The sequence below is a fragment of the Anguilla anguilla genome, chromosome 5 (assembly GCF_013347855.1).
Source record: "Anguilla anguilla isolate fAngAng1 chromosome 5, fAngAng1.pri, whole genome shotgun sequence".
NCBI classification, from domain to species: Eukaryota; Metazoa; Chordata; class Actinopteri; order Anguilliformes; family Anguillidae; genus Anguilla; species Anguilla anguilla.
In genome coordinates this window covers 14,071,200-14,142,468 of record NC_049205.1, presented here as the reverse complement: position 1 = coordinate 14,142,468, position 71,269 = coordinate 14,071,200, and the positions used below count along the sequence as shown (strand labels likewise).

Genomic DNA, 71,269 nt, shown 5'->3' with positions numbered 1-71,269 from the left:
ATTCCAGCCTACCGACCCCACACACCCCCGTGGGTTCAATAATGGATGGATGGATGGATGGACAGATGGATAAATAAATCCATACTGGTTTTGATCATTTGAGGTGGCATTTTCTGTGACTTTCATAAGCAGAGTGTTCTGTAGAACACACTTTAACTGAACTTCAGTCACATCTGTTTTTATGACTGTGTTGCAAAAACAGATGTGACTCAAGGATTTGTACACAGTTCTTAGTAGTGTTCTGCATAACAAGCAACAGCATGGCATTTGCAAATAATTCCAAAAGCACAAAACATAGGATTGATGCTGGTGACTGGGTGACATAATGATGTTGAAGGGTAAGGTAGTGTAATTGCTAGGTCAAGATATGAAACCACCCTTATTTTTCCCAGTTGTATATCATAGATGAACAAGTACATGCAAATAAATGTAAACAGAAGTTGGTGCCAAATAACAATGACTATTCCCATTAGCATGCCACTGTTGTTGTACTGATAAATATTCTTGTTACAATGTAGCTAGACCATCTTGTTTATGATAATTAATGTATTAGTCTTCAAATTAGTTTTTGCCCGTTTCCTAATAGAAAGATATTTTCATAAACTGATGAATTACAGCAGTAATAATAGCTTCATACAACACATTGCATACAAATGTGGCCGACAGAGCTTTGTAGAACAGATTTAGATAGAAGAGATTTTAAAAAAAACAGAAAAGGAACAAATACCAAAAGCAAGGAAACAAGATCATATATAAACGTTTTAGAATTTTTCATTTTGGACCTGTTAATAAATATTGATTTGCCCTAAGACAATTATCCTCAGTCAATCAAACTGATGGAGTATATGGCCAGCAGGTGGATTTGCTTAAAATATATAGTATCAGCTCAGGGCTCATATCAGATTATTCGCCTCCTGCACTATGGAATAGTCCCACTGCCTCAGCAACACAGCCTTAGGTTTGGCTCCCAAGTACAAGACCAATCAGTCTGCACACAGTCTCTCTGCTCTCCTACCAATTACCAACTAGCCTACTAATGGGTCACAAGAAGACGTAGAAGGGCAAATAAATAAAATGTTGTCTGGAATACCAGCTGCCTCGTGGGAAAACATTTTGCAGCTGCAGCGTTGAAAGACATGTAGGCCACCAGGTTGTAGCAATGGAAGACAGGAATGAGCAGTCATGAGAATTAGTGTCACGCAAAAGATGGCCTTTGAATTATGGTTGCTTTTTTCAGAATACGTTTATATTTTTTGTGAATGGTGTGAAGAGAAAAACGTAGAAACGTACTATTACTGGGAACGTGAAGTCCAATCAAACATAAATAAATAAATAAATAAATAAATAAATAAATAGTATTTCTTTACCCATTACACGCCCATGGTACAGTAAGCGCTTGAATATTGTTATATTGGTTATATAGAACACTTACAAATATTACCCATACGTAGAAAAGCAGCAGTGAGATGTTAGTCGCTACAAACAAGAGCGGGTTAAGAGTCCCGTTATAATTAATTCATAGAGATAAACAGAAGCGTATCCTACACTAATACACAAAAGTGGCAAAACTGGATCTACCTCCAGATGCTAGCCTAAATCCCATCTGAGATGAGTATCACCTTAATTGGGTTTGATAGTCTTTACATAGATATATTCCGTTTGATTTTACTGATTCATGCTGACTTTCCACAAAATGTATATACGTTCTACAATCGTACATCGAAAATGTATCAATGTCTAGTGTGTATACTGTGTTACATATATTTGGCATACTGTCGGACTGGAAACACGTCCTTTTATGGAGACCGCTAAGCTCCGATAGGAAAAGTTCAGCTAGTTACAATGTCACAATACGACTCCTGAAAGTTAACCTAGAATAAATAAAGTAATGGAAATAACAAATCAACAAAAGTGAATTGTTCATAACATTCCGCCTAAGAAAACAAACATGAGCATTTTTCCCTCTAAAACATCGGAACTGTACGTGTAGACGAACGCAACTGGTAGGTTTACCGAAATAACTTTCAAACTATAGAGCAGGCTAAAGCGCATAAGGGAATGTGTACCTTGTTCTGTGCTGTCTCCGCTCTCAATTTCCAGTACGTTGTTCAGCAGTAAAAGAAACAGAAATATAAGCGAATGTCCACATTCTGTTAATATAAACTGGATCTTTTTCTGCCTGTGTTTGCTGTACATCCCTGTTCTCCTCTAGGTACCGTTATCCGTCTCCACTCTCCACACGCACTGATTGCTGCTCGCCCTCTGTTGGAAGCTGGTGCTCTCGAAAACAAGAAATGGATCCTATGAGCGCTGCTGAGATATTGCGATTACAGAAAGAATTACGCCTATCAGAGGTGAAAAGACATGATGTAAATACTGTTACCTTCAGCCAAAATGGGGACTTCTCAGTATTCATTTCACCAACAAGAATATGTATCCATAAATTTATCAAATCCTTTATATAGGCTAGCATACAATTAAAACCGAATTTCAATACTTAAGCGACTTCGTTTTCTTGCGATTATTCGCAGTGAATATAAATCATATTGCAATAGCTATTCATCCTGCGTGTTTTAAGGCGTGTTTTAAATTTTATCGAGAAGTTCATATTTCTGTATAATTCTTTGTAGTATTTGACTGACAAGTTTGTTTTGCCCGGTGAAGAAAGCAGCTTGTATCAGGCAGTTTAATCAGTTACGCTTCGTTGCGATTTTGCAGTAAGCTGTGATGTAGGTAGAATCATTTAATCGTTTTAAAGGTTTGGGACAATGAACCATTCATCATTAAATGCATTCCTCTTCATTAATGGCATAGATAAGAGCCACGTGACACGTCTGATAAAATAATAATTGAAGTATTCTAAGTCGATGCGCTTGCATCTTTGATCAGTCTTATCGTCAGTTGATCTGCAGGCTGCAGCACAATGACAATAGGTGCAATGCCGGGAGGTGTTGTTCATATTACCGCTGTCACTTTTCAGACAGTTGTTCTCAGAAAGTTGCAGACAAATTCGTCCACAGAACGCTGAGAGTGTACCTTTTGTCTGTTATTTAAGGACTGGAGGTTTTGACGTCCTTGATCAACATCATGCATGTTTTGTCACAAAATAATGAAAGTTTTTCTCTTGAAAAACAGTTTAACCACAATGCATACCCAATTCAAAAGCTAAAGGGCGTGTTGCAACACATGGCACATTTTTTTACATGCAATTTAAGAAAACAACCAACAGAAAAGGGTGGGGCGACACATTCACAGGTGTGGGTTTGAATGTTCTGCAGGAAACCCAGCAGATCCTTCAGTTAAACTTCCTTTGTGAAACATCACCACCCTAACTGCATTAACGGCTCTTTGTTTCAGGTGACAAACCCAAGCTTACAATAGAGATAGTAAATCATGTGTTTCATAGGCTATAATTCTGGGTAAAGAATAAAGTCTGATTTAAAACTTAAAAGAGTCACAATAACCTTTAGTAAATTTAGTAAACCATTATATGGCTATTTATATATATTATTTTCCATCATAAGCAGTCTGTGAACTGAAATAAAAAGGTCACATTTTTGAAAATGTATTTTTGTGGGTGTCATTGAATTGTGAATTGTGAAATGAGTTGTGACATAACTTGATAGAACAGCTAAAATTGCTTTGTAATTTTACGATAGTATGGAAATAATAATCAGATTTCAGTTCAGATACTACTCGTTAAATGAAGCAAGCACACATTTGCATATTATCAGCTGCAGGATTGAATTTAATGGAAAATAATTATTTGCAAACTAGAAATATTGCCTTGATTTCACAATAATAACCAATTATCAAATAACTGAAAAGACCATGCCCTGAACCCCAAGGTTTGGTCTGATCTTATTTTGTGAATTTAGTAGTATGGCATGCATTTTGAATGTTTACCCACAAGTAAAAATCCAAAGCAGATGTTCTGTATAAATCCGCTAATTCATCTGATTTTATATATCACACACTGGTCAATGGATTGGAAACGTCTGCTTTGTCATATTTCACCAGAGCTGAGAGAGTATTGTGTGGTCTGGGATGGATTTTCTGTGGCTGAATGTGATCTGTAGCCAACCATGTTCTTATCTCACCAGTTCAATGTGTGTCATTTACACTCACACCTTTTCTGTTGGAAGTGTTGTTGGAGTTGGTATAAAATCTCTTTGCCAAGTGGGGATTAGGTGATTTTATTTCAGCTGTAAAATAGGAATTTTCTGCAACACTGGGCCTATAACCATTTTTTTCTTCCATGTTAGCTGAATCTGAGAGTTAGACAGAAAACTACTTTTAAATAACTATCACTGGTAAATACTTTGCTCATAAACTGTATTAAAACGTTCATTTCCTATTCATATAATTAAATTTATCTTTGGTTGGATGTTCTTAAAAGAGCGACAGTTTGGATCAGTTTCCATGTTGCAAGTGTCTGCATTAACATGGGCCAATTGGAAAGGCAAATATTTATAATCCAAAGCCCACTATTGTGGGTGGTGTAAAATGGGAAACCAAAAAAGGAATCTTGCCATTAAAAAGAAAGAAATTAAATTAAAGCCAGACAGAGAAAGATAACACTTTAGAGAAAAAAAAAAAAAACATCTGAACAAAACATCTTTTGTGGCGTCTGGTCTGAGTTTAGGAGTTGTTTGGGATTTGCATCTAAAGCACTGTTGTCCAGTGTTCAAACTAGTAGTTGTACAGTGCTTATTTGAAACGCATGGATTATTCCAATATGTGAAACATATTTTTGGTGAGTGGTGTTAGTTTTAGCATTCTGACCATGAACTAATACAAAGCTGATATCTGTCCTTTGTCTTAAAAAAGAGAGACAAATATTATGTGAAAGGAAAAGGGGCATGTAGAAAAATTGGGTTTAATACAACTCTAGGGAATTGGCAAAAGTACAGCGCTAACTGACTCCACTTCAATTAAATTATGATAAGAAGCAGCATGTAAGATAGATGGTCTTATATTAGATCTATGCAGCTGCATTGTGCCATTATCATTTAACATTTATTTGAATCATGAATTCCCTTGAGATCAAGAAATTTTTTACAAGACGGAACCAAAGTCAGAGCTAGAGGCTCAAACTGAATTAAACATGAAATCTTTATCAGTTTCACTTTTTGATGAAGGACAGTAGAGAAAAACTTTACCTCTAAATCCACAGAATTGCCTCAGTCTATCCAACACCAGTGTTCATAGAGAATCATTCTACAGTGTTGTGCACAGGGTAAAAGAGTCTGTTATATAAGTTATGTATTTTGCACAAAATATGACTTGCGTGAGCAGTTAAATATTTTTTGATAACGGCAAAATGGGCGTTGAAACTGCGTCACCTCCACTATGCTGGAACACCCTAACTCACATATGTTAGTAATGGGATCGATTTCACTTTAAGGGCTGTTTTGCAGACCCTGGCTAAGACCACATGGTTTCATCTTAGACGTTGAACTCCAGTGCCCTCCTGACTGTAACCGTTCCTACTGAGAAGCAGCGGGTTGTTCTTAAATGAGATCACCCATCTTTAAACCTGCAGGAGGAGGACTTTGCAGTATGAAATGAGATTCTAGGAGCCCCTCCCCTTCCCTCTTGAAATTCCATTTTGCACAAGTCACTTTATCACCCCTTTTTAAAAGAGAATTTATTGTGTCCTCTTGAAGGCACAACTTTCTCTGTCAATCCCAGTCTGTGATTTAAGCGCATAGGTTAAAGCCCAAAGTTGATATGTCCAATACCTCTCTATCAAAAGCAGCACCAAAAACAGCATCAGGAATAGTCCTCAGGAAAGTGTCCTCCAAAAAAAACACTAACATTGTTTGGTCGCAGGTCGTGGTGTGAATTCGCGCTGTTTTTAAAAGAGCAGCAGAGAGCGGAATGGGACTGTTGAATCCCATGGAGGATGGCCTCGGGGGAAGTGCCCTATCAGTCAGAACAATGCCCCTCTCAGCCGACTCATGCGACAGGAGATAAGTGGCGGCGGAGAGCTCGGCACCTCAAGCTGTTTTCAGGAAGATACACAAAGTGCTACTCCATCAACAAAGGCGCGGAATGTTCCGGAGGGGGTGGTGGCGGGAGATGAAAAGGTGCGTCTCCCCTCGAGGACTCGAGCCGACTGCGGCGGTTCACCCTGACGAGAGGCTTTTATTTTTTTTTTTCGGAAAAGCTAGAACAGGGTCGCTAAGACAAAGCTGGAGCCCGGAGGAGCAGCAACCCTGGAGGGAAAAGCACCACGGGACCTCTCAGGACAGAGACAACGGGCAACGGGTCTGAGCATGTGCAGTAAAAGCTATAGCGACTCATTAATGGCTACCTTTTGCACTTTAGGATGTGTTTTTCGTGACCCACTACAGCACAATCAGCAGGTAAATATTACAGCAGTTCAAAAACCCAGTGCCAAAGATAATTTTTAATATTTTCTGATGCATTTCAAGAAAATTGCTTGAACTAATTATTGCGAACTGAAGCGATTAGCGATTAGCTGTTTGCGTCTGGACCAATGGCGCTTGCCAACTGACCCAAAATGAAAGCCAAAAATTGCTGAGCATCACTGATATTATTATGATAGACGCCTGAAAAGGACTAGCCACACAATCATGAGCGGCCAACCAGGAAACAAATGTTTCCCTCCAAAGTGCTCAAGGATCACCGGGCAATGTCATCATATGTGAAGAAGCTCACTTCCTAGGGTGATGGCCAGCCGGACATTTGAAGTGCGGATGTGTAAATGGGTGCAGCTGTCAAATATGGAAAGGATAAAGGATGCAACAGATGGTCAGTGTCACTCAGGGGCCTGATATCTCTCAGAGCAGAAGGGCGAGGCCTCCTGGCATGAATTAAATCTCTTAGCGCTGACAAAATATCATATAGGTCTACGTAAGTATTCAATTATAGTTCTCAGGGTTACATGAAATCTGTTTCACATAGAAATATTACAGCTTATAAATGACCAACAATAAAATGACCTAATGCATGGAATATATAATAAAACACAAAAACTGACACTCCATTTTTACAATTCCATTGGACAACAGATAGAATTTAACTTTTACCTTTTGTTTTTTACATTTTAAAATTTCTTTCTTTAAAGTTTTATTTTGGTGTTCCCAACCCAGTGCCCTCTTGGAAAGAATGAGCCGTAACATCTTAAAGAGTATTAAAAGTTTGCCTATGGCTCATTAGGTTCTCAGAAAAGAAAGGAGGGGGGGTTGTTGGTGGGAGAATCCATCCTTGAATCCATATGGGAGCCATTTCTGGGAAGAAGAAGAAGCTAGTTTCAGCCATTTATCCAGAAAGCCACATGGTAAGGCTGAGCTTTGCCAGCTCAGTATACCTCTCCTAATCCCTGAAGCATTCACAAAATGCTCCAATGGGGACAGGGAAGTCTCCTCTGGCTGTTCCATTACCCTGCCACTGCAGGACCAGCATTTCGACAATCTGCTTTCGCCTGGAATGGAATTGGAAAAGTGATGGAAAAGCAATTTGCACAAATATCAGTTGAAAGAGCGTTAATTTGCTGTCAGTCTTTGATGGAACTGGCCACACTTCATGTCAAGAAGAGGAAGAGTTTTGTGTAATTTTCACCGAAATAAGGATGACATGACATTTACGTCTGGAATTGATTAAAAATAATTATTGCAAAAGTTCCTTGGCTTTCCATTCTGTTGCCATAGAAACTTTCCTTGTGATCAACAAAATCTGTAATTATGATTTCAAAGGAAAATCTTGTGTTTTCATTTACGCCTACTGCTTACTGGAAGTGCATGTGTGACACGCTAAACCTTACTGAAAACCCATGAACAGACACGGACCTAACCACTTTAAGCACAGGTTGGTTTAGAAGGGAAAAAAATCAATCCACAGGCATAGACACTCTCGGCTGTATGGGAAATGAACTTCAGTGACTCAATCCCTTTGTGATTTTTAAGCTAAATGAATAAAACCTGCAAATGCCTCACAAGGTGAGGGTTCACAGAGATCATGCTAAATGGGGTTTGTTCAAGTATTCAGCTGATAATAGCAGCTAATGATGGAAGCGAAAGGATCCAGGAACAGGTAATGCCGCGAAAGTGGGTCCCATCCATTCTGCAGCTGCTGCTCATACGAACGTCAGCGAGCGATTTTTCAAGTATTTTTCAATTTACCCATTCTGAGACGGAAGTGAATTTTAAAGGCAGTAGTGACTCACATGAGAGGCAAGCTCTTGGGTTCAGAAGCTTTGGACCACTTCTCCACACTGCACAGCCCCAGGAAGATGGCTTTCCTTCTAAGGTTTCCCCTTCTGGCTTACTAGGAGAACAGTCTCATAGCTGGTTACCTTTATAGTTCCACACTATTTCATGATTAGGAAACATAATTATTCAGCAGAGATCAAACTCCAGTTTAACTGCTCACGGACTTAAGTCTAAAGTACTTGTAAAAGGTTATATTACAGCTTATAAACCTAGAAAATCGGAATGAGGCAGGCTGGTTTCCAGACTGTAAACGAAGGAGAACTGATAGTATTGCCCAATGTATTTCAGAAGTTTAGTTACAGGATTCATCATACTTCTGGAGTAAAAACAGCTGTTTTCTAAAGCTTGCACACTGAGATGGCCAAGTCCCCTATTTTGATTTGGCCAATAGTTCAGTATGTTTGACCTTGTGTTTTCTGTTACTGCTACGCATCCAGTGGGGACTGCCACGACTCATCCTGTTAAGGCACTGTTCTGGTGCATGGTCTGGCATAGAGCCTGGACTGCTCTAGTGCCGACTGTGGCCAGCAGCCCGCAAATGCACCACGCAAATAAAATGGGTTAAGCGGGTTACAGCTGAGGTAATAGCTAACAGGAATAATAGAAGACCAAATTGCATAGGTCAGTATAGTGCAGTTTAGATGGGCCGGGTGATATATCTGGAGCTCATCTGTTGAGCTGCACGCTAAGCGTCTTCCTCCAACTCATGTCCGTGCAAGATCAAGATTGCGCGCTTTGGAGGAGAGTACACGCTTGCTGACTTGGCAATGGAGTGTTGCGGCGCGAGCACGATTATGCTTTCAAATTATGGAGAAAAAAGGAGGGAAAAGCATAGAAAACACGCGATGCTAACAGTCAATGCCGTATGATTGAGTAATAACTCAAACTCTGTATGTCTCTTGAGTTTCAAAAGGAAAGTCAAGTACTGGATGACAGTACTTTTTGTCAGAGAATCGATTCAATGCACTGACACATCGTTATTCACAATGCTGCTTTTGAAACATTTTTCTCATAGGATCCAAGCCAACTGAAATGGACAAAGAACACACCATTCAGTACAGTGAATGAAGAGCAATTTCAAAAAGACCAAATATCAGTGGCATGACAGTATGTAAGTATGGCCCTGTCAAGCAATGGCAACAATTGAACACGCCACAAATTTTAAGATTGCTATGAGTTGGCAGTATGCAGTCCTGAAACGAGATTAAAATTTCTTTGGGCCATCACTGTGGGGTAGTGGTTTGGGGGCTCAGTTTGTATACCAGGAGTGGCAAGTGAAAATTCCCAGACAGGCAAGTGCACTTCACTTAAAATGCCCCTGTAGATTACAGCTTTGAATCCGCAATCGGACATCGTGAAGAGCTGACAATTTCAGGTGAAATGAAAATCTTTCAGGTAAGAGGGGGAATTTGATGCTTCATTTCTCAGTGAATGATCACTTCAAACCCAATTCGCTTGAGCTTATGTTCGGCTGTATGAATAGATAATACGTAGAAATACACACAGAAGAAGCTGTATTTATATATACGTGTAAATGTGTAAAAATGTAAAATGCAGAGCAGACACATTTAAAAAAAGGAAATGCAGCCATAATCTTCGTATAACCCATAAACATAATACACAAAAGATGCCACCTGTTATTACCATGACAATGACCAAAGTTCTTTTTTTGTGACAAAATGGAAACCAAAAAAAAAAGTTGAAAAGGAATGGTTAAATTTGTTGCACACAATGATTACTTTAACCACCCGTACAAACCGAAATAACAGGTGAAGCACTCTTACTTGAACAGATGTTCAGAAACTTTTCCGTTTCCATTCCCCTTGTTCTCATTTGTGGCTCCATTTTGGTGCTTTTCTTGTGTCCGAGCTCCCCTGCCAATCACTGCCCAGGGGGTGGACATTAGGGAGTGGGTGACTCACCGAAGGAAAGCCACAATTTAAAAAAGGATTTTTCTCTGCAAGTCACATTGAAAATTCTTAAGTGCTTTGCTCCTCCAGTTCAAGCGGGGTAGTTGATGACACACTCAAAATATATGTATATATTTTTTTGTCATGCAAAGTGTGGTCTGTTGTTGTAAAACAGGAGATAAGCCATGCCCTGATAGGATGCGAGACAATATAACACTCAAAGCCTGGACATCATGGTTTAAGCTAGATTTTGCAAGATTATTAGCCATGTACTTCATACTTGTGATGTGGTATTATTACACACAATCTTACCAAATGGTCTTGCCTAATCCTGAAATCAGAAGTACTGCCTAAAAATATTGCTCATTTTGAGTCATACTCATGATGTCATGTGTTTATATTACATACTGTGCAATGGAGCTCAGTACCCACTATAGTAGGAATTATGATTAGAAATATGGGTCTCTGGCACAGCAAGGCTGTTGTACATTATGGTGTGTTGTGAAAAAGGTGTGGGTAGCAGATGAAGCCCCCGCAGGTCAACTACTTCAGTTACATGCGCAAAAATTTAATTGGACACGCAAGCCATCCTATGAAGAGTTATACGGGGAGTTTGGATAGCCACCCACAAGGAGTCACTGAGAGACAAGTACACACAAAAACTCTATTAGAATTAGCATAATGCAAAGAAAAGTGCATGATATGCAAATGAGGACACTAGAACTAGCAATACGTCGAACACGTCAAAAAATGTATTAAGATGAGTGTATTTAATTTGCCTTTTGCTAGTATGTTCTGGGTAATTGATGGCTAAATGAAGCATGAGAATGTTATGTATTTGATGCTGCACTTTTTTTCTTCAGTTTGGCCCTTCATTTTCAATTTGTCACATAAAGCTTTCACACTGAAGTGGCAATCTGATATAAATGGAAAATAAGGCTCCAAGTGCCCCCTTGTGCTGATATGAGGTACTGATGATAACGGACAGGCATTCATGTGTACAGCCTTTTGCTGATGAACACAAATACCATGTGAAAGATGATGAAGTCAAAGGTACTATTCATTACTTAACTAAAACACCAGCCATGCCCATTGAAATGGTCAGCATTTTGCCAGGTTTCAATTCCAGGGGTACAAGCCATGAACCGCTCAACTAGAGGCCATAATTAAGCACTGAGAACTTAATTGAGACCAGGGCTGCCCAACCTTGTACCTGGGGATCTACTGTCCTGTAAGTTTTCATTTCAACCCAAATATGGCACACCTGATTCTACTAAATAGCAGCTCAATGCGATCTCTAGCCGTTGAATGAGGTGTGCTTTGGTAGGGTTGGAATGAAAACGTACAGGATGGTACATCTCCAGGAAAAAGGTTGGCCAGCCTTGATTAAGACCCTACTGCACATGATGTGTTCATGGTTCAGGTTTCAACAGAACGAAGGTGTAAGCTCTTAAACCTTTGTCACTCAGTCAATTTATTAAATCATTATTACAACATCATTTATAAACATCATTAAAACATAATATAAAACTTTTTTTTATTAAAAAGCCACATCATTTCAGTAAAAACACACAACATTCAGTACAAAACATGGGTACATTAAGAGTAGGAATGCAACACACAAAAGAAAGAAAGAAAAAAGGAATAAAAAACTTTTCCCCTCCGCTGCACAGAAATTGCTTGACCTGTTGTGCAGCCTCATCCTCCTGCTCACTGCCATGGTGTCTTTCTCCCCAAGATGCGGTTGGTGATTTTCTGCGAGAAAGGGCGATTTTTTCCATTAGCTGTGCCCTTCTAACTTTCAGACCGTGGATGCGGCAACCCCTCCTGCAGGAGAGGAACGCTGGCCGGTGGACCGCGGCTCAGCGAATGGGCATTACTCTGAAAAGACCAATTCTTAAAAACCTGACCCTGTCGCACGGGGCAGGTATGGGGTCACAAGTGCACTGAGTAATACTCCTGAGATAGACTAGAGCTTCCTGCTCAAGAAGAGCTGACATTACATTCGATTGTGATGATGCTGCCAGTGCTACGTGTGCTCTAGAGTGACTACTGACCATTCCATAGGATGTGCAGAGGCAATGTTTGCATGAAGTACAGCCCTGCCTGATGCACAACACTACAACCGCTTATTAATGCGGTTTTGGTATCGTGCTGATGTTTTCACAATGTAACCGTTATGTTAGTGGGAATGGAGGCAGGTGAAGCTCACTTCCTTTTTTCTTTTTGATCAGCTGGTAATAAACCAATTACATCTTTGTGACCACTGTATTAAAATAGTAGCAGCTTTTTCATACCGTAAGTAGTGGCTTTTAGTTGACAATACCACTCATATTTTTTGTACCAAATACCCACACATGCACATACTAATTCACATATGTCAGTTTTTTAAAACTCTACACAATCAATTTTTTAGGTTTAAAGTGTCAATGAAACCAGAAGATAAATATTTTTTCTCATTTCTTGCAAAAGTATATCCAGGAAATTTTAAAGTATCATATTTCTAAAAACAAGACTGCAGGTCGGAAATGGTCTATCTCAGGGATCTCAAACTCAAATCCTGGAGGGCCGCTGTGTCTGCTGGTTTTTGATGTGTTCCTGCACCTAAGTGCTTAGTTTAAGTCATTGGTTGGCTAAAGAGTCTGCACACCTTGTTCCCAAGGCCATGATTGACTGCTGATTGAAAGGAAATCACGAAAACCAGAGACTGCGGCTCGCTGGGACTGGAGTTTGAGACCCCTGGCCTATCTAGTCACACAGTTGATTGGTTCAATGGTATATTGCTATGCTTCTTATACAAGAAACATATTTCCCCAGTTGACCAACACAAAATCCTCCAGTATAAGAATTGTGTTGCTTTCTAAATAAAAAAAATCCTCATCTGAATAAAAAAATACGCTCAATAATTCTGCAGTACAACATATATTACCTCACACCCCTGGGGAATTAGTGGTGCTGGAAAGTAGAACATTCTGGATTGAAGAACATGCCCCAAAGATAACATAGGAGCCGTATTAGTATAGCATTTCTGTAGTTTAAACTAATAAAATGTATTATTGTATTGCTCTAGGGCCCCACCTACTGGCTCTGGGACTTTACAGCACCTGCTACTTTCAATAATAATAATAATAATAATAATAATAATAATAATAATAATAATTAAAAATAGACATTTCATGTCTTCACAAATCTACAAGAAAAGAAAGGTACGACACCCTGCATTCAGTGTTAAGCTTGTGGCGTATTTGTTATTTGTTTAATGAGTTCCCAAAAAAAAAACAGCATTAGTAGCCATTCCAAGTGGCAGTGTTACATTGTAGTATTTGCTTTCTATGGTATAGTGTAACTTTTGGTTGGTGTCTCCAAGCTCACCTTCTTGTAGAGCTGGGCGTTAAGCCTGTAGGAGCGATACTCGGCCTTCCTCTTCTCCTCCTCTATCCTCTGCTGTACTTCGGGCAGCTGGGAGTATATCCTGCCATTGAGAGGAGGGGTGAACTCAGAGAAAAGGCCTGCGCAGCCAGGGCCTTTAATACCTGATCTCCGTGCCAGCACTGCTCTTTAGCAACACCGTCGTTACTAGGATACAACTCTGCCACTTCATGCTGATAATGCACACCCCACACACTGGCGAATGATGAAATTGTAGGCTATTTTGGTCAACAGTAAGCAATGACGGTGTGGTTTCAATGCCTTATCTCACTTTTACCCAAATTCATTCTCAGTGCTGATGTACAAACACAATACGTGAACGCTACATGCTAGCTGCCAACAGCTCTTATCTTTCACATTTCAAGGTCTCATTGGATAGACCTTTACCCACAAATTGCTGATCACAAACCTGATACTGTGACCGGACAAAAGCTACAAGCTATTCCAATTTTGGGTTCTTTTAAAATATACTGTTTTTATGGTAGATTAATCTCTCAGTATCGTATGTACTTGCGGACTTTGTATTTATGTCATGGATATAGTACACTTCCTTACATATAGAGGAAAATTAGGCTCATCTGGCTTGCAAGAGCTACTACCTACAGTGCACTACTGTGTCTCTTCTGAAACCCACCTCATAGCCTTCCTCTGACTGGCTACCTTGTCAGATCTTAACTCCTTTTTCTCATGATTAGACAGTCTGACAGATGGCATGCAAGGATGGAGGGAAAGATTGGAAAATGGGAGAAGAAAACATTCTGGTCATTGGTACCCTTAGGATCTGTGATATTCTGCTCATACACCAAGCTTTCCAAAGCTCAAAGCTGCAGCTTATCCAAAGAGCCTGCTTCGCACAGAAATCTCAACAGACTGCGTTTGAAAGCTTTTTCTGTCCAAGGACAAGGTTTAGCTACAGTTTGTAGTGGGGGTTCATAGATCACCAACAGGCAGGTAAGTACTGACTTTGGGCAATCCTAGTTCTCTTTAAATCAATAATTAAATTACAAATGTTCATCATTTCTGCCAGTCACTTATCCGTGTACTCTATCAAAACCGTTCATAAAGGATGCACAGAATCCAATGGCAGGAAAACATTACTTAACTGAAACCCATAAAGAAAACTGAAACAACAGAGTAACAGCTGAAAGGATGAGGCTCACTCAAGAGGCAGAGATTATGAGACTTACTGCTTGGATCTCTTGAACATCTCTTTCCTGGGAACGACTCTCTTCCTGTGAGCTGAAAAATCTGAGGGAGACAAAAAAAAAGGGGAGAATCATTCCACACAAACAGAAACTTACAGTCAGGTTACTTTAATAACTGTAACTCATTTTTCTTACTATTCCTACAGGATTACATGGGTAAGGAACTGGACCTGTAACCTAAAGGTTACACACACAGGTTCGATTCCCCGGTTGGACACTGTCGTTGTACCCTTGAGCAAGGTACTTAACCTGCATTGCTTCAGTATATACCCAGCTGTATAAATGGATGCAGTGTAAATGCTATGTAAAAAGTTGTGTAAGTCGCGCTGGATAACAGCATCTGCTAAACTGCTATGAAACCAGCGCAGACTGCAGTGCTCCAGCCAGTTTCCGTGTCGGTGAATGGGGACAGAGACGGCGGGTACCTGCGGGCTGGCTGAGCTGCCCTCGGCCCCCGGGCCGGTTGAAGAGCTGCTCCCTCTCCTGCTGGAAGACGGCCTGCAGCCTGCGCTCCTCCACCTGCAGCTCCAGCCTCTTCACCCGCTCCCGCGAGCGCGACAGGAAGTCCGGCCGCCGCATCTCCAGGGCCTCCTGGGAGCCAGAGGCAGGGCCGTCACGCTAACCCGCCCACACGCTACCATCCCGGGGAGCGCAACAGACGCGTATACGCAAGCGCAATAATTGGTACTTTACATGATTTGGGGGGGGAACTAGTTAGTTAAAAGATTTTTGTTAGTTAAAAATAGTTCAGAAAAACTGGAAAAAAATAGATAATTCGGAAATTAAGTTTGATGACTTTTTTTTGTGTGCATACCTTTTTGAGATGTATAAAAATGATACACATTTCAGTCATAAGTGCAAGCAGCTCTGGTTGATTTCCTCCTTTCTCCTCTTAGCACAGCTCAGAAATGTTCAGCTACTGTACATTTTTGCCAGGATAAGCTTCCCGAATGGCATTCATTAGAAAGTGCAGGAGAGTGTAAACATAGAGGTTGTGCAGTGGCTCCCGCTAAGTCTAGATAAGTTGTGTAGTAAAATATTTACGAGTTGTTTTCAGAGCCTCTGTGCAGTCCAACGCTCACAGATAACAGCGTAATGACCCAGAGAAACGAACCTGAAGTGTAACGCGAGCCAGGGCGGGAGGGGCTTTGCTGTCTGTGTCCGTTTCGGCGCTGCCGATTGGCTGACCCGGGCTCCTCCTCTTGATGCTCACTGGCTCCTCCTGTATCTGCCTCTCTCTCAGGGGCTCCCTCCAGGGCTTGGTTTTGGTGTAGGGCTCGAACCACACCTGGCCCCGCCCAGGCAATGCCCCGGGCCCCGGCTGGTTCTCCTTGGCATTGCCTTTCAGGCTGTCCGCAGGGACGAACCAAGACACACCTGGCAGGTGGGAGAGATCACAGCAAAACCTGGCAGATAAGAAGCAGGTTTCACATGGCCTAAAATGTTCACTTATTGCTGCAAATGTAATTTCTTTTCTAATCTGTTTTGTAGCTTGAACTCTTCTCTTATTGATATGTAATATAACTAGCTTGCAAGCTAATGCTACAGGTTTACATGTTCAGAACCCATTGTAAAAAATCTATTTCTTAATTACACATTGGTGCAGTCAAAACAAAACTGGAGTAGTGTGGAGAGAAGAGTAAATAGCTAAGCTAAGCTCACTAGTGAAAAAGCAAGCATAGTGGTATGACTGAGTACGCAAGGCTTTGTGCATCCTACTGTTAGCCTGAAGAAACTGTACTGGCTCTTTGCAAAGGCACTATGACCTGGATTCAGGTAATGCTAATCTTAACTTTAATTGGCAAATAACCACTATTTGTGAAGAAAACAACTAACACAGAAATGTATTCAACACTTGCGTTTAACTGAGTTAATGTTGATTGAATCCAGGTCTTTATCTACCTACAACCGTTCAGTGCCTCAAACTCCCACGTCACACACCTTGAGGGTAGCGCTCTATTTGGGCCTTCCTGCTCCTCTTCTCGTTCATGAAGCTCTGCGTTTTAGGGGGGCTCCTCTCTTCACCCTGGCCTCCCCTGCTGCCGTTCGCCGAGCGCCCCGCCTCCCTGGCAGGGATGGGCGAGGGGAAGACGGTGCCCACGTCTCGCGTGTGCTTCCTGGTCCCGTTCACCACAATCTCCACATCACCTACGGATGGGGCAGAGGACGGTTACCGCACAATCCACCATATTTATTTTCCCACTTTATTCAGACTGAGGGAAAGCATACAGGGTTACAAACTGAGATTGGCCCACAGTACAGGAAGTGCCACAGCAGGGAGACAAACTCTCGCCCATATATGGGCATTCATATACAGGTTGAGTGCGCTATGCCTTACAAACTGCGCCACACGGACTCTCCTGATATCTCAAATTTATAATAATCTCAGAGTTCATATCTTCGAATGTAATTTAATTTACAGTCTAACTAGTGCTGTATAGTTATTTATCAAATGTGGGAAAAATGTTAAGACCAATACTATGCCACGATGGTGTTGAATGTATTGAATGTGTTTTGTGTTGAAAGTTCAAGCGCTTATTTTGGACTGTATTCCGATCTCATAAAAAGGTTCTGTCTAAGCATTTGTGTAACACACTGGCTGGACAATTTTCCTTTCACCTAAAAAAAAAAAATCAAATTTAAGTACTTGAATTAAGCACATTCTACAAAAGCAGATGATTAATACATCCGGGTATTGTGAAACAGGAGAGTCTGACAGCTACATAAATAATGAATGGAGAGTCAGAGGTAGCCTTTGTTGAAGGTAAGCTGATATAGAGCCAAAGATGACAATGCGCAAAGTGATATCGCACAATGCACTAGCACATTTTTACAGAGTCTACTCGTTAAGTGTGGCAGAATAATGCATCTTACTTCTCCTCAAGGTTGTGTTGACCCATCTACAGCTCATGAATTCTGATTGTACACTTTTGTGGGTACTTAAAAAATGAGTGCAATGAAAGCCATAGCATTCATTCATCAAATAATGAAGAAAAAAAAACCTACTCTATCTATCAGTGAAAGTTAATTCTTTATATTTAACTGTACTTGCGATTCAAGGACAGTGCTCACAGAGAAAAGCAATTTACAGTCGCAAACTATTTTTTAGTGTCGTCTACTACAGTGATGGGGTCATTTCCTGTCTCCTCTAAGCAGGGTTTCACTAACCTGCCTGGACTCCTTTGTTGACCAGCTTGACCGCCTTCTTCGCCACGAGGACATCCGGCGGGGCCCGGGGCAGGTCGCCGTCCGACGACACAGACTCGCCCGGGGCCACCTGAGGGGAACGAGACAAAGCCGCGAGGTTCAACCGGGCCCGACGGCATCGAGAGCGCAGAGAGTGTTTAAGGGGAACAAAAAAAGCACAGCTATCCTCCCTTTCCTGATGAAGGTGTTCAGTTTAGTTTCTTTTTACCTCATGTGCTTGCTATTTGGGGGCTTCAGTCCTGGTTCTTGCTCTATTTTCTGACGCTGTAAAGTGTCTTTGTGACAGTTTCACGTAAAAAGTGCTACACAAACAAAACTGATTTGATTCGAAAAACCTGATTTGACGTTTACGGGGCCGTTCGGGTGAGAAATGAACCAGCTGGCGCGTCCGCCAGGAAGAGGCGTGTTTCATTTCTAAACATCGCGGAGTTCTGGGTCGCTCAGGAAGAGCCCCCGCTTCTCCTGCCTTAACGACGTCAAAAGGACGATATTAACTCGCCGACGTTTATCTCAGTCAGCTGGAGGCGCTCTGCAGAACAACGTCTCAGGGCCACTTCAATCATGACTCATCATCCGATTCGCCACTTCCGACTTTCTAAAACCAAAGAGAGCATCCCAGTTAAGCGGCCTCTGTTCTTTCAGATAAAGCCGGTGGGCGAACAGAGGGGGAAAAGAGGACCGGCACAAATTTAATTTGACCGACTGCTAACTTCCTGTTTTTCAGAGGCGGGGGGAAACACAGCCGGTAGAACCTAGCCCTCCGCTTCTTACATTTCAGCCGAAGATTAGGTCTGAGCCTTCGGCTGTGAACTCTACACATAACATCTGATGCGTTCAGCAGCGCAACGGTGCTTTCTGCTTCGTCCCTAACACAATCACTTTCTGTGCAACAGGAAGTGTCCTCGGGGGCTAAGAGGGGTTTAATGGCGGAAGCCGCGCTCTTACGGTGCTGAGGGTGGAGCTGTCCGTGCTGTTGGTCTCGGAGGGGGCTGGGGGCGGGGCCGGGGGTTTGGGCCCGCCTCTCTTCCTCCCTCTCCTCTGCTCCGTGCCCTCCCTCTGCCTGCCGATGGCGCTGTAGAGCCTGTTGAGGCCGGGGTTGGCCTGGACCCGGCCGCGGCCGAAGGCGCGGATGAGGCGGGCGGTGTCGATGGTGGACGCGGTGCTGGCCGAGTCGCTGGCGTCCGTATCGCCGGACCGGCTCGCCGACCCGTCCTTCTCCGCCGGGCAGCGGTGCCGGCCGAACGAGCCCTCGGTGAGGGTGGAGCTGCTCAGAGACTCCTCCTCCTGCTCCGCCCCTGGCTCCGCCCAGGCCTCCCGGACCGAGCGCTGCTCTCCGTTCCCCCTCCTCCGGTCCGCCTCTCTCTGCTCCTCCTCCTCTCTCCTCTTCTCCTCCTTCTCCCCCTGCTTCCTCCTCCTCTCCTCCCGTCTCTTGCCGGGGGCGCTCGCTTCCCTCCCCCCCAGGGGCGTGGCGTTGCGGCTGCTGTGGATCAGCCGAGACAGACGCTCCAGCCTGTCCAGTAAAGGCGTTTCCCCCTCCCCGGGGGGGCCGGACTCCCTCTGGCTCCGCCTCTCGTTGAACCTCTGCCACAGCTCGTTCAGGTTGCCGCCGCTGCTCTGAGAGGACACGCCCCTGGTGGCGAAGTCCCGCCAATTGTGGGCGGGCCCCTCCCTGTCTGACCCTCCCAGAGGGCGGGGCTCTCGGACAGAGCGACTGTAAGAACGGAGGTCCTCCGTGCTGTAGGTCTCCTCCCCCTGTAGGGGTACAAACTCCACCTCCTCTTGGCCTCTGCTGGGGGGGTCCACGCCCCTGACATTCGGCCATGCCTCAGAACTCCTGGGTGGGTCACCAGAGTCACCTGTCCTGACAGAGAGGGGGTACGGCCTGCCACTCTGCCGGACTTCATTAGTCTGAAGACCGCCAACCGTGTCCATTCTGAGACCTAGCAAAGGGAGGAAATAACACACGTTTTACATTCAGCTAGGAGGAAAGATATATTACAGCAGGGCTGCCCACCCCCGCTCCTGGAGATCGAATCTCCTGTAGGCTTTCACTGCAATCCTAATAAAGCACACCCCGTTCAACAGCTAGAGATCGCATTGTGCTGCTATGTAGTAGAATCAGATGTGCCAAACTAGAGCAGAAATGAGAACCTCAATTGGTAGATCTCCAGGGACAAGAACAGGCAGTCCTGTTTTAAGGTTTTACAATGCTCTCTTCACAACCAAATGGCACAACCATCAGAAAACTGGGACCCTTTTCAACTACCATCAACCCACTACCCACCATTGCAAGGATCACTAATGATAAATGAGCAAGCAAACCATTTCTTTTCCCATATCCTATCCCCTTGCATTTAACGTACTGCAATACAACTGACATTTTGTAATTGTATGCCAACATGCATTTGTATTTTTTTTCTCAATTACAAATAATTTTACAATGTAAAATCTACAATAAGGTTTCTGAACCGTGCTATTTTTAAGGTTAAAACAGGAAAAGCACTCCCTGTATCACCCTCAGCTGAATTCCTAGTTTAAATAAGCTAGCTGGACTTTGAGCGTAGGGTAACTAAATGGGCTTGTGATCTGAAAGCAGCCCTGAAGCCTAAAGCCTCTGTAGGCCCGGCCCTGCAGGCCGCCTCACCTCCGTGTCCTGGGCGCGCTCTGTAAGCCGCGGGCCTCTTGCTGTAGATCCCTTCGGCGTGTCTGCCGCTGACCGCCGCCCCTGCCTCCCGGTCTCTGGAGCCCAGCACCTCGGAGCTGAACCGCGGCGGAACGGCGTCGTCAGAGCCTGCGGGGGGGGGGGGGGGGGGGGGAGCGGAGCGTCAGGACCAGCGCTGCTCTCAGGAGAGCTCCCCACGGCTCTGTCTCGCTTCCTGACTGCAGCGTGCGTGAATTATTCAGGGCGTTCAGCGAGGTGTACGTTTCACTGGAACACGACCAGTGCGTGGGTGTCTGAGCATGCGTGTGTGTGTGTGTGTGTGTGTGTGAGCGTGTGTATGTGTGAGCACATATGTGCATTTATGTGTGTGTGCACGTGTGTGTGTCTGTGCATGTGTCTGTGCCTATCTGTGTGTGGATGCATGTGTGTGTGTGCAAATGCGTGTGTGTATATGTGTGCGTTCACGTGCGTGCGTGAGCCTGTACGTGTGATGCCATATGGTGGGCCTGGGTGCCTTCATGCTTGTAATGTAATGTGATGTGGGTGCAGCAGTAAGACCTGGATGGGAGCTCTCTACGGTGGTGTCGGAGAGTGGTGCCTCGCTCTTGGGGATGTAGAACAGCTCTGGGCTCCCATGCGGTTTGTACGGAAGCAAAACAGGCACAGCTGCAAGGGAGGGACAAGACTGCATCACTGGCATACTGAACACCATGGGCAAATACAGGCATTAGGATAAAACATATACAGCAAACCGTCAGTGTACAAACACAAATGAAACAGACTAACCAACGCTCTTACCTGGTGTGTGAATAGCTAAGGGCTCAGACAGACCCGGCACTCTTGGCTGAGCAGTGAAGGATTGTGGGAAGCTTGTGACAGGCTCTGCCCTCCACGGTACCTCCTGGGTGGTGATCTGGACGGACGCGTCAGCGGTCTCACGATTCTCCCTTCCGATTGGCCGAATAGGGACCCCCTGTGAACTCGCCCCATCCAATAACAAAGGTGTAGACCTCGGTTCCTGGCGCGCATCGGTCCAGCCGGTTACCCTGGGAGCAGGGAAATACGAACTCCGGTCCACCGGAGGACGACCGTCAGGGAACAGCTGCTCGCGAGCCGAAAATTCCGGAAGATTCCGTGAGGTCAGCCTGGTGGAAAAGTCAGGAGGTAGGCCAGCTGTGCTCTCCGTACCTCCAGCTCTCCTCTCCGAAACCCAGTCCTGCCGAACAGGTGGCTCCACGGCGGACTCCTCAGACTTTCCTTTGGGCAATTTCGGGGACAGGGTGAGGTGGACGTGGGAGAGAACCTTCTTGGTTGGGGAGAGAATGGCGCAGGAGCCGGACGCGAACGTGGAGTTGTGCAAAGGGGCTGCCGCGGGCTCCAGGCTGGAGGTGGAGCTCATGTTGGGGTCCGACCTCGACACCTGCCGGTACGAGGTGGGGTTCAGGTGGAAGGGAGACCTGGACCTCCCGCCGCCCGTCCGGCTCCCCTCTCCAGCCGTGGAGCTGGTGTCGAGCCCGTATGACGTAGAGTACCGTGTCCCGAGGGTTTCCGTTTTTGACTGGGTTACCGCTTCTAAAGGAGAAGGAGACTCGGAGTGGTCAGGTCCCGGTCCCGACGCAGGAACGAGATCAGTGGGAGAACCGCGAACGTGAGCGACGCTCATCGTTCCACCAGCCGACTCTGCTTCCGGAGAAATCCGAACCGCTGTATCCTCCTTGGTCTGAAAAGCAGGTTCCCGGCTCTCCGAGGTGCGCACCCCGGTGGCCGGCATGGGAACACCATCTGTGGCGAGGTGAGCCAGACTGAGGGGCGTGGGCGTGGGGCTGCGTGGAGGGGCGGGGGACGGGGTGCAGCGGCAGGAGGCGATGGTGATGGACGTGATTGGCGGGGGGCTGGTCCTCTGGGCCACGTCTCGGACCCGTGCCTCCGGGTCCTGGCGCACGGGAGGGTGCAGCTGCACGCTGGAGTCGAAGGCGTAGTGGTTGAGCCGCTGCAGCTGGTGGGACAGCTGGTGCTCTGCTGACTTCAGGGCGTCGAACTGGCCCGCGTGGGAAGGGGGCTGCCCCCAGGGGGCGCCAGAGTGCGTGCTGGAATCGGTGTCGGTGCTCAGCTGGCTCTGATGGCAGAGAAAACAGACATATATAAAAAGCTGGCTACGTCTGTGTCCAGTGTAAACTTTCCATTGGAATAAATTGCTTCTCACTAGGGTAAATAGCAGACTGACTGTTCCAGACAGTTCCCTTCCATTTTGGTTCAACAGGTATTGCTAGACTGTGCAATCCAATAAAACAACTGATCAAACACAAACGTTTTGTACACCAAAAAGTGTCGATCCTGCTAACTTGTTCCAATTGAGTTTGTTATTTGAATTCAGACATAGTCATTTAAATTTCATTCTTGTAAAATCCTTGCCTCCCTTCAACTTCCTTGAGGGGATATCACAACGAAGTGTGACATCCCCATTAATTCCATTATTTTCACCTGCACCACCAATCCAATCTGGAAGCATCCAATCTGTAAAACATCCAATAACAACTTAAGGAATTTCAGTGTGCATTATCCACCAACATTCCAGAAATTGTTTTGATTTAGAGGTGATAGCACTGCAGCTACAAAACAACATGAAAGATGGCAACAGTTTAATCCAAAGTTTTACAACATTCAAAATTGCAGCAGTATGGTTCCACGCTAGGGATGCAATTGCATTTCGGAATACGCTGATACTCGTATATCAGAAGAATATACAAGTTTTATCTTTAAAATTCTTATTCCAGTGGAAGTTTAATGTTCTGTCATTTCTGCTTGGTAAATATAGAGCACTCCAAAGAAATCCAAACCCACACCGTTTCCATCTGAAAGGTTAAGTTTTTATCCGTTTTATTATTAGATTTCATTTTAAAGGTCATAAATGATGATGTATTCTGACCCATTGAACATTGCTTGTTATCTTCTGTCCGATAAGGCCCGTCTGCTTACGCATGTGAATCAGACACCGATATATCACAGGCCAGAATCATCCACTCCCACAGACCTTGAACAACCAGCCAAAAGGGAGTATCTGCAGCTGTGCAGTGGGGAACCGAGCTTTACTTTTATACCTAATGAGGTGGTTGTCCTTGGTACTGGCACGCACACAGTTGCAGTCTCTCTTTGAGGGTCACAAAGGATCGCTGCAAAAAAACGCTTTTTTTAAGTACGGCGTTTACTCTGTCAGCAGACGTGCGCTTTCTTCAGAAATAAAGACCCTTATAAATGAATCAAGTGTGAAGTGTTTTTCTGACTGCCTCTCTATTAGGCTACAAGAAAAGGGTGGACTTTTCCTTCTTAAACCAATACTTCCCTGAATTATCTTATGAATGACTATGAACACTTCACCCAATTACAGGTTGTTCTACTAATTACTTCCATAATATTATTAGGCCAGAGATGACTAAAATGTTACAATAAGATGCTGCTTCCACTGGTAAGACTGCATGCGTCATGCGTCTTAAGTGGTAGCCTAATCGTACCGAGAAAGTCTCTACACACGAGTCACCACATTACAGTTTCAGGGAAGGAGCAGAAATGAAGTGCATTTCAATATGAGGCACCATCAGAGGTTTGAAAGCACACAAAGTCAAGGAATCCACTGCACACCCATGCTTTCATTAACAAAAAAGATAAAACAGTGACTAGTCAGCAGGGTAGCACCACTGCACTCACAACACACCATGCTGATTTAAATGTTCCATCTTCATCATTACCTTCAGCAGACAACTAACCCAGTCCAGAAAGCGTTGACTTTCTACATCAAAAATGTCAGATTGTTGTTATGTTTATGATCTTATAATACCTCATGGACAGCAATAAATACCTTTTAACTGTGAACATTAGGACAGTTTGGACATTGGAGATTTAAAAAAATGAATAACATAATTTCAAAACTTGACAAAAATGCAATGATCCTAGATTGACTGCTTTTAAAACTTCAAATATTTCAATATGAAGCAAATTTTGTTCAGAGTAAACATTTGACAACAGAATAAAACATTTTTGCCAAATAACTAAGGCATGAGAACATGGCATGATTCCCATGGGCTGTTATTTCATTGATAAGCCTGTATTGTTAAAATTTTAAATGGTTCATTAAGAAGATTGATCTAATTTATCACACATCAGGGATGAATTTGCCACAAACAAATGTTACTTATGCTGTTACTATAGTGACCACCAGAGTAACAAAACACTTTAGTTGTGGATTCACAACCACCTGCTGTAAATCAGAACTACCAGTATGTTTCAGGTGACATGGCAAGCTTTGAGATGACAGTTGGTCTGTTTCTTGGGAAAGAAGCATACAGGCATGCCGAGACATATCTCTTTGTCCACACTGCCAATCAGCCTGGGGGTGCCAGGCAAACACAGCCGGTACGTTATGACTCACTGAAAAGGCTGTAAAGGATGTAAACTAGGACAGTGGTAACTTGGCTTCAATAAGAGCATCACACGTGGAGCTGGCTGCTTCAGCTCTGCGAGTTGTGGAAAGTTGTGCTTTCCCAATTCGGTACTTAGACTGAGCGAATTTGAGCGGTGTGAGGCTTTCCACCTTGGTTAAGTGGTACGTGGTTACTGAACTTGTGAGAAGTGAAGATTTTTTTTAACCATGATTAAATGTTTGATATTCAGCTTGGATTTATAAAAAAAAAAAAAAAATTCTATAGTGGTGTTTGTTTTTGAGATTGTGTGAATTCGGGAGAAAGAGGGTCTTATAATTTGCTTACGCATTTGGAATAGTATGTTTGGGGAAAATTAGGGTTTTCTGCCTTGGCTAAGTGTTCAATACCGAGCTTGTATGACTTTAGGAGAAGTGAAGGTTTTATGCCGTGAGTAAGTGTTTGGTATTGAGCTTCCACGAGTTTGTGAGAAGTAAGGGTTCTATACCTTTGTCATGCGTTTGGTGTTATGAAGGAGATCTCTCTTGATCTCTTCAATGCGCTGCCTGTCCTCCACATTCAGCTGCAGCTTTTCACACTGCTGCCCAGTGACCTTCAACTTGATCCACTCTGGGAATGAAAACAAGAAAAAACTGTGTTAATGAACCAGTCTTTTTAAAGCCATGCAGCCACCGTGCTAATTAACAACGTTACCTAACATTAGTCTAACAATTGCACTACTTGTTGCTGTTTTTGTTTCTAATATCAAGTTGTCTAGCATCCCAGCAAATAACAACAATAAGAATTATAGTATGTAGTAATACATTTTGTGATATTCAACCCAGTGAACATAGCATTTTAAAACTATTTTTCTAAAGTAATACACTACTTGACAACTACAACAGTTCGAAAACTAAACACATTTAACAGTTTTACACTGTTTTTACAGTTTTATAAGAACAGATCATATTCTACTTGCTCTTTAATGCTATAAATATCGTCACGATATTACAACTTCACAACAGCATTTTAGGATACTGTGAGATAGCTTAAGTACTTTTTATCATTAAATAGCTCTAGAATTAGTAAAAAACTTCAAGTCCTATGGTGCCTCTGTCACAGCTGAGAATTACCCCGTGCTTTGCGTTCCTCCTCATCTGCAGTGCTGCAGCTACTTGATGCCATGGTTGCTGGTGACTCATTCCTTAGCAGGGCGGCCACTCTTGTTGTCAGTGTGTCCGCACTGCTGCTGTCACTCTCCACTGCTCTCTCAGCCTCCCTAAGGCTGGGGGCCTGCATATTCTCTGCTGGGCCGCTCACCGAGCTCTCTGTTGGTGACATCACTTCCTGTGCCGGACCCTGCTGCACAACTCCACTGGGAGTCGGTGGGTTTACCTGCATTATTGAAACAAACACTGGAGCAGCTCGGTCAGGAGCGGTCGCACTGCACCCTTCAGGCTCGGATCGCCTCACTGACTTAGTTGGGAAAGACTCAGCCGCCTGGTTCGAAATGCTGTCCAAGGACCTCAGAAGCACACCTTTGCCTTGCGCAAAGTTGTGACCGGACGCTCGAGGAGACCTGCCGAGCTCGCCAGAGGCGCGTTCTTTCATCCCGTCTGAAGTCAGTGCAGACTCTGAGGAGGACCTGCCCCACAGGAGGGAGGAGGGCATCTCCTGGTTTCCCGTAGAGGAGGCGAAAGAGTCCTGGAAGCCCTCCAGCTTCCTTTTTAGACAGAGAAGGGAATCATCGGAGTCCTGCAGCGAAGGAGGAGAGGATGAGACGGAGGACTTCCCTGACACGATGCTTTCTGCCCTGCCCAGGAGTTTCCGTATCTCCTGCAGGGTTTTTGACCCCACGAAGGAGTCGGCACCAGGATCCATGCTGCTGTCCGAAGTCTCACTGGGTTTGGCCTCCAGAGGGGAGTCCCTGGCTTGCTGCTGTCTGGCTTCTGTTGAAGGCAGGCTGTCAGGCGTAACAAACACTTTCCCGGACTGGAACTTCTCGATTAGCTCCCGTACTCGCACAGCGGTCGGGTCGTCAGCGCTGTCGCTCAGGTTGTGGCCAGTATCCGGGCCAGGGGGCTGTGGCGAGCCCTGTGGGAGGGGGCCCAGAGGGTGGAAGGCGGTCTGCAGGCAGCGCTCATTTAGAGGTCTGTCTTTGGCGTGTTGGGAGAGGGGCATTTTGGGCTGGAGGCTGTCTACACTCAGCGAGATAGACACACTCGAGCCAACAGACAGGAGGCTGCATCTCGAGAACTCTCCTTTGGCAGGACTGCCTGCTAATGAAAACACAGAAAGAAAACACCCAGTCGTGTGCCACATAAGTCAGGTTTCATCAAAAAAAAAACTACCATGTACACTCTGACAATACCTTGCATTCCCTTACTTTTTCTTGGTCAGTATGTTTTTTTTTATCTCCAAGAGCAAAATCACCATTAAAACACTACAAACTTTTCATATGCATTACATCAGGCTATTCACCTGAAGAAAGAATATTTTAGAATGCTTACCCTCAGATGGCTGTGTGCTTTTTGTTGGTGTCCCTGTGGAACCTTTCAATGTGCAAAGATCAGTTGGGGAGAATTCCGGTTCTCTGATGGGTCCTCTTGGTACAAAAGGAGTAAGGATAGCTGATGGGGACTGGTCAATGCCAAGGTTATGGAGGTACATCTGCAAAATAAATATTCAATACATGTAACATATACGTATGCTTATACTTATACACTTAACACATATACCTATTTCCAAGGGCAACCCGGTGAGTCTGATAAACAACAACCTAAAAAAATGTCTGCAGCACATTAAGAGACTGCATTTATGTGATGATAACCTTCATCCAAGCACTTTCCCCTTTTTCACTTCATGTTTTCACCATACTCAAAAAGACCATTTAGACATGCTACTGTAAACTAAATTATTATTAATTATGACAATTATCCTTACCGGAATTCTTGCCTCAATATTTAGCTCTGCATCCTTTGCAGGTGATGGAGGACTGGGAGTCCAGTAGGGGACGTAGTTGTCCACTTCTAGACTGCCCACAGAGGACACTGCCCCGATGGAGGCTGCCAGCCTTCGTTCAACATGGTAGCTATCCTGAGAACAGGTCAGAGTGTTGCTGAGGTCTCTATTTGAGGAGACGTCGCTGAATCGGTCCAAGCCAAGGCGAGTTGTTAGTTGAGCTGTACTTTGCAGCTCCTCGGCACTTCCTCTCCCAGCACCGCTCTGATCTTTGTCAGTCACTACCCCCTGTTGACCGGCTGGCTCTGTGCGATCTAACTGTTGGCCAGTGTCTTGCTCATTCTGTCCAGGCTCCCTTTGTGGAGGGTCCATCTTGGGCATTCCTGAGAGGCACAAGGATTCAGGGCTTGCCAGGTCATTGCCTGGTTTCTCCCTCGGTTGAATTTCCCCAGTATCCGCACAAAGGGTTGGCTGGTTCCCAGGCCTGTCCAGAGGGGATGCTACAAAGCTCCCACCTCTAGAATCTGATCCAAATGCCGTTGTTCCAGAGAAGGAGGCAGCCAGGTTCCTCCTTGGACTGTGGATGCTGGGGCCCGGTGCAGATGCTGCCACAAACTGTTTGCTGCCCCCCTCCTGGGACAGCATGCGGTTAAGTGAGTCGGAGATGGCATCAAAGGCCTTCTTCTTAGGCGAGACTCCAGTGAAACCGCGAAGAGCTAAGTTGTCAAAATATGTCGTCCCTGATGTCTGAGTCATATTCCAGGCCCCGACTTTCTCCATGAAGTTCAGACTTGGTAGGGATTGTATCTTTCCAGTGCTCCTGAGTGATGCATCCTGAAAAGTTCCCATCCCAGTATCAAGTCCACTTGGGTTTCTGACACTGATGTCAAACGTGGGAGCAAGAAACGGTTTTGAGGAGCTGCTTTGGACTGCCCTGGAGGAGGATGGCTGAGACACCTCGAGGTTGGACTCAATGGGAGACAGCTTGCCGATGGGTGGCTGCACACTGGCTCTGGGTGGCCCTGAGAACACACCTGGGGTGGACTGGGAAACGGGATGGGAGAAAGTCCCCAGGAAAGATCCATCCACGGCCATCTGATTCCCGGAGGATGAGAGCTCTCTCTCTGTATGCCCTCTTTCAAAGCTGAAACCTGGTGACAACCGTCCCTCGGTCTTGTCAAAGTCTGTGGGTACCTCTATGATGGTACTACCCCTTCCACTGTGTGTTCCTAAGGAACATGTGTTTGGGGTGGCTGACTGACTGCTCGGGGGCTTGGGCTGACCAGGTGCTTGGGGACTATCAGCCTCTTGGGCTTTGGGCCTAGACTCAGACTGACGAGCCCTCTCAATTTCAGCACAAAGCTGCTCACGGAGTGCATCAGAATCATCATCTTGCTGGGTGCGGGAAGCCCGAGTGGTGATGTTGGATACCTCGGACCTCCCAGACGTGTCTAAAGCTGCTGTACCTCTGGATGTTTTCACCTGTGTCGGAGATGAGCAAGAGGCTACCCCCAGTGGTCCTTCTCTTTGCTCAGCTGAGGGTTCCCATTCTAAAGAGCTTCTGGAGTGATCCACTTTTAGTCCAACCACTTCCTTCAGCACTGATGTTTTCTGTTCAGTCACTTCTTTCAATCTGGGAGATGGAGCTGCTTCTGGCTTGACTGCTTTATAACCAGTGGAACCTCTTGAGGAAGACCCCTTGTTCATGGAGGTCGCAGAGGCAGAGGACACTACACTGCTGCTGCTCGACAAGTTAGCGTTCCTCTGGGGGAGCTCACGTAATAGAGGCACAGTGATGTCTCCACTTCGAAAGGAGCTGCTGACTTGGGACATTTTCTTCATGGGTTTCTCTTGGGGCCTAGTGTCGAGAGAGCTTTGATCCTTCCCATCAGAATTATCGGTGGGTTGGTCTGACACTCCATAGCATGGTTCCCTTTCCACCTGCATTTCCTCCAGGATCCCATGAATGTGCTCCACATCCTGTTCCCCATCTTCAGAGAAAGGGGACAGAGTGTGCTGAGAGAGGGAGCAGCAGCTGACCTCTTCCACTGAAGCCACTGTAAGACCCAAATGTTCCTGAAGGAGCACAGACTGGTCAGCAGGCAGGTCTTTGGACACCTTGGAGGAGCAAATTTGAGAGGCATCGCTGACCTGGTGTGGCATGGGAAACCTTTCTGACGCAACAGAAATATCTGGAGATCCCCTAAAGAAACAGCAAGACAAATAAAGCGCTAGCATCACATCAAGGTCAAATATTTATATCCTGTTCATGCATGAAATTGAATGAACAGGATACTAAATTTTGTGTTACTGTTTAAATATTCAAATGGGAAGCAATTTACATAAATATGTTGTACAGTCCGTTTTTTATGACTAAAAGCCATCATTTTTCACTGGTAGACCTGTGTAATTGTCTAAGAATTAAATCACATATATGGATTTTTATCAAATCAAAAAAAAAAAAAAAAGCAACCTACCTGAGAGCGACAAACTCTAAATCAGTCTGATGAAAAAGGGTGTCTTCTGCAAGGCTGTGCAGTTTTCCAGATTTGTCAGGCAATAAAGGCAGAGCGGGCGAAAGACGGCTATCCTGAAATTCTGGAACCAAATGGCAGACTTCAGTCTCTCAGACGCCATTCAATTCAGATGTCCTCACTTTTATTTCAAACAAATATTAATTTAATTAATTCATTCATGTGACAGTTGTTTGTGAAATGTGCTATGAAAATACATTTTGATTTGATCTGTAAACTGGGTAAAATTATTTTCCAACACCCTTTAAATAACTGACTGTTCTGAAATTTTCCTAAACTAAACAGAAAATATGTGGTTAGTTTAGAATCAGTACCAAGCGTGAAAGAGCAGGTTCTTCCTTCATGTCGTTGTACTGTGGCGTCTTCAGCAACAGTGACCAGCCTCTCTTGGATTGGGTCATGGTGGATGTGGACCTCTTCTGGCCAGGATGATGTCTGGCCCAATCTGCTCACTGAAGCCATGGTCAGCTGACTCGCATCCTCTTCCATAGGCAGCTGCCCCCATGACTCCACCCCCTGCCACAACATGAACAGACATTTGAGGGCCTAATATTCCTCTAAACCTCAATTCATATTTTATTCTACAGCTTCGGGGCATCATGGACACATGCATACATGACCAGGCAATATATGACATATATGAGGTGCATATATGACCAGGCAAGGTGGTAGGACTAGATTTGGATGCAGTACAATAGCTTCTCACAGCCGGGTGTGCTGGACTGGTGTCACTTTGCCTTAATCATGCTTGCAACCACACCATCATCATACACATCCGAAAGGTGCCTATGTCCGCATTGGACTATATGTCAGTGCTGTCAACTTTGTCTTTGATTCACTGCTTCCAAATTTGACTGAATTATCCCTGATAATTCCATTTTCTACCAAAGATTTTGGAAGTTTAAAGCCATCAGGCATTTTGCTCAAAATCCCAAAATGCAAGCTAACAAAACAAACCAAGTTAAAACAGCAAGATGGCCTCATCCCTGAGTAGAAATACAAAGACAATATGTGGTCAGAATAGAATAGAGTGGCATTTATTGTCCACTTCTGTGAAAATTATTTGTTGGCCACACCAGAAGAACATACGCTACTTCAAAAATTAGAAATAACAATACACAATTCAGGATCATACATCTGCAAAGTACTTAACAATGTATGTGTAAAACAATCTACACCTTTTCTTTGTCAAAAGTTTTTTTAAAAGGCCCGGTAGAGGTTTGGTAAATCAATATTAACAGGGCACTGCACAGTGTGCATATGCTGAAAATCTGGTGGAGCCTTTTTTGTGTACAAGCGGTGGGGGAGTTGGAGTGTGATCACAAAAGAAAAAACATTGCTGCAGCCTAAAGGGCACTTTTACTGTCTCAGGGCAGTGGGTATATCTTTGCACATACCAGAATGTTTAGGATATTGGTTTTTATACTGTTTAGTAGTGTTGGTGGTGTGCATAAATTACACAGAGGGCCATCTCACTTGGAGAAAAGTTGCTTAGCGTGACATGAAACCTTCAAGATGAATAAAAAAACAATTAAAATTTGTGAATAAAAAATACAAAATCATATGACAGAGAGGAGCATGCTTGTGTGACACACACGTACCTGTTTGGCCCGGTGCGCGATTGCCTCCCCCAGAGAAACGGCGCTGGTGCTGGAGGAGATGTGAGTTCCGCTCCCAGGGCTACTGCTCACGCTCCGTAGCTCGTCTGCTCTGCTCTGTCGGGAGATGGGTGGTGTTGTGACGATTGGCTGTGGATGCACAAGAGACAAGATAGCAGGCTCATAGTCGTGACACGTAACGTCTCGTGCAATGCCATTCAGCTGGCTTACTGACGTTACACCATGTTATCAATAGCTAAAGTCATACTGAATTAACGCAATTCAGCTGTAGTCTTCTACAGTTATCTAGTAAATTAGCTATCATAATGGAGTAACTTAGCGGAACGCTAGCTATATAATGAACAATTGTGTGCAGTATGTATTGCTTTAGTCGCAATTACATAACGTTAACACCAACAGCCACAGACATGCAGGCGTTTAAAACGGACTGCTGTGTTTTAACATTCGGTTATACTTTTTTCTTCCCCCAAGTGAATGTCACCTGAAAATTTAGCTATCCTAGTTTACTAGCCAAATATCTATGACGATTTAAGCCGTGTTTTGACAGCAGCCACTTGACATCTGGCAAGTCAATTTGAATGCATGTTGCATTATTAGCTATGCTTTTATAACGTTAACTTTAGGTGTATTGACGGCATGTAAGCTCACTCAAATACCCACATGTAATTAACCAGGTAGTCTAACTTATTGTTGTAGCCAAGCTAACGTTGGCTAGCTAACTCGACATCTACAGTATGCGGACAATGTATAGCTATTATAGCAGCATTAGCTAGCAGGAAGCTGTCTATCTGGCCCACGTTAATTGCCAAATAGACCGACAGACTGATTGCACTATACAAGTTTAAAGCTTCTGTTCTTCTTTAAATGCTAACTGATATATTGCATCGTTATTTAAACTTACTCTAATGACAGCCTCCTCATCTTGTACTTCAACAGTCTCCATGTTGTGGCTCTGTAAAAACAAGCGCCTGCGCTTTCGACTCGCAGTTCGTATCTAGGCAAGGTTGCTAAGGATGCCAGTAAAAGCCCGGAAACTAGCGCGGGAGATTCAAAAATACAACGGGACATTGAATATTACAACGGGACATAACAATATTTGTGACATCTGCTGGTTTGGAGTAGCCACAGCTTTCAGAAGGAATCAACACAATGGGCCTCATTCACGAAACATGTGTACATCACGTTTGATCGTAAACTGCGTGTAATAACGTTGCCAAGAACAGCGTTGGAATATGCACAAAAACAAAGGTCTGCACATGTGTCATGAATCTCATATTGTTTTAAAGAACAAAATTAAGAATAATTTTTAAAAAAGTTTTGTGAATGAGGCTCAGTGTCTGTACCTTGGTCTGTACACATTTATAGAGCCTAACTGAAAGGTGTTTGGATGCTCAAAATTTTTATTTCTTTGGCTTTTTATTTTTCCCTTTCTTTTTTTCCTTCATAAAATCATGTTTTACAGATTTGTTTGGAAGGATGAACCACACATCAACATTACTTGTTTTCACAATTTCCCTTAAATGTAAAAAAAAAAAAACAAGTTTTGCTATCTGGGATAACTGATCAATGGTATCTGTTTTGTTTTGTTTTTTTTTTTGTTAAGATTATCTTGAAATGATGGATTTATTGCACAACAGAGAACCATGGAAGAACAGAGAAAGAAGTGAAGGAACAGGGGATACTAGCTAGCTATAGTATCAACCTTTCCATTAGCTGACATCCTTCAACCACACCATCATTCACCTCTAACCTACGCATCTGTTGATAGTAGTCCTCACCCCCATTTATTTTACTTTGTGTTTAGTTTTTGGCTGGACTGCAACAGCGAGGCCAGCCCTATAAACGCGAATGTCTGTGACTGAGTGATGAAGTCACACCATTGGTCGGCCGAGTTATGAAGTTACACCATTGGTCGGCCGGTCCAGCCATATACTAGGTTTTTGACCAGGTCTTGTTTGTGCAGTTTCTAAAGCTGATAGTTTCACAGTCAACCTTCTGTTGCCGTTCCAGATGCTGTGTTCCGAGTCTAGATTCTGTTGCAAGGCCCCCTGTCTCAGTCTGCTTTTGAAGGCTATTTTTCTTTGGTTCTTTCTTGTCATTTCTGACAATGTAATCTTTCTAAACTAAATCTTCTGCTTCATATTCTGTCTTTAACAATTTATGCAAACAGTCCCTCGGTCCGATCACCATACAAACCCATAAAAACCTGATTCTGTCTGCTTTTCTATGGGGTCCTAAGTTGGATCATTCAGTTAAAAAATAAATAAATAAATAAATAAATAAATAACACAAGATTGAAATTGAACATAAGGAACCTGCCTGGTTAATACACAGATTGAATGCTGTTTAAAAAAAGTCATAATGCCAAGAAAAAACATTTCAAATTTGGTGTTAGACAGCTAAAAATAATATCAACATACATACATACATAATAACTGAACTGGTAAGCATAACATAGGCAGTTGGCAGATGCTCTTATCCAGAGCAACTTATAACTGACACTCTTACATACAATCCATTTATGCAACTGGATATACTTAGTGAAATGATTCAGGTTAAGCACATTGCTCAGTAGCAGCACCCCACCTGAGAACTACAAACCTGCAACCTCAGTCACTAGGCCATACACGGACACTCCCATTTCATCATGCACCAAGCTGATTAGCTGCATATTTTGAGCTGTGTAAATAATAAAATGCAATAACATACAACTAAGCCAGGAATACCCCTTTTGTTTTCATAACTTGAAAAAAAAGTCTGTTTTACCTTTCTTTTCACCCATCAAAGGTTTGTCTTGCTTAAACCACTTAATTCCCATATAAATATTTTTGTATATCGCCAAATTAAAACTGGTGCAGATACAGGCATTGTATATGCCTGATCATGTGATAATAGAAATATGAATGTATGTGCGTGTGTGAAGCTGCGCCACGATGGCGCTGTGTGTGTACACGTGTATGCTTATGTAATTCATTTATTTATTTTATTTTATTTTTTTTTTTTTTTTTTTGGGGGGGGGGGGGGGGGGGGGGGGTACTTGAAGCGTTTTTCCATCCTAATGCATGCCTCTGATTAAAATTTAGACTGTAATATTTATTGTAATGTACCCATGGATGTTAGATGTAGCCTGATGGAGTCTGATTCCAAAAGTTTTGGAACAAATGTGGAAAGAAAAGACAGTGCTTACTGGAATTAACAGAAAAACTGGAAAAGCACCCAATGAAAAGTCCAGCCCATCTATTTAGCATAAGTATGCCGTCCTACAGAAATTGAGAGGATTTGACCCGCCACCCGATTACTTGGTCATGCTTTGTCTGATCCCATGTGGAAAAGAACTGGACAAGACAGGCTCTTCGCTTTCACTTGATGATTTTCACTTGAGATTTCCGAAGCTATGAACCAACAACTTCAAATACGTAAGTAGGCTAATTTTGCAGGATTGCATCAATGTTGAATGCAATGCAGAATTTGACTCAAAAAAATATGGTAGTTATTTAGACAAGCACACTAGGAATGTGCTGTAGTTACAACGACCTTGAATTGGATAGCCCTAAATGGTTAAAGTGCATTTAATGTCTGAGCAATATTTGTGTTAGTTTAAAGCTAATTTCGTGTAAAAAAAAAAAACAAAAAAAAAACAAACAAAGAAACGCTAAATTCTACATTTCCGATCGCTGGCCTACTGGTTACCAGACGAGTGTAGACAAATAAAGTGGCGGTACATTCTACAAATCGCATTATGAAGCTCGCGGCATTTAGAACATTTACAGGGGCAAAATGCATTAACATAATTTAAGAAGGAAACGTAAATACGCGGTTTCCGCGAACTGCGGATAAGACTATAACTTCAGAAAGTCGACGTGCGGTAAGATTTTGGTTAGCACATTTGAGGACGACGCGTCATCATTTACGGCGTGTTTCTTTCCTTGAATGACCCCGGATTATATCATAGGCAGGGTATCAGTGCATTTAACTTTTTTCTTCGTTGATACAGTCTGTTTTCTACACATAAGCTGGTTTGCCATGTTTATTATTGTTGTTTATTATTGTTTACGTCCTATGCATAGTTATTGACTTCTGGTAGAGTTCTAAAATCGGTTTATTATTCTAAAGTTAGTTCGCGCCATGCCCGCTTTAGATTCCAATAATGTATACTAGTGCTGTGGTTTGGGTTTAACTTGTCTGTGACATTTTACGCAAAAATGAGTGTTCACGCATGCGTGTTTTGTGCGGTCAGGTCATAGAGGAAGTAGTGAAAGCAAATTAGTAGCTGCGGTTGAAACTGCGCGATTGAAGTGAACTGTGTTTTATTATTTAAGATTATTGAAAATAGGTCTTCTTAAGTTAACGGTATAAGGACCAGAGGACAGATGTCTAACAGAAGGGAGTGGGAATCGGGTAAGGCTGTACATTATTGAATTCCAAACTCTTTTTCTGTAGCTAAAAGACACGTATCGATAACTGTTCTTTAATTTGTTTTAGCTGGGTAAGTATATACCCGCTTTCGCAGTATGAAACCGAATACTTCTATGATGCTAAAATGTCAGTGTTTGCTTGATTTCAGCTATTCTCTTGGCTGCAAGCTAGCTGACGTTAATTAGCTCGTGATGTCCAATATTATTTTGTTTTTGTACCGATTCAGTGGTCTTTGTACTGTAATATGTGATGTTAAATAGCTAAGTGACTGGCTTTGCACACGCAGATTCGCCAGTAAATCTCATTTATTCACGCGGTGACCCCGATTTTTGGGCATACAACAATTTGTGAACTAGGTGGCTACCAGGAAGTTCATTCTCGAAATATCTATCAAACTAGCTGCTAGCTGCTCACCATATGCAAAGTTCATGGCGTACAGAAAATCATTACCGCACCCCGCCGACTGTATGTGTATCAGTCGACTTTCTTCGCAGTATGATTTTGCTGAGAGGTAGTAAAAGGCGCAATTGGTAAATTGCGTATCGTATGCTTTTATTATATATATATATTATAATAAGCGACAACTCCGTGGTTTCCAAAACTCATGCACTGGGGCTTCATTGATATAAGCCTGCAGTACCTGGAAAAACCATAAGTTTCACTTTTGAATTCCTGGCATCTGTAACAGGCAGCTGTTCGGTAAACAGTTTAGACTAGGTAGTCGGCAGACATGCATCTTAAGCATCTTTTTTTCTCCTTAATTTTTCAGTTATGTTCCAGCTACATCAGGAACGTCAGCTCATGCAAGTCCATGTAAGTATTGATAATTTAACTTTCAGCAGTACTTAATGCCAGCAGTGCAGATTCCAGCTGTCTATATACTATATTCCGTGAGACCTTCTGTATGACTCCATACTATGTCAACTGGAAGTGTGATTTCGAATGATTCTAATATTACTGTATGTTTTATGAAATGATGTTCTTAGAATCTGCACTTAAACTTGTAAATGCAAAATAAATGAAACTGATGCACTGTTGAAGAGTTCAAACGCATTTTTCCTGTCTTTAGGGCACATTTGTGGATTTAATAAGTGGACATGCTTCCAGATATAATGGATTAGACCCTTTTAACCATGGTTTTTTTGGTAAGTCTTTTAGCAACCTGTATCTAGTAGATTTGTATGTGCTCTAGGGAAACATGAATTTTGACTGCATTTCTGTATTTCCTTGGCTAAGGTTATAGTTTTAATTGAATCTAGAATAGGATGTCCAATACGAATGATTTACATTTGGTTTAGATTTTTGTAAAGTGAGGCAATGTTGCCCTCAAGATACTACAATGTGTTGTACAGCTGTTCTATTTTTAAGTGCTAATTATTTTTTAGATTTAGGGTGTGAATAGTGCCTTAATGTTAAAGGTCCAGGCGACTAGATTCAAATTGTGGTGATATTCCCCGGAAGTGACAATTGATTGTCTTAATATTTTTTCAGTATTTTTCCAATTATAACCATTGAATTGTACCCACTGAAAACATGGAGTTGCATTTAGCCAAGGAGAAAGTGAGCCAATTTCGGCACAAGCTTTTATTACATTACATTACATTACAGGCATTTAGCAGACGCTCTTATCCAGAGCGACTTACACAACATTTTTACATTGTATCCATTTATACAGCTGGATATATACTGAAGCAATTTCGGTTAAGTACCTTGCTCAAGGGTACAACGGCAGTGTCCTACCCGGGAATCGAACCTGCGACCTTTCGGTTACAAGTCCAGTTCCTTACCCACTGTGCTACACTCCGTCCGTTATATTTTTTTTTGTTAAAAAAAAGCATTACAAAATATTTCTCTGACGTTTCTTAATGCAATATAGTATTAAAACAACATATCAGTGAATAATTCACAGATTTCAGCTTTCTGGACCTTTAAGGTGTTTGAACTTCCCTTTGTTCAGACGCTTCCTTATGATGTTACCTTAAAGGGATTATATCACTGGTGGAAACTGCAGTGTCCTGTTCAAATGCAGAATCTATTTAAATCATGTTTTCTGGAAGTGTTGGCAGACAAAGCTCAAATGGTACAGGAACGTATGCAGTCATATGCCTGTCTTAAGGCTTGGACCTTTTCATATCGGTGTCTAAAAAGGAAGTGGTTGTGGGATTTCAAAATGACCTTTCTTCCTCAACGTGTCTAATCATCCATTTCAGGTCCAGGCTTCGATTTTGGCGGTGGCTTTGTAGAACTGGAAGAATATACAGATGATGACAGTGATTATGAAGGCTGTAAGGATAAAAAAGAATTTTGTGGGTTCCAAAGGAATTTCCTGGATCATCATCCACCAAGGTCTAGGAGTCCTCAACTACTCCATCCACCGTATAGAACAGGACTTCAACAAATTATGCGTGAGGTAAGTGGTTTCTGCAGACAGAGTGGACGCATTCGTTAGTTTTTTCACAGTGGTGCTGATTGTTAGTGGGGGAAAGTTCCTCAGTCAGGCTCAGACATAGATTGTTCTAAAACTTATTTTTAGGTTTTAGCTTGTAACTGAAGCTTAGTTCACAGACTGATGATGCTGTCGTGTCTAGGAACCGATAGACTTCAACGCCAATCGCCAATCTGTAGAAAACAATTTCACGAGGGAAAAGACACAACAGCAGCAAGCTCTTCAGAAAGCTTAGACTTTATTGCACAGGTGCACAAAGCCGGATCAATTCAGCCGAATTGAACCTTGATTGTCAGTTTTGCACACATTTTATACACAAATTGTGCCCCACAACCCCCCTTAACACATTTCTAAAAATACCAGCCATCTGGTCTTTTTGGCACCGTAAGGATCTTTTTGACACCGTAAGGATTTTCAGTTTCCTGCTCGTGGGTCAACCTGACCTTCTTGGCGCCAAAATGATTTTCTGTTTTAAGGTGATCTCATCATAGTGGAAATATCAATAGAAAATATCAGTCTTTTACTCTGTACTTTTCCACTATGCATACACGTCATCGCTTTCTGTAGTTTTCCATTACGCATACAAGTTTGCAGAGGTATAGCCTCCTGTACTTTTCTACTGTATTCAGGTTACACAGGGGTCACTGTAAAATATTAGTCTTCTACCACTTCTATTTGGCAATAATTTTCTGCTGAGTAAGTTGGCTTTTTTAAGCCTCCTGCGTTTGCTTTTTTCTACAGTGTACACTGGTTTCTTGCGTTTCCATAAGCTTAGCTGCAACTACTGATATAGGTTTATTGGATTACATATTGATTATATTAGTATATAGTTATACATGTGATATATTTTTATCATGCAGCATCAAGAGTTTGGAGGAAACAGTCTGATCAACATTGATGGGAATACCTTAACTTTAACATGTGACGTCATCACAATCATGGGGAGTCTCAAAATTTTCCTACAATGCCCATCAGTACATTTATATTGTGGGGGGTGGGGCGCTTCTAGAAAGGAAAAGATTTTTGAAAATGTTTGACTGACTAGAACTTTGCATTCGTGAGATTTGTTTAGCTTTGTATTGAGAGAGCAGTCTAACACAAATGAGTGGTAAAAGCTTTAAGCGAGCTGAGTTCTGTATTGACACAGGGGAACCGCTCACCACCCATGACTACACTATATTGTGTGTGTGTGTACACATATATCCACACATGCGCGCATGTTGTATGACCATGGCTGTAGGTGCCGACATGTTCTGCAGTGAAGTGGGGAGCAAAAATATTGAAATTCCTACACTGTGTTTTTTCAGCAGGCAGAAAAAAATGCCAAAGAATTAGTAGAGGAGGAAGAAAGACTTAAAGTAAAAGCAGAGAAGAAAAGGCTTAAGAAATTGGTGAGTACCTGTGTAGCCTATTGCATTGTAATGCCCTCCTCTTCCACAATGTTGTGTTTTAACATTCTGTTTACCAGTTTTTGGAAAGGACTGTTTCTCACACACATGTAGTTGTGAACTGGCAAAATGGGGCAATTGTATGTTCAGTCAAAAAATTGGGTGCAAAATAATTTAATATTATTATTATTATTATTATTATTATTATTATTATTAATTGAATTTGGTGAAAATCTGCCCAAATGCCAAACCCAAAGTAAAATCAACAAACAAGTAAGTCATGCTATTGAAGAATGCTTCTGTTTTTCTTCCTAATTAAAATTCTGTTAGCTACTGTTGCTTCCAATTGCGTTCAGGAAAGAAAGAGTCTTAATACAATTTGATGGTGAAAGACAGTGTAGCTCTTTGATTCTTGGTTACAGATCTGTGGTCTTACAAGCTTCTCCAGTCTAACACAACCCATCATTGAAAAATGGCACAGCTTAAGTACAATCTCTAAACAATGGGGTCTAGCCAGGAGGACAGGCTTCATGCATGTGATAATTCACTCCTTCTCTGGTTCATTTTCCTGGCTAGATCAATGACTCTTCTCATATTATAATTTCTGTTCACCCAGGGATGCTTTCCAATGGCTCTTGGCACCTAAGTCTCAGGGGAGAGCTTTCATTTGAAAACGGCACTCAACACCCAGACGGAAACGGGATGGGTGTGGGGACTTAAACAGATTATAACTCTGAAACTTTAAATAAGATATGTTACTAAAGAACACAAATCTAACACTATTTTGGCTTGCCTTCGTCACACACACTCGGTTAATCTCTGTCTCACAGCAACACTAGCATTCCTTTGTAGCTATGCTCAGTCTTTTGGGCGTCCATTATTTGGAATCTCAGTCGCTATGATGTACATTTTTGGAATGGTGCCTGCCAGTCAGCTTACGGTGACACACCCTGCTGTTGCGTCCTGTCGGGGCATGAGAGGGTAAATGATTGGGCACCAAGACTTCGTTTTATTTAGCGATCAGATAGCAATTGTCTTTTACTGTTGCGTAATGTATTGTAACTGCTGTGATTGACGTTAGGCAGTTTTGACCTGAAGGTTTGTTTAACTGTAGAGATAAAGGCGTGTATGGGAGTGTCAGGCTGACATGGTAGCTCTGATGTTGTTGCGTCATCGGCAAGGTCATCATGCAGTGAAGTGGTGATGTGGCTCCCAGTTGTGTAAACGTTTGAGCGTTGGACTGTGGGTGTAACGGGTTTAAACAAAATATTAAGAACCTTGATCCAAGGTCCTAAGATACACTGTATTTTTCATACAGAAGCCTTTGTAGCTTTATGTGTAGTTTTGTCAAAAACAGAAATCCCTGCGGTCTGTGTTTGGCTAAAGCCAGTTTCTATTTCCTTAAATCATTCTTTTGAGCAAACAGGATTTTCTTAATCATGAGCTGAAGGTTTTCCAGACCATAAATGACATTTAATTAATCATCCCAAAATCAGATAAACCCTCTTGTCTAATTTGTGTTGCAACACTTGGCTAGACACCAAGTCTTTTACTAAACTATGGATAAGTCAGGTCATTTAACATAGTTAGGTTTCTATTTTCAACAGATCTTTACATACTGTGTGAACCCTGAAGGTATTTGTATTGTAATGTGTGACAGCAAATGTCAGCAGCTGTTAGCTGGCTAATTATTTGAAAGGTTTGCCTCTGGTGACAAAGATAATTGGAATTTATTTTTTGTTTATCGTCGCGCCGAGCAGATGGCTGCTTTCAAACACGACTAATTTCAAAACATGTTTTTTTTCTGTTTCCCGACAGAAACAAAAAGAAAGAAAGCGTAAGGGAAAAGAGAAAGGGCAAGAGAATGCAGTTAAAAATAAAGATGGGGTGAGTGGCATTTCTTTTGAACCGTCAAGTTTAGCCATTGGTCATTAATTGCCTTATCTACACTGTTGAGCTGCTTGGCCTTTAGGAACAAGGATTTTGTGACTGCATTCAATCTTCCATCCTTACTTTAACCGTTACTGTTTTTTTTTCTATGTTTCTTTTAGGACGATCATGATGTAGAGGAATCTGTTGTGAAGCCTAAATTCTCAAATAGTGAGAGCGTAAATGAAAAAAGTGATAAAGCTACAGCCTGTGTATCTACCGATACTGGACCAGCTGTTCCTTTAAAGAAGACTCAAACCAGCACTTCTTCAGTACAGAGTAAACCCAACAATAATGAACCCTCTGAGGATGAAGAAGAAGATGAGGATGAGGAGGGGGAGGGAAGCGAAGTGGATAGCATTGCCAGTGACCTAGAGGTTAGCATTCAGTTGCTGACTAGATTTTTTTTTATTGCCCCCCCCCCCCCCCCCCCCCCCCCCCCCCACAAAACTGAGTACAGTGCCTGACAATAAAACTGCACGCCTCCTCTTTTACTCTTCTCATCCTCCTTTGTCTATGTCCTTGCAGATGCTTGATATGAACAGCTGCTTTGTGTCCAAGGCAGCCACAATAGCAAAGCGTAAGCTGGAGCTCAAGGCCAAGCCGGAGAAAAGGGAGGAGAAGGGCCGGAGTTTGAGAAAGCAGGAGCCGAAGCAGCAGAAGCAGCAGCCGCCGCAGCAGCAGCGTGGGCAACGGCAGGTACCGGACCCACACCAGAGCAGGGCGGAGCCACAGCAACAACAGCAGCAGGTGAGGATTGAAGTGGGGGTGCGGGGTTAACCTGAGTTGCACTGGGAATCTGAATATTACTTAATCTGTTTTTAGAACCCTGGTCTAAAACTAGGATATGTTTTAAACATTTTTCTCATATGATGTGACAATGCACAGCATGGGTCCAGTTTCTGTCTGTATAAAAAAATGAGATGCCCTGTTAGAGTATGCATTGCTTTCACAGTATATACTGTTCTATCACTAGTGGGAATTGTGCTGACCTAGAAACAGTCCACAGTTTTGACACACATTTTGCAGTGATGCTTTTCTTCTTTTCCATAATCGAAGGGTCAAGAGTATATCTATGGTGGGTTACGTTTGGCTCCCCGGTTGCCAGTTGAATAAGCCAGTTTTTTTAACCGCATGTAGACATGGCTGGCTAAGACGCACTCGTTATTCATTGACCATTTCAGCTTCTTCCATTAGTGTGTTTTTTAGCACAGGATCTTGTATCTGTCAACTGCATCTTGTGTTACTGTAAGTGTTTCTGAATGGTGGCCTCAAAGCTGGTGCTACTAACAGTGCTGCAGTTGCATGACAAACTGAACTGTCTCATGAACTCACAGAATTCTGAGGTGGCCAGCATTGAGGATGTTGTGAAAAGAAGCACGGAACTGGCAGGTGAGTTACAATAAATGAAGCTATTAACTTGACTAATCTTGGTGTGTCATCTCTGGCACGTTTTTCAGCATGAAGTTATTGGAGTTGTTGTTGTTTTGCTAGTACATTGCATTGCCTCATGTGGCTTTGTTGTTGTTTGAGTAACTGCATGAATTTCAGGTGAGTAATAAAAAAATAATAAAACCTTCTTCTCTCCCCAGTTATTGGTAACCAGTTGGGAAATTCTGGACGCTTTGATATGGCAGTGATGTATTTTACTGACGCAATAAAACACAATCCTAAAGATTTTCGGTAAGAACTTTCTTGGTAACTGCTGTATATCCCATAAGTGTGGCTTAGTAAACTGGCAATTTTTGAAATGACACTTGGTAAAAGTAAAAGCGTGAAACTTCATACATCTATCGAAGGCTGACATAATGTTTTGTTGGCTTTCAGCAACATAAAGTTTGAAACATTTTTTTTTTGAGAAATGATGCCATAGTAGTTCACTTGCATTTGAAAAATGCAGAATTTCTTAATGAGACACTACTTCTCAGATTAATACCAGAAATGCTTTAACATTTGATTCTTAAATATGTTTTGGCACATTCTTTAAAGTCTAAAATAACATTCTAATAACATTTAAAGTCTAACAAAATAACATAAAATTATTCATCACTTGTACTATTTTGTGGAAATAACAGAGCATTACCTGCCCTGCAGCCAAGGTTCTAGGTGCCCTGTGCCTGGGTTTTTACCTCCAGAAATGTCTGCCAGCTCTTTTTTAAGTACTGGACTCTTTTATGAATGCTTATAAGAAGTTGCTATTGAATACTCTCATGTGAGCTGCACATGATATGTGATATGTGATGTTTGCCCCATCTCCCAGGTTGTTTGGAAACCGCTCCTTCTGTTATGAGAAGATGCAGCAGTATGAGAAGGCCCTGATCGACGCCGATATCAGCCTGGCCATGAGCCCCGGCTGGATCAGAGGCTTGTACAGGAGGGGGCGCGCTCTCGCCGGGCTGAAGGTAACCTTCCTCACCCCCCCCCGATGGCTTATTCGGCCGAACCGGCTGTGTTGTCACTGATCTCACATTAATTTGTGTTTCTGTGTGTGTTTCTGTGTGTGTGCGCATTTGTGTATGTGTGTTTTGTCTGTGTGTGCGCATGCGTGTGTGCTTGTGTGTGCGTGCGTGTGTCTGCGCGTGTGTGTTCTTTAAAGGAAATTTGGCAGTACGGGTTACATTTATGCATGCACTTTTGCTAAGCAACTTATGTTGCACTTTGAGCATAGGGGCATTTACAGCGGCTGACATGTGATATGCTAACCCCCGCCACCGTCACTGCCCCCACAGAGATACAGCGAGGCGGCGGCCGCTTTTAAGGACGTTCTGCAGCGTGACAGCTCCTCTTCCGACGCTGCACAGGAGCTGATGCGCGTGCAGATCATGCAACTAATGGTAACCAGCGCTGTCACCCCCCCCACGGACTCCTCCTCTTCACCTGCTTTAAATCACGTCTGCCATGATAGCGCACACTTGTGCAACATTGACTGGGGGTCGTGTTGTCTTGTATTCTGTCCACTTATAGCTGCGGTTGGATTTTCCTTAAATCGGTCATTTATTGGGACCTCTCAGTTGTGAATTGTGTCAGTTCTACTGCTTGACAGCAGGGTCTTGTTGACACTGTTATTTTTTATCTTACAGGAAATGGGTTTCTCGCGAGAGCAGAGCTCCAACGCTTTGATAATCCACGGAACAGTAGAGAAAGCTCTGGAAGCCTTTTCCAATATCCAGGGTAAGGGCGCATTTACTTTCGGTCCATCACATAAAGAGTACAGTGTACCCAAGCAGTTGTAGGTCTTACTGTAGTACTGGTATTGTGGTCTAGCGACAGGATTTTGGTGCAGGGATGTAAGATGGCCCTGTAGAAATGGTGATTTGGAAATGGAATTTGGGTAGAATTTGCTTGGTCAGACCTCTGGGAATGCAGGTTTTGGAATCTGTGTCATGCCAAATTAGTCTTTTAAATCTAATAACAGTGATTGGAACAAAAGTGCAGGCTGGTGATACCTTATGCTACAGGTTACCTTCTGTAGGCCCATAACTGAGAAATGCAGTGAGTCTTTTCCATAGCGACCTTTCATTGCGCCATCAGACTTTACTGTGGCTCCTCGCGTCTTCACAGATGAAAAGTTTGGCAGGAGCACCCCCCCAGCGGCGAACGCCAGCCAGTCAGCTGGGGATGAATGGGTCGTTGCTGGGCAGAAGGCCCAGCCCCCAGCCAACCAAGCGACCCAGCCGCAAATCCAGCCCAAATCCCACCCCAGACCTCCAGTGAAGGTCGGCCCTGCCGTAAGAAAGTTGGAAGCGACACCGTAAGTCATGGTCCACTTGCACTGTCTCGTGGAACGCTTAGTTTTTTGTGTTTGTGTATCTGGTAATAGTCTCACTCTGGGAGTCACTGGGCAGAAATGTAATGGCGGATCAGTATGGCAGTACGCTCATGTTTTATCTTACCTCCTGAACTGTTATATCATTGCTAATCAATTAAAAAACATTTTTTTAATTAAAATGTTTAGCGCCTCTTGTTAAGATCCCAAGCAATCTGGTAGCCCAGACCCACTATAGATTTCCCCTCAGTCGGTCTCAACTACACCTGAAGTACGCCTGAGTGTTCTGATAAGCAGTGTATGTAGGGTTAAAAAGTGTGTGCACTGTTGGGTAAACCTAGGCAGGATGGAAGGTGATATTCCCTGATGTTCACCTGTTCCTTGTTTCCTCCTCCGTAGTGAACTGTTCCCAGTGTGGGTTGGAAACCTGGTCCCTGCTGTATCCCAGACAATTGTGCACAAACTATTTAGCACGTAAGTCCCCGGTGTTGACCTGACACCTGACCTGTTACAGCGAGTTAACGAGGAGTTGAACAAATGGACAGGACTTGCATGTGTGTGTGTGTTTGGAATAAAGTCTTGGTCTACCTTGTGTCAGGGTTGTGCTCTAAGTCCTGAAAAAAATCTTCAAAATTGATTGTTTATGTCATATGATACAATGCTACGCACCGGTGTGCTGTAAGTCTGCTAATACTACGAGTAAACGTGTTCTTTTAATTGATGGGCGATGCTCCCATGTTCAGTGTATATTGGTTGTTGCGCTGTCTCGCTCTCTCGCTCGCTCGCTCGCTCCTTACCGTGCCTCCGTTCTTATTCACCCCCCCCCCCCCCAGCGTCGGGCCCGTTCACAGCGTCAAACTGCTGCCGACCCGGCGATGCGCCTTCGTCAACTACACCAGAAAGAGCGACTGCGAAACGGCCATCGGCGAGTTCAACGTGAGTGTGCGCGCGCGGGTTTCCTTTGGGTGTTCCCAAAGCACAGACTTAAGGTCAGCCGAAGAACCCTTCCGTCCGCGGCGCTTCTCCTCACGGTCCCTGCTCTCCCCCCCCCCCCCCACCCCGCAGGGCATGGCGCTGGAGGGAGCCGTGCTGTGCGTCCGCTACCCCGACCGGATCCACACGCACCTGGGCGCGTCCACGTCAGCCAAACAGTCCGCCAACCTGGCCTTCAGCGCCGCGCCGAAGACCGCCCCCGCGTGAGTAGGAATCGCCGAGCGCTGCGAAGGCGTGGGAAACGCGCGGACCGTCAGCGTTTCCGAGCAACACGACGGCGGCGGGTTGTTCTTTGCAGTTATCGGATGCCTCAGAATCCTGAAATTTCAGTCTCACCCGTGCATTGGTTTCAGTTTGATTCTGCATTTGATTTAATAAAAAAAATAACAACTAAATAAAAGACAAGCCGTGAAGTATTACCGGGGAACGTTATTTGCTGGAAGTGTATGGTTGCCATCTCAGCATTTGCCTTCAGCAGTGTTAACATGACCAGCTTCATTGATCCGTAGCTTAATGGAAGGAGAGACCCTCTCTTTTAATATTGCCGTACGGTAGGTGACAAAATGGACACTGGGTGTAATGTGTTTTAACTGTCGATCTTTAATTTTTTCATATTAGAAAATGCCTTACCTTTTCACGATGGCATTTTTGTTACAGTATCGATTCAATGTGTTTGTGTTTTGTAATTGCTCCTCTATATGCTATTTTTGCTGGTAGTGTTGGGTGTGACAATCCTGCCATGCATTCAAATGCAATGATGCATGCACCGGAATCCAAAAAGCGCGTTTAAAATTAGATTTGATGTGATATGTTTCTCAGTATTACCGTGTCAGACGACATTGTTGGTTGTCTCTAGGCTTCTTTCTCCAAAATATACTACCGCTGGATTATCTTCTGTGAAAAATAAGCACTCAATGTGCTCCTAGTAATAGCTTTGTTTTGAATGGAACTCTGGTATTTGTAGTGTTAAAATTGACTTTTGTGATCAGTCACCACCACTGATGTTGCCACTAAATCTGAATAATTAAAAATAGACACTAAGTCTTTCCTGCACAGATGGCAGCTGTCGTTATTTTGCTTGCTGTTCAGCACTTCCTCTCCCTCGTGTTTGCAGAAGTTCAGGCGAGTGCTTCTTCTGGAGGAACAACGGATGCATCAAAAAGGAGAGGTGCATCTTCCAGCACATTCCAAGCCACAAGGGCATCGATAAGGGGAAAGACAAGCTGGCTCCCTGAGCTGTTTTTCCCTTTCCCTACTGACAACGTCAACGCCAGTCGTCTGTCTCAGTCCCAGTCTTCATGACCATGTGATCTTCAGTCCTTTTTTCCCCTGGAAAAAACAGACCTGAGTCAAATACGTATTTGTTTTGGATTCAAGTTCTTTTCTGTGCTCTATTGATCTTGCCTGGTGTAATTTGGCCTGCCAATATGACCAGGATTTGCACTTTTTGAGAGTATTTAATTGGTTCCAATACACCAGACAAGATCAGTAAAGTGTAGAAAGGTATTTGAATCGAAAAACAAATACGTATTTGACCCAGGTCTGGTGACTGTGAATAGCAGCTTGGAATTATGTATTTTCTATTTAATAGGCAACAGGCTTTCGACCTCTGCATTTGGCTTACTTTTATAACTATTTTTAGTTTTTTAGTATTTCGCTCAGCATCTTACCTGCACGTTCAACGAACTAAACGCGTCCTTTAAAAAATAATGTACTTGCAAAAACAATGCTGTATTTAAAATGCCTTTTGGACAACTATTTACACTTAACATTTAAAACTGACTTTTATTTACCACCGGGTTAGTCAAAGTAAAGGAATGTTGTCGAGTTTCTGCAGGTGTACACAGAGTAACGCGGCTCGGTTTTTGTTTATGAGCAGGATGTCCTTAGGCGTTTGGCTTTCCATAACCCATGTCATTACTGTAAACACCAGATCAGCAGCTTCTCCAGTCTTACTGTTAAGGTATTATCAAAGGGAATTTCCTGGGCACCGCTACATCCTGTAAAGGGCTACTATTGATAATATGCCGTCTAATTTTTAAGCGGCATATTAGGTATCATATCTTAATGATGCTTGAAATCTTTTGAAATCCCCAAGTTTTCTTGAGGGGATATTTGAAAGTGAAGGCGCAAGAAAGAACAGCAGAACATATTTTGTAAATGGAAGCTAGAGGCGTGTCCCTCTCACCATGCCAACCATGTCATTGATTCTAGGTATAGATATCACTTTGTACAAAGCTAGTATGTTATTCTCCTTAAAGTAGTGTACTTCACCTGCGAGGTGGGAACCTTGTTCACAGTTTAACTGAATGAGCTGCTAATGACAAATCCTTGAGTTTCTTCACTAAAACTAAATTGGAAAATGACCTTGAAGATATTTGGGATCTGTAATGGTTCTTACCTTTTGAATAATATTTTTTTAAAGCCAGCTAGAGAACATTTTATTAAAATGTGTTAATTTCCACGTTGTGTTATATGTCACATCTGGTGTTGTAATATGTTTTGGATGACGTTGACCCAAGTTTTGTGTTTCTTGCACAATTTTTAGGATCACTGAAATTTTGCTTGGAGCAGCAGTGACCTTTTGAAAACTGAATGCAATTTAAGTCAGCCCTGTTTAAGTTCCTTAAACTTCCCGTTTCACATCACATTGACAAAAATAATACCTTTGTTCTGCACTAGACATTTTTTGTTCCCTGTAAATGGATGTTAAGACATTGCACTAATTACTAAAAAGCTAATCATTTGTTTGTGATTAATATTAAGGCTTGTACTTTGACAGTTTTAGCCTCGGCATCAAGGATGTATTTTTATTTTTTATATTTAAATTATGTAGGCCCTGACTTATTTTAAAGACCAGTGGTCAGTGTTAAGATTCTGTTTTTAGAAGTGTTTGCCAATTGAGTTATTGAAATGGTTGTGCGAAATAAGTTTTTTTTTTATTTTTTTTTTTATCAACCCCCCCCCCCTTTTTGCAGTAAATGGGCACATGCCAGTAAGTGCCCCCAAGTAGTCACAATGAAGTGGTGAGACCTCATGGGACCGTGAAGTTTGAACCAGTTTGAAACTTCAGTGGTTTTAATCAGTAAGCTATTGATGGCATTTTCGGTGTCATGATGCCTTACCTACAGTAACAGTTATTACTAATAACAGAATTTTGCCATTTCAAATGTCATGCTTTTTTATGATTTTCATAAAACGCCATAGAATCACGCTGGCAACAGTTAATCTAGAGACCTGTACTGTAAATGAGTAAACTGCAGATTAAGCCATATAGTCTCATTTCTTAACAGCAGCCTTTAATGATAGTATTTTTCTTGTGTATTTTGACCAAATTTATATGGATATTTTATGTGAACTTTTTCACTCTCTTCCTCGTGGGTTGTTAGTCTGTCCTGTTGTGCAACGGTGCATGTTGATGCATTTTGACGCGCAACAGGACTAGAGGAGCTTTGCTCAAGATTACAATATTATTCCAGTATCATTCCTGAAAATCCATGGATATTGTAGGAAGCAGTTTCAAATAACCCTAGTGTTCTTGAAAATCCGATGGAACTTACTAGAAAAAATAGTATATGCAAATGGAAAAGGTACTAAACTAAAAGTTGAACTTACTTGTAAACCAAAGTTTTTAGGGCATCCAAACATTTAAAAACCGATAGTATATTAGCTACACCGGTGAAAAAATTGGTATTTACCAATGGCATTTTTATGTGGCCACTTATTTTAGTGGTCTTTTGAGGTCTAAATGCTAATCTTCTCTAGCAATCACTCTTGCGTTCCCATTGTCTAGATTGGGAAATGTGGACTAGTCTTAAATCCAGGTTCACTTTGTGACTTTGGCCTTAATCTTGAGTCTTGATAACATTCTTGCACTTTTTTTCCATTCATGTTGGCAATCACTGAACTTCTGATGCCCAAGTATATATTTCTTTCTTAACAACAGATAAACTTGAGTGCCCGTTATTTATAGTGTTTACTTTAGAATTATTCTCAGAAGATCTGTTTGGATGTTGAGTGATTTATATCAGCCACAGCTCCCATGCTTATAAAATGTATCAATTTGCCAAAAGTGCCAACAGTTTTTCTTTTCTGGTTGTTTCAAGAGTTTCTTCTTAAAGAATGTTAAAACTGAGAATTTATTCCAATGTAACATGCAAATGTTCTGCCAATAAATCTGTTAATCTTGCACTTGTGGATGACTTTCGTGCTGGGTGTAATCTTGACGTTTGCGGAAATGACACGACTAGGTATTTTTGAGGTATTTGTACTACCAGTTTCAGCTTTTAAGTGAAATGATGAAAATTTGAGTAACTTGATCAAAACAAAAATAGCCTACTAAAAAGTGCTGCAGTACTGTATGCCTTCGACAAGCAAACTTACAGTAAGTTTCATAGAGTAAATGGTTAGCTGAGCTAATTATAACATTGACCCTAACATAAAGACATACCAATCTATTTTCTCGGATCACTAGCCAATGTTAGCCAGCTAAAACAATTAATACAAATCAGCCATACCTCCCCACAGAAGGTTATGCAGTCTTATGGGGTTATAACAACCAGTCAGGGCTTGAGTCTGTGGTGTGTGGTCGCTGTGTGAAGGTATGAAGTTTGCTGGCTGTTGTATTCAGTTTTTCCAGTACATTCCCTAACGCATGGCCACAGTGTTCAGTTCACCAGAATATTCCAAATGCCTGGCTGAATTGGTGAACCAGCACCTTATCGCACACAGTCCGACTTTCCTTACCCCCATCCTCATGTAACTCTTCATAAATATGGCTCCTCTGAGTAACAGTAATTACTCTCAGTAACCAACACGTTAACTGTTAACTTGAACACTTTGGCTTCACCATGTAGGATTTAAAGCACTATTTATACACAAGTTGTGTGGTTTGTATATAACAGTAATTGAAAAGTTACTTGTATTATCTTTTTTAATTTGTTAATATAGGGGGGTGGGGGACTTGGGACTGAGCATGTACAATTCCGACCCTGTTTTGCATGAACCCCAGTGCTAATTCGGGAGTGTACACATCTGCAGTTCCCCTCCAAAGCACATGGTGTCACCTGCTGCTCTTTTTCACATATAACACAACTGAATTATATTGACCCTAATGTTAAAAATATTTATGCAGTATCTTCTCGAAGAACTAAATATGGAGCATATTACTATAAAGCTACAAAGCTGCCTATGATTGAATGTATTTATAAATGTGAAACATTACAAATTATTTATGTTTCTGGTGTGCTTCTCATCTTCAGGTCTACTCAGTTTATGAATGCGTCAGATATGCCCAGCAGATGGCAGTGTTTCATTAATTTTGACTTCTGTGTCTTGAATTTCAACTCTGTTGTACTGAAATGAACATCACGGATAGCCCATTATGCTTTGCCTTCATTTTGTGTGCCACTGCTGAATCTCAGGACTGTTTCAACTGTCAGCAATTTCCTTGTATCATTGCGCCTTTACACTGGAGCAAAATTGCTGGCAAACTGTTCTCCAGCTCGAGCTCATCTGCGTTGTTATTTCCAAGAAAATTTATTGGGATTAAAACAGCTTTAGCTCTTTAGGACCCATAGTTGGAGCTCGTTAAGGCTCTGCACAAGTACCAAACTGATTTGTTGGAGGGCTGCAGTGCTGCACTGATGTGATTGGATAGAAAATATCCAATAATATCCAGCACCAAAATGCCTGGCCTATCATCAGTTGTGTGGGGATTGCGATGGCAGTTGGCAGTACACATTCCACAAGGAAACGGCTTAAGGAGAGTAAATCCAGAAACACATGCCGACCCTTTTTCCTATTGGCAATAGACTCATGAAACCTCTGTACTGCAAAGTGTTATGAGGTGGGCAATCAGGGAAGACAAATTGCTTCCTGGTTTTTCTACATCAGGAGGCAAATCAGAGGCGAAGCAATGCCTTAGATGTTGTTTTCCTTGGACTAATGTGAAATGGGCCTCATGGCCCTTGAACGCCGCACATTAACGTTAATGCCAAGGAGCGATTTGTTACCGAAGGCCCTATTGTAGTAAATTAAGGGATGAGACGCCATTGCCTGGCAAGAAGAGCAGTGGTGCGAGAGCCACTTATTTGCTGCAGTAACTCATGCCCCAGATCCTTTTTTTCTTTTCACTTCAGTGAACACAAGAGCATCCAGGTTCATTAAACCGTTTTCTTGAACGTAGCGGTTAGCTGGCTAACTTCAGCGTTTTGGACTCGCACCATCTTAATACCTCATCTGTTGTTCTGGTGCCATTTTTACTGTTGCCAGAAATATTCCGAGACAGAATTAACATGTCTTATTTGCTGTTAGAAATGTTGAATGTTCATCTTTAAAAAAAAGTTTTTAGCAGTACCAATCCTGGGTGCATAAAGCCCCATCAAGCCAGTGTATTGGAGTAGTACTGTTCTGAAGTGTTTGCTCAAGTATGATGATGAGCTTATGTTTGTTGTTTTGCATGGCTTGAGCTACACTACGTGGCCAAAAGTACTGTATGCGGATACCTGACATCCAACATATCCAAAATGATGGGCATTGATATGAAGTTGCTGCTATAACAACCTCCTCTCTTCTGGGAAGGCTTTATACTAGATGTTGGAGCATTGCTGCAGGGATTTGCTTCCATTTCCATTCAGCCAGAAGAGCATTAGTGAGGTCGGACACTGATTGGGCGATTAGGGAACTAACTAAGGGAACTAGCCCAAACCATGAAAAGCAGCCACAGACCAAGGGGTGTTCACATACTTTTGGTCATATAGTGTAAAAGCGGTCAACTTTAAGGGAAAGTATCTTCTTTTTAAGGCTCAGTCTTATTTTTTTGGGTTTTGCAACATAAACAATTCACCTAAATTTGCCTTTTTGTTGGGCCTTCCTGCCATGAGGTCACTGAACTATCCAATGCGCAAAGTATTGAGAGATAACATCATGACGGAGGATGAGGAAAAACATAGAACGTACAGTACGGCATAGAAAATCTAATAATCATATACACATTTGTATCCATTTGTTGTAACATAAACCAACCTTAGTGAGAATATTAAGGAAAATGCAATGTTATTAAGGTATCATTTCCAGTTTAATTGATTTAACTTGACCTTTGTAACCATTGCCACGGAGAACAACTTGTTGTTTAGTAAAAAAAATACATAAATAAACCTTTAATTGGATTTAATCTGATAGTTGTTCTGCCCCCGTGACCCGCTTTTCAATAAATAAAACGTCTCGGTGATACAGAAAGGTCTAATTGCTGTTTTCCTCTGTGAGTCATACGAGTGACTTATGCTGTCAGTTTATGGCTGTGGGAGAGCTGCAGATCAAAAGACTAACAAAGGCACCGTAAACTCAGTCCTAATGAGTCACAGCATCCCGATGGATGGCTTTGATTTGAAAAACCAGAAATTACTTTTCTTAAGTTGCACAACAGTGTTAACAAAAGAAGGCAAATAAGAGAAGAACAAAATTATCACGGCTTATTTTTTTGTTCCCGTTCGTGTCTGCCGAGGCACAGATGCACAAATGCCGTGCCTCACAGGAAACTGCGCCGAGAGCTCGGAGTCGGGTTCGGACGCTGTTGTTTCTTATTCACCGTCGTTTTTGTGGTTCTGGATCGCCGCTAGGTTTCGGGCATTGTTAGCATCGAGCTCGGTTGTGGTTGTCGCATTGTGTGGCTTCCCGCTGTGATGCTGTTTCAGCCTGTGCTATGGAAGCAGCTGGAGGTTAGACCACCGAAATGCCTCTGAGAAGTCTATCCGCTCTCCCCCAGCCTGTTTAATGTGCGCGGCTAGTCGTGCTTCCAGTGCGAAGCTCGAACGCTCGAGTGTGGGAACGTCGCGGCGACTGTACTGTGCCATTCTCTTCCATTCATTACTCCGAGCTGGGACTTGTCAGCCGAAGTCCTAGAGGACCGCAGATTTCTGAGTGACCTTTTAGCGAGAGACTGATTTAACCTGGTGAGCCAGGTCATGTGATTATTTCTTCTGCTACGTTTAATTGACTGGCTGAGGCTCTACAAGGCTCCATCATGCCCCTGGACATTCCGCCTAATCCAGTAGGTTTTTTTCCTCACTTAGCTGCTGGAGTTCAGTTCTGTCTGCTGTTAGTATTCCTGAGCATAGGGTCACTTGCACACTGTATACATTTTTGCTGTATTTTGTCACTCTGTTGAAGTTGTGCCTTTTTATTTTGCTTTGGTTTTCCCAATACCCCCTCTGCTACCCTGCGCACCATCATCAGGATAGGATCCTCTCCCGAGCTCTTAGCACCTACCTAGTGCCGAGGCCAGCTACTGTAGGTTCAGCCCCGGCTTGGGGTATCATTAGCGAGCTAGGACATCAAGACGGAAAACGGGAGCCTTGGGGAAAAGGTACAAAGCACTTCCTGGAGAGCGAGTGTTTAACCTCCCCGCTCCACCTCGGCTGTGGGACGGTTAGTCATTTAAGGAGGGTTGCGAAGCCCTGCCAGGTGGCAGCCCTTGCCCTGGAAACATCAAGGGGCCCACTACAAAGGCTATCGCCGGTGAATGAGCCGCGGGAGCGTGCTCTGCCGCGAGAGGGCCCGTACCCCCCCCCCCCCCCCACAGCTGCCAGGCGGCTCTGGGGGATTGTGGGAAAGCTCCGCCGACCTGTCCGCGAAGCGCTCTGATAAATCGGAGCACCTGCGTCGCCCCGGCCCCGGCCCCCGTTTTCACATTGGGCCCCTCCATTTTTTACAGTGGGGTCCAAATGAGCCTGCTGACAAACCGACGTGCCGCTCCGGTTCCTCTGGGAGCCCCCCTCCCCTCCCCCCACCAGTGTTGCACACACGTGCAAACCAGAAATGCATTTTCACACGGATCCCCCTCCCTCTGTTCCACTAAACATGGCTGGGGTACTTCTACAGATCTAGCCTCTCTCACAGCTTTGCAGGAGTTGACTGGAGCCAGCCTGTGTATGTGTGTATGTGTGTGTGTGTGTGTGTGTGTGTATACATTTAAACATGGACTTTGACTGTATGTACATATATGCTTGTGTATGTGTGCATGTTCATGTGTGTTAGTGTGTTTGTGTGTGTAAGCATTTACATATGGACTTTTTATTATATATGCAATGCATATATGCTTGTGTATGTGTGCATGTTCGTGTGTATTAGTGTGTGTGTATGTGTGTGTGTAAGCATTTACATATGACGTTTTTACTGTGTATGCACATATGCTTGTGTATGTGTGCATGTTCGTGTGTATTAGTGTGTGTGTATGTGTGTGTGTGTAAGCATTTACATATGACGTTTTTACTGTGTATGCACATATGCTTGTGTATGTGTGCATGTTCGTGTGTATTAGTGTGTGTGTATGTGTGTGTGTGTAAGCATTTACATATGATGTTTTTACTGTGTATGCACATATGCTTGTGTATGTGTGCATGTTCATGTGTGTTAGTGTGCGTGTGTTTGGCTTTGTGTACGTGCCCCTGTATACTAATGTCTGTGGATGTGTGTGCGCAGTGTCTCAAGCATCCTCCCTGTTTGCGTAGTGTCCGTCTCCAAGGCAGCAGCGGGCTTTGTGTGCGCGTGTGTGTGTGTGTGTTGGGGGGTGGGGGGGGGGGGGTGTTGGAGTGGAGGGAAGAGACGGCAGAAAATGAAGATAAACGGCAGGCGGGAGACAATCGAGGGCCTGCGGCTGGAAATTGAGTCTTCGGCAAAGGATTGTGGGAGCGGGCCGGAGATAAACGAGCGGGGAGCCTCGGAGAGAGCGGCGGACACAATCAGCGAGCTGATGAGAGGCGGGATGGATGGCGCTGAGAGGGGATTTATGATCCCATCGCCGCCCGAGAGCAGATAGAGCGCCGGGAGAGGAGGGCCTCGCCGCGCTGCTAACAGCCTCCGGATCGCTCGCCGGAACGCGGAGGGAATTCGCACGAGGCGACGCGCCGTCTGCGGCGCGAAGGCTGCAGCTGCGTCTTCGTTCGGTCGCGGCGGCCTGATTTGTTTCGCGGATGGTCCTCTTTCGAAAAGCGTGGGCTTGCGCAGTTGAGAAAACTGTGCCCGACAGCGAGCCAAAACACTGCTGTTCAAGCGTACATTTTTTTCTTATCCTGTTCATTCCAGGGCTTGCATTGTTGGTTATTATTCAGTTGACGTATTGGTTAGGTTAAATAATGCTCATGTAATTCCGCATGAAAGTATTCATAGGCTTCAGTTCATACTGTGTTTGCCTTCTTATAGTTTTACAGCAACCACTGGAACCATATTCAGTCTGCATACAAATACCCTGGCTTGAGTGAAAGCTAATCTGAAGCATTAAATCGCTAGCTGTTTCCCAAGGTGGTCTCAATAGAATTCTGCAGTAAGTACATTCTGGGCAAGTAGAGTTCTGCACTGCTTACAGTAGCTATAGAGCAGCACCAAGTGAATTGTATTTAACCTGCTTGACAAATGTTTCTCAGACCTCATTACTTACATAGTGGAGGGGGCTACACTAATACTACCCACAGTCAGATTGTGAGGCTAGCCGGTTAAAGCTGAAAGCTGGATCAAGTGTGCACCTAAAGCCTTCTGCCATAGACTCAGACTGCTGGCCAGTTTGATTGTCTACCGATTGACGGCAGAGGTACCAGTGTCACACTAAGCCCCGCCCACACAACACCTCATTGGTGTAAAGGTCATACCACCAGGAAAAGATGGTTGGTTGCCTCTTTATTTTGATGTAGTAACCTACAGCAGAGCGTGAAGAATGACCAAAGGTGCAGGATACACTATTTGTGAATAGATCCACTTCACACAGTCGAAGGCAGTTTTTATTTTTTCAGAGGGGCACTTGGTCATTTCCCTTATGCCTTGTTAGCCCGCTCAATTTGTTTCGCGGATGCGTTTGAAATCAGTCACGCTGTGGATAGGTTGTGCCCCCGGCAAATCAACCACTTAGCGGTTATCCTCTCGCTCGTCGCTTCTCATCGTCTTTATCCAGCACCGCGGACTTCCGCCGCATCCTCAACACAGGTGTTGCATCACCCCTCGACCCGCCCGCGCGCAACAGGGTTAAATCGCAAGGAACCCAATTTCACGGCTCCGTAAAGAGCGGCGACGAGGTCGGGACGGAGCGCGGGCTTAGTGAACGATGGTGAGCTGCACGCCCGACTCCGACGATGGCGGCTACGAGCTCAGCGTCGGTTCTGTTCAAGGGCCTTGCGCCAAATCGCATGTCATCCTTGAGTATGCCCAATAAAGGAGTGGCATCTTATTACATCCTGGCGTACTGATGCTTCTGTTTTTAATTACTACGACAAATGTTGCTTATATAACAGTTTAATGTCTGCCTGCTAGATAGAGGCGCCTCACTGCCAAGATAAAGATTCTGAAGAATACTGTACACTTGTACATTCTGTGTTGCCAGGGTAACCATCATATAGATGGCCTACCACACACTGGCTTGGTATTGTACATTTAACTGAAAATGGAGTAAGCATCGGAAATAAACCAGTCAGAAATAGAAGTGGAGGAACTATTTTGTATCCTATTTTACAGGTGTCCATTATTAAGAGGCAACTGCTGTAATATGTTCAATATATCTAAAAGTTGCACATGTGAGTGATATATCCTAATAAAAATATTCTGTTGTATAACCCCCAGTGTCATTTGTATCTAAATAATCCAGAAATATACAATGTTTAAGGTGTAATTATGTCTGCCTAATCTTCAGACCAAATATAATATACTGTGTATGCATTACAAGAACATACTTGGTGCTGCTTACGTAAAAGAGAGTTTTAGTAATGTGCATGGACGTGACGTTGGAGAAACTGCAATATTTATTTTGTGAAATCACATTCTGAAATATGGTTTCTGAGGTCTTTTCTTAAATTGTGCTTATTTTAAATAGGAAGGAAGTGTATTCTACAGCACAGTGTATTCTACTGCTTAATCTGTGCAGCAGTTTCTGGGATTGAATAATTAAATTATTAAACCAAAATGTCACACTAAAATAACAGATTTCCAATATTCAGGCTCCAAAATGCCCGCTATTGTGCATTTAATGACACCTTTACTAAACATGGTTTTTTTTCCCCCCTGAGCCAAAGCCTGCAGTGCATTCCTATTTATAAGTACGGCTTCACAAATTACAGGTCACAACAAGGCCAAGCACATTTTAGTGGCATTTATTGTGATGAACCACAGCAACAAGTAGTAACAATAATAAACTGTATGGATGATAGAGGTCTGTTGAGAGGAAATAGCAAGAAAATAGCAATTTGGATTCAGTGGAGTCCATTGGGTTGATGCTGCCAGCCTGAAGGTGGTCGATTCCCTGGATTTAGAAACCTGGATATTTAGGGAAAGTGGATAAGACGAGGACAGATGCAAAGATTGTAACACACAAAGGAAGATGGTTCAGTTATTGAGTGCAGCAGACATTGCTTTGATTGGTAAGGGAGAGGAGGGGAAAATACAGACCTTCCTCTCAAACCTAATTAAAATTTGCATGAACTGAATGTGAACTGACTTGACAAATTAATTAATTCTCTTTATTCTTCATCTGCAGGTAATTCCACTGAAACAATACTATGATGGTGTTGGAGGGATGGAGATGAACTTCATTTGCATATGATTAATTATTCATTTTGGTGCTGCATCTTCTTGTAATTTGTGGTTATAGTGCACACAGTCTTTGTAAGTTGTCTTCCAAATTGGTCAGAACCATTTGTACTGAGGTAACAGGATGACTGACATCTTGTTTTGGTTCCTGGGTGCTCCAATTGCCTTTTTCCTGTTAGCTTCAAAATTATCCATCATTCTTGTTTTAGACCAATGCCATTATCTTTGTTGTATTCACAGTGAAACACATGCTTTTTATTTGTCAGGTCACAGGTGACTTGTACTTAAGTAACTTAAAACTTTATTCGTTCATCAAATAGGCAAGAAAATTATTGTTTGTTTGTTTTTTCCCCCCACACAGCACCTGCTACTGACTTTATGCATTCTTGGAGCTGCAAGACACTGAGCTGATACAGTTAAATGTAGGAGCATTGAGTCAATTTTTGTAGTGTGTGTATTCCACACATTGGATTTGAAATTAAACAATTAATATGAAGTTAAATTTCAGATTTTTCAGCTACATGACAGCCTGCTTTACTGGCACTGACACTTATTTGGCCCTCATGCTGAGAGACAACAGCAACAAACTCCAAATGTAAATTACACAACTAGAGTCAACACTAGACCTTTTGTTAGCTTCCTTGTGCCTGAACTAATGATGTAAAGACACTCTGCTGGCCAAGAAACATCTGAGCAGCCAACTATTCAATTACTTTTGCTCTCCTAAAATGTGGGGACTGTGTATAAAAAGGGCTGTAATTCCTACATGGATCACCTCTTATGGATGTAAATACCTGTAAATAAAAGCTGACTGTCTGGATTTTAAACCTCATATTCATTGTTTTATTTAAAATCCAATGTGCTGGACTGCAGAGCCAAAACAACATAAAATTGTGTCGCTGTCCCAGTACTGTTGCATTTAATTGTATATATTTTCTCTACTTTGAATTATGCAGTGATTTTGATGCAACTTTTTTTCTTGTGAAGAAACAATTACCCAGTTGTAATATAATTTGCTGTCTGACAACCGATATGAAATAGCAATAACAAACTCGCAAAGTGGGCATTGAAACAAGGTTGCCGAGCGCTCTGCCCTGAGAGCAGGCTCGGCCCCTAAACGGATTTGACAAGCGTCAGAAAAAGCACCTCGAATTAGCATGCTTTAAACGTGACTGACGGGCCCGAGATTGGAATTACCCGCAGGAGCGGCGGGGACGTCGTCGCTCATGAGAGACAGATCCATCTTCATCAGGCGCCCCGGCGGCGGTGGCGGGAACAACCTGTCCGACCGCCGTTCCCCCAGCGGGGACGCGTGGCCCTAGGCCGCACCGTCCCTGCGGTACCGCGGATGCGCGGTTCTGTCCCTTTATCCAGAGTGAATCGCCATCCCAACCCCCCCCCCCCCCACCCTCTACCCCGGTCTCCTTCAACAGTTCTCTTATTCAAATGTCGCTTTCGCTCAACTCCCAAGATGCATTTCTCCGAGAATGAATCAATGGGATTTAAATATCTCGCCGCCCCCTCACCTCCGTCCTGTCCCGATCCCACCGCTGTCAATCACCAACTCTTGCTCCGGCTCTCAGACTCATTTGCTCATCTGACTGGGAGCGCTCTCTCCTTTCCCCGCTTCGCTGTTGGGCTGTCGGAAAAGAGGATGTGCTCGTCTCTTGGCTGATCTCGCGGCTTTAGCTCTGAGGCATGGGGGAGGGAGGAATGGCTTTTCTCGGGATCATTGGTTGTCTGGCCGCACGCACATGTGGGCATTTCGTCAACCAAATGGGAGATGCTCACTGTGACGTGCCCCTTGTCTTCAAGGCACGTCCTCGTTGCATCGAACGTATTATTTGCTTTGGGGTCACTTGTGATGTAATCCACAGATCGGTTTTTACTTGAGGAACTGAAGAAAAGGACATTGTGCATGGTTAGTGCCGAGGGACTACATCCCCAATCCCCCAGAACAGTTCTTCAGCCCAGTATATAAATAACCAGGGAATATCGCCACACTCTATATTCTCACTTACAACACTTATCACTTACTGTACCCCCTGTGGATAGTAACCAATCCAATTTATATCCACTCTGTCCTGGTGTCTATTCTTATCATAGTATTGATCTTGCTACTCAACAGGACAAATACTGTATGAAGGATAAAACCATAGAGTAAACACCACACACTAGGTAAGTAGGTGGGATTATATGTGATGGACTGTTTGCACCGTATTTGGCTTTAAATTAACTGAGGAAAAAAGAAAAAAAGGCTTACTGTGACATGGAAAGCTATCTCTTTCCATATTTACACCTCCTACTCTTCCCTGGAAGTGTCTTTATCCCAGGCACGTCATTATAATTCATAATAAATTATATAAGATATCAATGATATAATGACATCAATGATAATGATATCAAATGAGTCAATCATGTAGTCCTTTAGTTAAAACAAGAATGTCACAAGGCTGTCTTCCACAAAATAAATGCACTGGTTTATACACCCTGAAGATTCTGGGAAAGAATATATATGAAAATGATACTGAAAGAATATAAAAAGGCCAAATAAACAGACAGACATTGCTGGGAAATATAAAGCATAATTGACATAATTTACCTCTCTGCTCACTATGAAATATATACAGAGTAAAGGTAAATCTGGTATTATTATTATAATCATATTTAAGAAATATTTACAATGTGAACTCTGAATGTGAACCTCAGAGTTCACATTGTAAATGGGGGTTGTCTGGAGCTCGCACACAACTTTGTTCAAGAGACTCATTCTGTAGCTACAATCTTTGTATAAGTTAATAATAGTTAAAAAGCTACATAGTAAAATGTTCGGTGTTAAATTAGTTCTTACAGAGTACAGATGGTCCCTATTGGAAGAAAAAAAAAAGTATCTTACCTTCTTGCACTCTAGGAAACTTAAACAAAACAAACTGTTCTTGACACATCATAAAAATGTATGTGTGTTGATTACAGAGAGGATACAGATACATATTGTTATTCCAGTTTGTCCTGCATATTAAATGCACCTATGGGGAGGCTGGGTGGCTTGTCCTGTTCAGGCACTGAGGATAGTTCATGTATCTTATTTTCACATAACCAATCTTTAATCAGACTAGTTAATTGAAAAAGTTATCTTTTACAATAATGGTAAGGCCAAGTACAATAAAATAATGAAACAAGAATTTCAAATACAGCACTGACATGAAATACAATAGTCATGTATGAGGATGGTCCCCTGAATCAGTGTCAACTTGGCAGCAGGGGTGAAGGAGGACTCGAAGCGGTCGAGGTCTAGTATGAAATCCGGACAGTTTCATCCGTTGAGCTTTGCGTGAAGTGTCTTCCTCTGAGCCACGATCACTGCAAGCACTCAAACTCTTTGGAGGATAGCTCATGCTTTTCTGTGCTCTCTTGAATCAACATCAAAGACAGTGACAAGCGTTGAAGTGTGAGTATGATTGGGCCTTCCAAACCGGGGAGAAAAGCATTAAAAAGCACGTTTCATCGTGTCTTCTGTCAAAAGATCTGCAGTTATGATGATAGGCCTTTTAGACTGCTGGCAACTGATCAATAGCTTATCAAAAACAAGTGTTACTTGATGCTTCAGTGTTTTGCAGGCTTCTCTTCAGCAATTTTCTTCTGTCTGGGATTTTGTGAGGAAATTGATAATTTGGTTCATTTGACCACTCTTACCTTTAAAATGTTTCCCAGAAGCCAGGAGAAGTATCATTTTCTTTGAGCACTTAAACTGTGTCCATTTTGCTGAGGGAAGGGCTTGCTGCATTTCTGGCCATTTGCAATTACCGTCTCAAGCCATTTCCACTTATGTAGCATTTTTTCTGATATCTTTGATGATGACAAGTCTCTTTCTTTTCCTTGTGATTATAAATTTGTTTTCAATGCACTTGACTTCAATGATTATCAGTTTCTCCTTCAGCTCTTGCGACTCCTTTGTGATGCCTTTAAAGCCATGTGTTAATAAATATTATTATTATTATTATTATTATTATTATTATTTGTAGTAGTAGTAGTAGTAGTAGCAATAACAGTAGCAGTAGTAGTATTTGTAGTTTCCTCAAGTGGATTTCTTGTGAGCATGACCGTTGCACTCCCAAACTTTAACTTCTTAGTTTAAATCAGTCCACATCCGATTTCACCTTATTGCGATTTGGCTTTAAATGAGAGCAGACACAGATTTAAATCCATGAAAGTAATTATGTGATTAAGTGTGACAGTGATTATAATAATTTGAGATAAAACTTTATTAATATAGACACTATCTTAGGACACACCATTGTGCCTCTGCATTTTTTTAATTGAGAGGGGAACAGATTTTGCTCATGCAAAGGCATCCTGACAGGTTTTCTATTACTGACTCCTTTAAGGCAGGCAGTTGTCATGAATATAGAAATTCTAGATATACAGAGATATGGAGAGCTCCTCTGATATACTGCATATAAAAATGCCAAAAACGGTGTCCTGGAAACCGAGAATAGCCATCTTGTGTTTCAGCAGATTTTTTGCCTGTCCTTGTGACACGCAGTGCTATGTCCAGTGTTAACTCTTAACAGTTATTAACTCTAAAAAGTTATTCCATGGTGGGAATAAATGTTATCTGTTAAGAGTTGAATTAACACTAGACATCCCACTGTGTACTGTACACCTTGAATTTTCTCTTTTGTCAAATAATAATCATTCTGCTAATTTCGTTTTGTAGCTAAACCTAATCCTGAAATTCTATGATTTTTTACCAATTTTATTAGTCAATTTTTAATTGGTGACATGAATTGATATGAATAGATATCTAGTTATAATGCGCAATTAAGGGATTCACACATGCAACAGATATCCAACCATTCCAGGGTACCAATATCTTTACATGTGCTCCCAGGGGCGATTTGTCACACAGTGTACCTCTAGCATGAGTGACCATTCAATTACCATTCAAGGCAATCAATTAGCGTTGCCTTATTCTGATTTGGCCAAAGACTTTGGGATTTAAATCAAACCATGTCAGACCAAGGGATAACTAGTCAAATGAATCATACTTATTAAACTCCAGTCCTATAAGACATCACACTGTCAAACGTAGCTCCCATAATTCTCTAGGAAATTACAATACTGTATCTGTCTCAGGAGTTTGAAAGCCCCCCAATTACAAATGATCAGAGCCTTCCATAACCTTTTGGTGACCCTTCAAAACATCGGCACCTTCTAATTATTTTGTTGTCAAAGGAAGGCGAGAAGGTGGGGCCCTGGGTGAGAAGGCGGGGCCCTGGGCGCAGTGCCTGATCTGCCTAGTGGGAGGGATGGCTCTGCCCACGATACATGCAAAGGGAGCTTAACATGCTGAAGCGTTATCCCCCGAAGAAGCGAAAACAAATTTCGAACCTTTGACAATGTTCCGTGTATCTATTCTTTCCTACAGTTTATTGCAGTAGTCTGTTTCAGCAGATGCTTCTTAGCTGTACACCAGCTTTGCCTCAGATACACCATCATTGTGCTCTGCCTGAATGAGCTCTTTTGCAAAGCTGACAAAAGGGGGATTCTGGGAAAAAAAATCGGGAACAACGGGATCAGTGAGGCTCAAGCAGCTTGAGGTGGGTGGATTTAGGCCGCGCCTGCAGCTTTTGTGCACAGAGACTCGGTGAAGAGAGCTTCCGTAACATCCGCTCTGCATCGAGCTTGTCGCTATCGGTATCGGAACAAAAATCAACCTTTTGTTTCAGATGATGTGATGCTAATGACCATAGATATGCTAAGGATTCAGAACAGAGATCTGTGCAAGGCAATATGTGAATTTTATGGATAATGTATTGGGAAACCAACAGGGAGTGATAAAAATGCCCGTTATCAATGTTTGAAAAACATGTAAGAATATCATATGCAGTAAATGTTCTAAATTTGCTTCACCATAAAAGTAAATAAAGGTAAACCCTTCTGTAAACGATTGTGACAGAAAGTGCCAGCCACACTGCTCCTGTAAACTAATTTTTATTTTTTCTTTATTTCAGCAGGAAATTCCATTGAAATAATGTCTTTTTTTAAGGCCTGGCCAGGATAACTGCAGCACATGCATATTGGCTTTTCTGACTGGCTTGTTGGCTATTGACGTGATTCAGTGGCTCTCCCGTGTGTGTGTGTGTGTGTGTGTACCACCAACATAAAGTGCAGAAAATGTGTTGGAGAAATATACAACTGCTTTTTGGCTGAAACTTTACTCTATAAAATCCTTTTGAGTATGTCATTCAGCTGATTAAAAAGAGTTCTTCCAAAAAGCAGCTATATTTGGCTATTAAAATGGTTAAACACTGCCTTATGCTGAAGACCCCTAGAGAGACAAAATTGGGGAAATTAGAAATCTGAGATCTCACAAGTCTTGAGAAAGATAAGTACTCTGTTATGACATGCTTACGGTACATGGCAAAACATACTTTCTCTGTCATCTACACATTCAGAAATTGAGTAACGACACTCATTACTACTGTGACTAGTATGCTATTAATACACCATTCTAACAAGATGTGCAATTTATTTTTGGCAGGAAATCAAACTCTGACTTGGTAAATTAAACTCAGTGGAGAGGAGTTTGTCAAAGGAAATCTCAAAAGGAATGCTCAGGTCTGAGCCCAACATGACCAGCTCAGTGCAAAACCATACATACACACACATGCACACACACACACACATGCACACGCACACACACACACACACACACACACATATACACTCACACACACAGACACAGACACACTCACACATGCACACATACACCCACACACTCACACACACACACATACACTCACACTCAGTCGTTGCTTGGATTGCAATCGAAGGAATGTTCTGACTCATTGAGAAGGAAATGAGAGTGAGGGGCCAGCCAGCAGAAAAAAGGGAAAGCTATATTTCTTAGTTTCTGAAACCACTGGCATTATAGGGGAGTGAATGGACATTGATGGCACCGAGGAATTATCCAAATATAGAACCCAGCGGCTTTCTGGAAAAGCACTCAAGGGTTCTTTTTCATCAGCCCTTCTCGGGAACTGAAGAACTGACAAAGGGAGGCTTTATTTACTGCAGGAAGAGATAAAAAATGATGTGGGAAAACCAAATAATTACACAATCCTGAAGTACAGGCTCGACCAATGTTCAATGCCACCCTCTACTCCTCAAGAAATAAGGTCAACAACCACCCCCCCCCCCTTCCCAAAATGAACCAGATACTCAGAACAGTTGGAAAGAAAGAATCTACCGACTTCAAAGAAAGCCTTGTACAGATTAGAGACTTCTGACTCCTATGGGAAATACAGTACAATTGAGAAAAAGGGCACTTGTTAGTGGCTAGGATGGGTGGGAGAGCTTGAAACCACTTTTTATGGAACTGTGTGCTTTCAGAATCATTTGTGATTGAGCATAAAAAGAAATCAACTTGTTGGTGTGAGGGATTGTTTAAAACGTGAAATCTAAGTGATTGTTCATTGTTTAAGACATGAAATGGTGCTACAATTCAACAATGAGACTATTCTACATTCTGGACACACACATTGTCAAAGTGTTGAACACTACTTGAATAAAAAAAAACAATGATAATTATTAGTTCATTTTAGTTAAATGCATTTAGTTAATATCATATTGATTTATTTGGGATACTCTCTTTTCTAGCAATAAATAAATAAATAAAAAATAGTGCTTTGGGTGCCAAACCCATCACTTAAAATAGCTTGACAGACCACACAATTTTACAGAAGAACTGGGGTCGGTATCAAGAAGCAGGATTGCTGAGTTACAGTAGCTGAATAAAAACCCAGAACAGTTTTTTTTTTTTTACTTTAGTCCATTTTCCATATTTGGGAGAGTTCTGGGTTTTACTCAGTGCAGCTATCCAGCTAACTCAGTAACCATTCTTCATAATGCAGGCCCTGGGAGTCAATCACAAGAGGGGGTATATATCTCCCTAATGACAGAGCAGCCAGAAGGACCGCCCACTTTCTTGATTTGTTGTATTTCTGTGATATCACGACCAGTTCATAAGTACTTCCAACTTCCAATGTTCAAAACAATATATCAAATTATAATTGTTCGGTGATGATAGTCTTTTAGAGAAAAAATATGGCAGAGATGGAAAAATAAATTCCTTTTTTATTGAGACAGGAAGAATGAGAGCATAACCTGACACAGAGAGAAGAGGGGAAACTAATTCCAGGTGTTTTCGTCCATGAAAGCTCCCGTCCTCCACACCTGGCCAGGCGATAAGGTGGCGGCATCGCCTTTGCCCTCCCTCACCCCGCCCCAAAATAAGAACCATTCAGCGCGTGATATGATTCGATAGGCGCGCACCTGCTGCTACCTTGTGAGGTCATCCTTTTCTTTTCTTTCCTTTCTACGCCGCGGAGCCCGCCGATGACAGCGTCCTTTCAGGGGGAAGAATAGCTCCCCGTATCGATTTCTACACCTTCCACTGTATCTCATGTCCCTCCCTCATCAAGGCTACAAATCAACCGGATGACATTCACTGTAAACAGAGCTCTTTTGTGAAAGTCTCCCGTCTCCCTCCACTGCGTTTAAAGCCGGGATTGGATATCAGTCCGAGCGTCCATCGTGCAGACTTTTTCGAGCATCGAGGCGATGCGCTTTTGTGTTACTGAATGCTTCGCTCGCTCGAACAAACATCCTTTCTACCTTTTTCTGCTGGCTTTTGATTTACATAAACCCATCATCCCTGTTGATGTATAAGCTTTCAATTTCACTTTCATTTGAGCAACCCTCAGCATCCTTTGGACCACGCTTTTTAGTAAATTTTTTTTCCCCATAGTGTACCAAGTTGCAGTGTAACGGTAGCATTGCTGTTGCACTCAGTTCTGATCTTGTTCAAACAAAGCACGCTGTCCTGGCACAGAGGAATACAAGTGGACGGAACATTAATGAACGTGTCCTCATTTAGAAACTGAGGCAGCGATGACACAAACAATACAGGAAGCCACCCACAGCTTCTCTTTATCTCCTGAAAGGGAGGGAGACTGTGAAGTGGGCTCTCGCCTCATAAAAGACATCAAAATACAGGATCTCCACTGAGGCAGAGAGAAAAATGATCTCTCCTGCTCAGTATAAAAGGCTTTTTGTGCTGACACTTCAAACATGAGAAAAGTAGGAAATTTATTCTTAATTGAACTGTGTCTTTGGACCTTTTCACTGGGCTCTATTAGCCTAATCAAAATAGTCCTTTTTTTTGCTTGCGACAGAAAAAAACACAGGTAAATCTGGTGTGCATTATCACTTCAATGCAGTACAGCATTCATGAAATGTTGCCGGCACGTTGTAGCAACAGTGACAACATTGCTGAATTGAGACTGTAATGAAAATGTGGGGTTTCCAGGCATCAGTTCACAGTCTATGTGCATTCATGTCACATTTATTTTGAATTGGGAAGTCCATGGCATAGCATGCAGCAACAAGTGTACTTATGCCTCAAATCTTACTGACTGTTCCAGATAAAGTTTACACAGATAAAGCAAAACTTAATATTGTATGTATGAGGGTTTCCACCAAGCACAATTTAGTATCTTTTTGTCGACAGATGCACCTGAACAGGACTGGGAGTTACAAGCTGCCTTTTGTAATTTTTCTCCAAAGCCTCGATACACAATTCTGACAAGACAGGAGATAACAAATAAATCCCCCTTCCTGCACCCCCCTTGAGCTAATGTTGCCCCAATGGTACTTTTTTCCGTGTTTTGTTAAATTTGGCAGACACAGCCTCTCCATCTCTCTTCTCCCCATTGTCAAACAGTCGTGGATGTTCACCCGCACCGTTGAAGCACCTCGATTTATCACAACTGCCCCCCCTACCTCCACCCCCCAACCCCCCAGCAATTATCTCCCAGCTGCCTGAACTCTGACATGTGGATTAATGTACATTATTCATGTAAAAGGAGAGCGCTTTTTCCGCCCCACTGCAGATCAAAGCGGGAGCCCCTCGAGCCAGCGGGGGCGCCTTCGCCGTGCCCCCCGAGTGACGGTTTGTTACCCCGGCGCTCTCAAAGCGCTGCGCCGCGTCGCTGGAGCCCGAACTCGAGCGCCTTACGGTGCATGGCCTGCATGCTTTCCTTCCTCTCCGTGGAACGCTGGCGAAAAAGTTGTTTCAGGTGTGAGTTTTGAAAGTTGCTAAGGTGTGTGTGTGGGGTGGTGTTGTGTGGTGGGGGAGGTGAGGAGGGAAAGGAGCAGTGTCGGAAAGAACGTTAAACATATTAGGTTTTTCTTTTGTGAATGGAAGTGATAACAATCATGATGCAGTTAGGAAGCCATTGTGGAATTTGTGGTAGCACACATACCAGATATATCTGGTCTTATGTAGTCTGAGATGCAGAAGAGTTTTAAGTGCTAAATCAATTTAATAGAGTACTCAAGACTATGGAACTGAAATGCATACCTAGAATACATTTGGTACATATTGGACAGTCCAAACTTAATTTAAATCTGATCTGTGCTATGCAGGTCATGCTGGCTATACACCCTCCACTACTTCTGTCTTTCCTCTTTTCCCTAATTAAATACATGATATTGAGGAGGAAAGTTCAGCCAAGAGTCGAAAGCAAACTATTCTGTTTACATTTATATTTAAATTATAATGGCAAAATGCTGTTTTGCTTGGCTTATTCATGCAACAAAACGCGTTGCCTTCGACAATCCTGCATAACAAATAAAGATCTGGAAAAACAGATTTGATTATGTTATACCAGCATTCAAGTCACACAGGAGAAATGTATTGTAATGTAATTAACCTTACTGGCGCACTGCATATTAGGATAGGCCTCATCAGATCAAAGCAGTAAACAATGGATTCCATAATGGCTATTCCATAATAGCATTAATCAATACTGCCATTACTGAATACTGTAATAGAGTTGCATTTACTCTGGCCCTTGGAGAACTGCATGGTGGCTGATTTTTGTGTTCACTTTATAATCAGCAACCTATTCAGGCTCAAGAAACCTGGTACGCAATCAAGTGCTTTAACAATCAAATACTAAGTAACAACAACCTGTACATCCCGCTGATCTCCGAGGGCCAGAGTAAGTAGCACTGCAGTAATTTTGCCAACAAAATCATGTTAACACATTCTGAACACACATTTTGCTGAAAAATTCGTGAAATTAGAAATGTATTCTACCAAACATGCTTTCCTTTTATACACGTGAGCAACTGGTTTGTAAAATGACATAAAATGGCACTGCCGTCACCACAACATGAATTAAAATACAACAAATGTATAATAGTTCCATTAATTAAGCTGAACAAATGTGAAGGTCTGTCTGGTTCTTCAAATCACAGTTCAGATTCAAATTATGCATCCTGGAGGTGTTGTGAAATTCTGATTCAAATTCCCAGTCCAGTTTGTTCATTGAAATGGAATCAATTCCAAAATTCTGAATTGACAGCAACCCTGACGTGTGCGCACATACTGTTCTTCCCAACTTGCATGCGGTGACTGTTTTGTGGCAAATGCTATGGCTGGGCACAAACACTAGGTGCTGCAAAACGACTGGGAGCAGCCATCCAGAAGAAAGGGCCCGGAGAGGCAGTCCGCA

At 42.8% G+C, this 71,269-nt stretch overlaps 3 protein-coding genes and 1 long non-coding RNA gene across 8 annotated transcripts in view; 2 read left to right on the top strand and 2 right to left on the bottom strand.

Annotated features, from left to right (window-relative positions):
- LOC118226931 (disintegrin and metalloproteinase domain-containing protein 33-like) overlaps positions 1-2,294 on the bottom strand; it is a 101,422-nt gene extending 99,128 nt beyond the window's left edge. For 2 of the 3 annotated variants that reach the window (XR_004765127.1, XM_035416932.1), the window contains exon 1: positions 2,067-2,294. Coding sequence is in view for 2 of the 3 variants with exons in the window: in XM_035416932.1 (XP_035272823.1) it covers positions 2,067-2,196 (130 nt within the window). In the remaining variant the exon portion in view is untranslated. The remainder of the gene's footprint in view (positions 1-2,066) is intronic. The other variant, XM_035416930.1, reaches the window with a different exon arrangement.
- Positions 2,295-11,603: 9,309 nt separating this feature from the next.
- On the bottom strand, positions 11,604-33,189 carry alms1 (ALMS1 centrosome and basal body associated protein). 3 transcript variants are annotated; one of them, XM_035418759.1, is made up of 20 exons: positions 33,081-33,189; positions 32,162-32,308; positions 30,875-31,076; positions 30,504-30,624; positions 28,009-30,229; positions 27,576-27,735; positions 26,199-27,344; positions 25,574-25,695; positions 21,452-22,769; positions 21,212-21,319; positions 20,636-20,782; positions 18,937-19,931; positions 17,953-18,061; positions 16,726-16,932; positions 15,899-16,161; positions 15,210-15,375; positions 14,767-14,827; positions 14,214-14,279; positions 13,523-13,622; positions 11,604-11,905 (listed from the first exon to the last, which is right to left on the bottom strand). In XM_035418759.1, exons 1-20 carry the CDS (start codon positions 33,120-33,122, stop codon positions 11,861-11,863), a joined length of 7,746 nt encoding a protein of 2,581 aa, XP_035274650.1. In that variant the 5' UTR covers positions 33,123-33,189; the 3' UTR covers positions 11,604-11,860. The 3 variants fall into 3 exon arrangements, with proteins under 3 accessions (XP_035274650.1, XP_035274651.1, XP_035274652.1); XM_035418760.1 differs by having other exon boundaries at positions 26,199-27,341; XM_035418761.1 differs by lacking the exon at positions 14,214-14,279.
- On the top strand, positions 16,978-18,327 carry LOC118227821. The gene is made up of 2 exons (XR_004765353.1): positions 16,978-17,101; positions 17,941-18,327. It is a non-coding gene; the product is annotated as an uncharacterized LOC118227821 (long non-coding RNA).
- A 3,199-nt stretch (positions 33,190-36,388) lies between the features above and the next one.
- LOC118227883 lies at positions 36,389-51,308 on the top strand. The gene is made up of 18 exons (XM_035418883.1): positions 36,389-36,577; positions 37,365-37,408; positions 37,665-37,740; positions 38,806-39,005; positions 40,349-40,432; positions 42,248-42,316; positions 42,481-42,735; positions 42,887-43,108; positions 43,696-43,750; positions 43,951-44,041; positions 44,619-44,760; positions 45,088-45,192; positions 45,439-45,529; positions 45,920-46,109; positions 46,524-46,598; positions 46,958-47,060; positions 47,190-47,320; positions 48,232-51,308. Exons 1-18 carry the CDS (start codon positions 36,550-36,552, stop codon positions 48,350-48,352), a joined length of 2,082 nt encoding a protein of 693 aa, XP_035274774.1. The 5' UTR covers positions 36,389-36,549; the 3' UTR covers positions 48,353-51,308.
- The last annotated feature ends 19,961 nt before the right edge of the window (positions 51,309-71,269 follow it).

Bases quoted from the DNA above. Each gene is read 5' to 3' on its own strand.
- alms1 (XM_035418759.1), bottom strand. From the start codon at position 33,122: ATGGAGACTGTTGAAGTACAAGATGAGGAGGCTGTCATTAGA. The intron at 31,077-32,161 runs GTACGTGTGTGT...ATGTTGTGGCAG, and splicing joins TCGCGCACCGGGCCAAACAG to GGGGTGGAGTCATGGGGGCA. The intron at 14,828-15,209 runs GTACCCGCCGTC...TGTCTCCCTCAG, and splicing joins GCAGCTCAGCCAGCCCGCAG to ATTTTTCAGCTCACAGGAAG.
- LOC118227883 (XM_035418883.1), top strand. From the start codon at position 36,550: ATGTCTAACAGAAGGGAGTGGGAATCGG. The intron at 42,736-42,886 runs GTTAGCATTCAG...ATGTCCTTGCAG, and splicing joins GCATTGCCAGTGACCTAGAG to ATGCTTGATATGAACAGCTG. The intron at 45,193-45,438 runs GTAACCAGCGCT...TTTATCTTACAG, and splicing joins TGCAGATCATGCAACTAATG to GAAATGGGTTTCTCGCGAGA.